The following is a 72,089-nucleotide window of genomic DNA, read 5'->3' on the forward strand; positions in this document are numbered from 1 at the left end:
GGTGTCCTACAAACCAGGCTTCCCTGAGGGGTGTCCCACAAACCAGGCTTCCCTGAGGGGTGTCCTACAAACCAGGCTTCCCTGAGGCGTGTCTTACAAACCAGGCTTCCCTGAGGGGTGTCCTACAAACCAGGCTTCCCTGGGGGGTGTCCCACAAACCAGGCTTCCCTGAGGGGTGTCCTACCAACCAGGCTTCCCTGAGGTGTGTCCCACAAACCAGGCTTCCCTGAGGCGTGTCCTACAAACCAGGCTTCCCTGAGGGGTGTCCTACAAACCAGGCTTCCCTGGGGGTGTCCCACAAACCAGGCTTCCCTGAGGGGTGTCCTACCAACCAGGCTTCCCTGATGGGTGTCCTACAAACCAGGCTTCCCTGAGGGGTGTCCCACAAACCAGGCTTCCCTGAGGGGTGTCCTACCAACCAGGCTTCCCTGAGGGGTGTCCTACAAACCAGGCTTCCCTGAGGGGTGTCCTACCAACCAGGCTTCCCTGAGGGGTGTCCTACCAACCAGGCTTCCCTGAGGGGTGTCCCACAAACCTGGCTTCCCTGGAGGGTGTCCCACAAACCAGGCTTCCCTGAGGGGTGTCCTACCAACCAGGCTTCCTACAAACCAGGCTTCCCTGAGGGGTGTCCCACAAACCAGGCTTCCCTGAGGGGTGTCCTACCAACCAGGCTTCCCTGGATAGAAACCAGATTATATACAGAAACAGAAACTATGAACTCTGTTCAGGTGTTCCTTTCACCTCCAGTAGTCATGTATAATACCAAGGAGAGGATGATGTGTGTGTTGGTGTGTGTGTGTGTTCGTGTGTGTTGGTGTTTGTGTGTGTGTCCTTGTTGGTGTGTGTGTTGGTGTTTGTGTGTGTTGGTGTGTGTGTGTTGGTGTGTGTGTGTGTGTGTGTGTGTGTGTGTGTGTGTGTGTGTGTGTGTGTGTGTGTGTGTGTGTGTGTGATGTAATCATACCTAATGACCAGACGGGAGATGTGAAAACATGCTGGAAGTTTGGAAGAAGATATCGAGTCTCGAGTCAACTCTCTCTCCCTCTCTGTGTGTGTTTGTGATGTAATCATATCTAATGACCAGACAGGAGATGTCGAGTCCCGCGGTGCGCGGTGTCAAAATGACCCCAGAGCTCAACTCTCTCTCCCTCTCTGTGTGTTGGATAAAATCAAATTCAATCAGAATAAAACTCAGATGCAGCTGGGGGTCTTTCCCACACAATGCCACCCTGTCCTCACTGACCATTCACACTTCTCTGTCTGTCTGTCTGTCTGTCTGTCTGTCTGTCTGTCTGTCTGTCTGTCTGTCTGTCTGTCTGTCTGTCTGTCTGTCTGTCTGTCTGTCTGTGAGAGAATGTTTCTGTGTGTGTGTGAGAGAATGTTTCTGTGTGTGTGTGAGAGAATGTTTCTGTGTGTGTGTTTGTATGTGTGTATCAGAGAAGAGCCTAGAGAGAGGGAGAGAGGTACTGAGATGGCAGAGATTATAGAGAGAGGGAGAGAGGGAGAGGAGGTGGGAGAGAGGTACTGAGATGGCAGAGATTATAGAGAGAGGGAGAGAGGGAGAGGAGGTGGGAGAGAGGTACTGAGATGGCAGAGATTGAGAGAGGGAGAGAGGGAGAGGAGGTGGGAGAGAGGTACTGAGATGGCAGAGATTGAGAGAGGGAGAGGAGGAGGGAGAGAGAGGTACTGAGATGGCAGAGATTGAGAGAGGGAGAGGAGGAGGGAGAGAGGTACTGAGATGGCAGAGATTATAGAGAGAGGGAGAGAGGGAGAGGAGGTGGGAGAGAGGTACTGAGATGGCAGAGATTATAGAGAGAGGGAGAGAGGGAGAGGAGGAGGGAGAGAGGTACTGAGATGGCAGAGATTATAGAGAGAGAGGTACTGAGCTGGCAGAGAGTATATAGAGAGTGGGAGGAGGAGGGAGAGAGAGAGGTACTGAGATGGCAGAGAGTATAGAGAGAGTGGGAGGGAGAGAGAGAGGTACAGAGCTGGCAGAGAGAGGGAGAGGAGGAAGGAGAGGAGGAGGGTGTAAGTGTTCCTGTTATAAATCAAATTGACACGATTGAATATGTTACATGGTAGATACATTATGTTACAATAACAATACAGTATGTTACACTGTAGATACAGTATGTTATATGGTAGATGCAGTATGTTACATGGTAGATGCAGTATGTTACAATACAGTATGTTAAATGGTAGATACAGTATGTTACATGGTAGATACAGTATGTTACATGGTAGATACATTATGTTACAATAACAATACAGTATGTTACACTGTAGATACAGTATGTTACATGGTAGATACATTATGTTACAATAACAATACAGTATGTTACACTGTAGATACAGTATGTTACACTGTAGATACAGTATGTTATATGGTAGATACAGTATGTTACACTGTAGATACAGTATGTTATATGGTAGATACAGTATGTTACATGGTAGATACAGTATGTTACAATACATTATGTCGTAAGGTAGATACAGTATGTTACAATAACAATACAGTATGTTACACTGTAGATACAGTATGTTACAATAACAATACAGTATGTTACACTGTAGATACAGTATGTTATATGGTAGATACAGTATGTTACATGGTAGATACAGTATGTTACAATACATTATGTCGTAAGGTAGATACAGTATGTTACAATAACAATACAGTATGTTACACTGTAGATACAGTATGCTACAATAACAATACAGTATGTTACACTGTAGATACAGTATGTTATATGGTAGATACAGTATGTTACATGGTAGATACAGTATGTTACAATACAGTATGTTGCATGGTAGATACAGTATGTTACATGGTAGATACAGTATGTTACAATACAGTATGTTACAATACAGTATGTTGCATGGTAGATACAGTATGTTACATGGTAGATACAGTATGTTACAATACAGTATGTTACATGGTAGATACAGTATGTTACATGGTAGATACAGTATGTTACAATACAGTATGTTGCATAGTAGATACATTATGTTACAATACAGTATGTTACATGGTAGATACAGTATGTTACATGGTAGATACAGTATGTTACATGGTAGATACAGTATGTTACAATACAGTATGTTACATGGTAGATACAGTATGTTACAATACAGTATGTTACATGGTAGATACAGTATGTTACATGGTAGATACAGTATGTTACAATACAGTATGTTGCATGGTAGATACAGTATGTTACATGGTAGATACAGTATGTTACAATACAGTATGTTGCATGGTAGATACAGTATGTTACATGGTAGATGCAGTATGTTACAATACAGTATGTTACATGGTAGATACAGTATGTTACAATACAGTATGTTACATGGTAGATACAGTATGTTACATGGTAGATACAGTATGTTACAATACAGTATGTTGCATAGTAGATACAGTATGTTACAATACAGTATGTTACATAGTAGATACATTATGTTACAATACAGTATGTTACATAGTAGATACAGTATGTTACATACACAGAGAGAGAGAGAGAGAGAGAGAGAGAGAGAGAGAGAGAGAATCTTAGACATTTAGACTCCCCTCCCTCCTTCCCCAGAAGAGGAAATTGGAAGTGACATTACATTTAGACCTCAGGCCCTCTCTGAGAAAGACAGAGACATCTCTGAATAACTATTATCTCTGGTGTTCATGTCACAAAGGAGACAACAGTTATTCTTTGTGAGGTCACCGTCTTGCATTGAGCTACTGTTCATCCTGCTGCTGTTTTCAACATCACATCAGAGTCTCAGATTAAACTACTGCTTAAAGTGTAACAGGAAGTGGACCGACTGAGTTTCAATAGGTGTGAATGACATCACAACTGAAACCCCTCTGAGACAGATGCAGACATACAGTCTAACACATATCTCTGAATAACTCTTCTCACTGAGACAGCAGAGAAAACATTAGACTTCTCTGCTGTTTAGGTCCTGCAGCTACCAGGTTGTAGTAGTGTGAAGAGTTAGACTAGACTTCTCTGCTGTTTAGGTCCTGCAGCTATCAGGTTGAAGCAGTGTGAAGAGTTAGACTAGACTTCTCTGCTGTTTACGTCCTGCAGCTATCACCTTGCAGCAGTATGAAGTGCACATGTGTGCATGCTCATTTTTTTTGCAATACACCCTCTTACATCTACAGTTCATAACAGACAGAGAGGGGGGAGAGAGAGGGAGAGACAGACGGAGATACAGACAGACAGAGAGGGGGAGAGAGAGGGAGATACAGACAGACAGAGAGGGGGAGAGAGAGGGAGATACAGACAGACAGAGAGGGGGAGAGAGAGGGAGATACAGACAGACATACAGAGAGAGAGGGAGATACAGACAGACAGAGAGGGGGAGAGAGAGGGAGACAGACAGACAGACATACAGACAGAGATATAAAGAGAGGGGAGAGAGAGGGGGAGAGAGAGGGAGATACAGACAGAAAGAGAGGGGGAGAGAGAGGGAGACACAGACAAACAAACAGACATACAGGCAGAGACAGACAGAGAGATGGAGAGAGAGATAAAATATGTGTGAAGACCTTAGACACATAGACCCCCCTCCGTTCCCGAAAGAGGAAACGAGGGGTGTGAGTAAAGGTCTCTGATGAACTATTATCTCTGTTGTCCATGTCACACAGGAGACAGCATAGTAGATACAACTCTACCCAGGAGACAGCATAGTAGATACAACTCTACTGAGGCAGCATAGTAGATACAACTCTACCCAGCAGACAGCATAGTAGATACACAACTCTACCCAGGACACAGCATAGTAGATACAACTCTACAAAGGAGACAGCATAGTAGATACAACTCTACCCAGGAGACAGCATAGTAGATACAACTCTACCCAGGAGACAGCATAGTAGATACAACTCTACCCAGGAGACAGCATAGTAGATACAACTCTACCCAGGAGACAGCATAGTAGATACAACTCTACCCAGGAGACAGCATAGTATATACACAACTCTACCCAGGGGACAGCATAGTAGATACAACTCTACCCAGCAGACAGCATAGTATATACAACTCTACCCAGGAGACAGCATAGTAGATACAACTCTACCCAGGAGACAGCATAGTATATACAACTCTACCCAGGAGACAGCATAGTAGATACAACTCTACCCAGGAGACAGCATAGTAGATACAACTCTACCCAGGAGACAGCATAGTAGATACACAACTCTACCCAGGAGACAGCATAGTAGATATACAACTCTACCCAGGAGACAGCATAGTAGATACACAACTCTACACAGGGGACAGCATAGTAGATACAACTCTACCCAGCAGACAGCATAGTATATACAACTCTACCCAGGAGACAGCATAGTAGATACAACTCTACCCAGGAGACAGCATAGTATATACAACTCTACCCAGGAGACAGCATAGTATATACAACTCTACCCAGGAGACAGCATAGTAGATACAACTCTACCCAGCAGACAGCATAGTAGATACAACTCTACCCAGGAGACAGCATAGTAGATACAACTCTACCCAGGAGACAGCATAGTAGATACAACTCTACCCAGGAGACAGCATAGTATATACAACTCTACCCAGGGGACAGCATAGTGGATACAACTCTACCCAGGAGACAGCATAGTATATACAACTCTACCCAGGAGACAGCATAGTAGATACAACTCTACCCAGGAGACAGCATAGTAGATACAACTCTACCCAGGAGACAGCATAGTAGATACAACTCTACCCAGGAGACAGCATAGTAGATACAACTCTACCCAGGAGACAGCATAGTAGATACAACTCTACAGAGGAGACAGCATAGTCGATACAACTCTACCCAGGAGACAGCATAGTAGATACAACTCTACCCAGGAGACAGCATAGTAGATACAACTCTACAGAGGAGACAGCATAGTCGATACAACTCTACCCAGGAGACAGCATAGTAGATACAACTCTACCCAGGAGACAGCATAGTAGATACAACTCTACCCAGGAGACAGCATAGTAGATACAACTCTACCCAGGAGACAGCATAGTATATACAACTCTACCCAGGGGACAGCATAGTAGATACAACTCTACCCAGGAGACAGCATAGTAGATACAACTCTACCCAGGAGACAGCATAGTAGATACAACTCTACCCAGGAGACAGCATAGTATATACAACTCTACCCAGGAGACAGCATAGTAGATACAACTCTACTGAGGCAGCATAGTAGATACAACTCTACCCAGCAGACAGCATAGTAGATACACAACTCTACCCAGGAGACAGCATAGTAGATACACAACTCTACCCAGGAGACAGCATAGTAGATACAACTCTACCCAGGAGACAGCATAGTATATACAACTCTACCCAGGAGACAGCATAGTATATACAACTCTACCCAGGAGACAGCATAGTAGATACAACTCTACCCAGGAGACAGCATAGTAGATACAACTCTACCCAGGAGACAGCATAGTAGATACACCTCTACCCAGGAGACAGCATAGTAGATACAACTCTACCCAGGAGACAGCATAGTAGATACAACTCTACCCAGGAGACAGCATAGTAGATACAACTCTACTGAGGCAGCATAGTAGATACAACTCTACCCAGCAGACAGCATAGTAGATACAACTCTACCCAGGAGACAGCATAGTAGATACAACTCTACTGAGGCAGCATAGTAGATACAACTCTACCCAGCAGACAGCATAGTAGATACAACTCTACCCCGGAGACAGCATAGTAGATACAACTCTACCCAGGAGACAGCATAGTAGATACAACTCTACCCAGGAGACAGCATAGTAGATACAACTCTACCCAGGAGACAGCATAGTAGAAACAACTCTACCCAGGAGACAGCATAGTAGATACAACTCTACCCAGGAGACAGCATAGTAGATACACCTCTACCCAGGAGACAGCATAGTAGATACAACTCTACCCAGGAGACAGCATAGTAGATACAACTCTACCCAGGAGACAGCATAGTAGATACACCTCTACCCAGGAGACAGCATAGTAGATACAACTCTACCCAGGAGACAGCATAGTAGATACAACTCTACCCAGCAGACAGCATAGTATATACAACTCTAGACAGGAGACAGCATAGTAGATACAACTCTACCCAGGAGACAGCATAGTAGATACAACTCTACCCAGGAGACAGCATAGTAGATACAACTCTACCCAGGAGACAGCATAGTAGATACAACTCTACAAAGGAGACAGCATAGTAGATACAACTCTACAAAGGAGACAGAATAGTAGATACACAACTCTAGACAGGAGACAGCATAGTAGATACAACTCTACCCAGCATAGTCGATACAACTCTACCCAGGAGACAGCATAGTAGATACAACTCTACCCAGGAGACAGCATAGTAGATACAACTCTACCCAGGAGACAGCATAGTAGATACAACTCTACCCAGGAGACAGCATAGTAGATACAACTCTACCCAGGAGACAGCATAGTAGATACAACTCTACCCAGGAGACAGCATAGTAGATACAACTCTACCCAGGAGACAGCATAGTAGATACAACTCTACCCAGGAGACAGCATAGTAGATACAACTCTACCCAGGAGACAGCATAGTAGATACAACTCTACCCAGGAGACAGCATAGTAGATACAACTCTACCCAGCATAGTAGATACAACTCTACCCAGGAGACAGCATAGTAGATACAACTCTACCCAGGAGACAGCATAGTAGATACAACTCTACCCAGGAGAGAGCATAGTAGATACAACTCTACCCAGGGGACAGCATAGTAGATACAACTCTACACAGGAGACAGCATAGTAGATACAACTCTACCCAGGAGACAGCATAGTAGATACAACTCTACCCAGGAGACAGCATAGTAGATACAACTCTACCCAGGAGACAGCATAGTAGATACAACTCTACCCAGGAGACAGCATAGTAGATACAACTCTACCCAGGAGACAGCATAGTAGATACAACTCTACCCAGGAGACAGCATAGTAGATACAACTCTACCCAGCAGACAGCATAGTAGATACACAACTCTACCCAGCAGACAGCATAGTAGATACACAACTCTACCCAGGATACAGCATAGTAGATACAACTCTACCCAGGAGACAGCATAGTAGATACAACTCTAGACAAGAGACAGCATAGTAGATACAACTCTACCCAGGAGACAGCATAGTAGATACACCTCTACCCAGGAGAGAGCATAGTAGATACACAACTCTACCCAGGAGACAGCATAGTAGATACACAACTCTACCCAGGAGACAGCATAGTAGATACAACTCTACCCAGGAGACAGCATAGTAGATACAACTCTACCCAGGAGACAGCATAGTAGATACACAACTCTACCCAGGAGACAGCATAGTAGATACACAACTCTACACAGGAGACAGCATAGTAGATACAACTCTAGACAAGAGACAGCATAGTAGATACAACTCTACCCAGGAGACAGCATAGTAGATACAACTTTAGACAAGAGACAGCATAGTAGATACAACTTTAGACAAGAGACAGCATAGTAGATACATATCTACCCAGGAGACAGCATAGTAGATACAACTCTACCCAGGAGACAGTATAGTAGATACATATCTACCCAGGAGACAGCATAGTAGATACAACTCTACCCAGGAGACAGCATAGTAGATACAACTCTACCCAGGAGACAGCATAGTAGATACAACTCTACCCAGGAGACAGCATAGTAGATACACAACTCTACACAGGAGACAGCATAGTAGATACAACTCTAGACAAGAGACAGCATAGTAGATACAACTCTACCCAGGAGACAGCATAGTAGATACAACTTTAGACAAGAGACAGCATAGTAGATACAACTCTACCCAGGAGACAGCATAGTAGATACAACTCTACCCAGGAGACAGCATAGTAGATACAACTCTACCCAGGAGACAGGATAGTAGATACAACTCTACCCAGGAGACAGGATAGTAGATACAACTCTACCCAGCAGACAGCATAGTAGATACAACTCTACCCAGGAGACAGCATAGTAGATACAACTCTACCCAGGAGACAGCATAGTAGATACAACTCTACCCAGGAGACAGCATAGTAGATACAACTCTACCCAGGAGACAGCATAGTAGATACAACTCTACCCAGGAGACAGCATAGTAGATACAACTCTACCCAGGAGACAGCATAGTAGATACAACTCTACCCAGGAGACAGCATAGTAGATACAACTCTACCCAGGAGACAGCATAGTAGATACAACTCTACCCAGGAGACAGCATAGTAGATACAACTCTACCCAGGAGACAGCATAGTAGATACAACTCTACCCAGGAGACAGCATAGTAGATACAACTCTACCCAGGAGACAGCATAGTATATACACAACTCTACCCAGGAGACAGCATAGTAGATACAACTCTACCCAGGAGACAGCATAGTATATACAACTCTACCCAGGAGACAGCATAGTAGATCCAACTCTACCCAGCAGACAGCATAGTAGATACAACTCTACCCAGCATAGTAGATATAACTCTACATGGCCATTGATGGCTGACGACATTGCAAGACGTAATGCAGCATTTCAATTATTTTATTATTAATATATCTATTTATTTTACAAACTAATATACACTGTGGTAAACTAAACTAACAGAAACTAAAATTACAAACTAATCTACACTGTAGTAAACTAAACTAATATAAACTGTATATACAAACTAATCTTCACTGTGATAAACAAACATGGTTCTCAGAAAATAAGTCTGTGGTCACATGGTGGTGGTTAGTGTCGTACTATTGGTTAGACAGTTTCCCCTTTAATGAGGTTGACTGTTAAAACTGTCTCTGATATTAGACTGAGTCATACAGAGACTCCAGCTGTGCAGCGAACAGACAGGAACCAACAACTGAGATAACAGCAGACTTTACAACAGTAGAAGATACAACAGTAGAAGTTACAACAGTAGAAGATACAAGAGTAGAAGTTATAAGAGTAGAAATTACGATTTGAAGACAAAGAACCTAAACAAATAAAGACCATGGATATTGATGATCACATATACCGAAACGAAAGACCCATCATGCCCTGCAAGAAGGATGGAGTTGGTGATCAACATTCAGGTAACAGTTTATCCTGGTATAGTGCTCAAACACACACACACACACACACACACACACACACACACACACACACACACACACACACACACACACACACACACACACACCCCAACAAGCAAACTTTTTGCAACGTTCCTACACTCTATGAACACACACCAGACTCTACAAACACACTCTCTCTCTCACACACACACACACACACAAATACAGACATTTCTCATTTACTTAACTATTCACACCATTGAGTCAATACATGCTAGAATCACCTTTGGCAGCGATTACAACTGTGTGTCTCTGGGTAAGTCTCTAAGATCTTTGTACACCTGGACTGTACAATATGTGTCCATTATTCTTTACTACATTTTTCAAAACTCTGTCAAATTGATTGTTGATCATTGCTAGACAACCATTTTCAAGTGTTACCATAGATTTCCAAGCAGGTATTTGTCAAAACTGTAACTCTGCAAACTCCAGTGTATATTTGGCCTTGTGCTGTAGGTTATTGTCATGCTGAAAGGTGAATACCTGTCCCGGTGTCCCGGTGTAAAGCAAACTGAAGCAATTTTTCCTCTAGGATTTTGCTTAGCTCCATTCTGTGTCTTTATTTATCCTGAAAAACACCCCCGACTTATCAAATCAAACTTTATTAGTCACATGCGCCGATCACAACAAATGAAATCAAACTTTATTAGTCACATGCGCCGAACACAACAGGTGTAGACTTTACCGTGAAATGCTTGTTTCCAAGCCCACAAGAAGAAGAAAATATTTACCAAGTTGGATACAATCAAAAGTAGAAATAAAAACTATGGACTATATATACAGGGGGTAGAGTCAGAGTCAATGTGGAGGCTTTATACAGGGGAGTCACAGTCAATGTGGAGACTATATACAGGGTGTTACGGTACAGAGTCAATGTGGAGGCTATATACAGGGTGTTACGGTACAGAGTCATTGTGGAGGCTGTATACAGGGGGCACCGGTACAGAGTCAATGTGGAGGGTATATACAGCGTGTTACGGTACAGAGTCAATGTGGAGGCTATATACAGGGGGTAGAGTCAGAGTCAATGTGGAGGCTATATACAGGGTGTTACGGTACAGAGTCAATGTGGAGGCTGTATACAGGGGGCACCGGTACAGAGTCTATGTGGAGGCTATATACAGGGTATTACGGTACAGAGTCAATGTGGAGGCTATATACAGGGTGTACCAGTACAGAGTCAATGTGGAGGCTACATACAGGGGGTAGAGTCAGAGTCAATGTGGAGGCTATATACAGGGGGTAGAGTCAGAGTCAATGTGGAGGCTATATACAGGGGGTAGAGTCAGAGTCAATGTGGAGGCTATATACAGGGGGTAGAGTCAGAGTCAATGTGGAGGCTATATACAGGGTATTACGGTACAGAGTCAATGTGGAGACTATATACAGGGTGTTACGGTACAGAGTCAATGTGGAGGCTGTATACAGGGGGTACCGGTACAGAGTCAATGTGGAGGCTATATACAGGGGGCACTGGTACAGAGTCAATGTGGAGACTATATACAGGGGGTACTGGTACAGAGCCAATGTGGAGACTATATACAGGGGGTACTGGTACAGAGTCAATGTGGGACTATATACAGGGGGTACCGGTACAGAGTCAATGTGGAGGCTATATACAGGGGGTACTGGTACAGAGTCAATGTGGAGGCTATATACAGGGGGTACTGGTACAGAGTCAATGTGGGACTATATACAGGGGGTACCGGTACAGAGTCAATGTGGAGGCTATATACAGGGGGTACTGGTACAGAGTCAATGTGGGACTATATACAGGGGGTACTGGTACAGAGTCAATGTGGGACTATATACAGGGGGTACTGGTACAGAGTCAATGAGGAGGCTGTATACAGGGGGCACCGGTACAGAGTCAGTGTGCAGGGGTACAGGTTAGTTGAGGTAATATGTACATGTAGGTGGGGGCGAAGTGACTATTTAACAAACAAACAGCGAGTAGCAGCAGTGTACAAGGGGAGAGGGGGGTTCAATGTAAATTGGTAACGAGTACATACATACATACATATGAGATAAGTAATGTGGGGTATGTAAACAATGTGGCATAGTTAAAGTGGCTAGTGATACATGTATTACATAAAGATGCAGTAGATGATATAGAGTACAGTATATACGTATACATATGAGATGAGTAATGTAGGGTATGTAAACATTATATTTAGTAGCATTGTTTAAAGTGGCTAGTGATATATTTTACACCAATTTCCATCAATTCCCATTATTAAAGTGGCTGGAGTTGAGTCAGTGTGTTGGCAGCAGCCACTCAATGTTAGTGGTGGCTGTTTAACAGTCTGATGGCCTTGAGATAGAAGCTGTTTTTCAGTCTCTCGGTCCCAGCTTTGATGCACCTGTGCTGACCTCGCCTTCTGGATGATAATGGGGTGAACAGGCAGTGGCTCGGGTGTTTGTTGTCCTTGATGTTCTTTATGGCCTTCCTGTGACATCGGGTGGTGTAGGTGTCCTGGAGGGCAGGTAGTTTGCCCCGATGATGCGTTGTGCAGACCTCACCACCCTCTGGAGAGCCTCACGGTTGTGGGCGGAGCAGTTGCCGTACCAGGCGGTGATACAGCCCGACAGGATGCTCTCGATTGTGCATCTGTAGAAGTTTGTGAGTGCTTTTGGTGACAAGCCAAATTCCTTCAGCCTCCTGAGGTTGAAGAGGCGCTGCTGCGCCTTCTTCACGACGCTGTCTGTGTGGGTGGACCAATTCAGTTTGTCGAGATGTGTTCGCTGAGGAACTTAAAACTTACTACCCTCTCCACTACTGTCCCATCGATGTGGGGGGTGCTCCCTCTGCTGTTTCCTGAAGTCCACAATCATCATCATAGCTTAGTGATGAGCTTCGTGGGTACTATGGTGGGTACTACGCTGATCTGTAGTTAATGAACAGCATTCTCACATACAGTGGGGAGAACAAGTATTTGATATACTGATGATTTTGCAGGTTTTCCTACTTACAAAGCATGTAGAGGTCTGTAATTTTTATCATAGGTACACTTCAACTGTGAGAGACGGAATCTAAAACAAAAAAAAATCAGAAAATCACATTGTATGATTTTTCAGTAATTTATTTGCATCGGTGGCGACCCGTTTGTCGTCGATACCTGGAGGTTGTATTGAGACGAGCCGACCGGACTCTCTTCCAGGTGCAACGACAGCGGCGAATAAACATTTGGGCCGAGGGTACGCCGACCTTTTCCTCTTGCTCCGTGAAGAGCGGGGGCTGATAACCCAGGGAACACTCAAAGGGTGAGAGACAGGTGGCAGAGCAAGGAAGGGTGTAGCGGACATATTCTACCCACACTAGTTGCTGACTCCAGGTGGTGGGGTTGGCTGAGATCAGGCAGCAAAGAGTCGTCTCCAGGCCTTGGTTGGCTTGCTCCAACTGGCTGTTGGACTGGGGGTGGCCTCGGAGGACAGACTGGCCGACCACCCAATGAGTGTGCAGAATGCCTTCCAGAACCGGGGAGAGAACTGAGGACCCCGGTTGTAGACCATGTCCACTGGGAGTCCATGGATCTGTAAGATGTGCTGCACCATGAGCTGTGCCATCTCTTTGGCAGAGGGTAGCTTGGGGAGAGGAATGAAGTGGGCGGCTTTGGAAAACCTTTGGCAGAGGGTAGCTTGGGGAGAGGAATGAGGGCGGCTTTGGAAAACCGGTCCACTATTGTCAGAATGGCAGTGTTGCCATCAGATGGGGAGACCCGTAACAAAGTCCAGGGATATGTGAGTCCAGGGACGGTGCGGAACAGGCAGAGGTTGAAGGAGACTAGCCGGAGCTTGCCGGGGGTCTTGTTCTGTGCACAGATTGTGCATGAAGCGAAGAACGCCGACAGTCATGAACCATGGTAGGCCACCAAAAGCATTGACGCACAAATGCCAGGGTCCGACGGGAGCCCAGGCAGCAGGCAAGCTTGGAGGAGTGGGCCCACTCCAGGACCGAGGATCGGATATCGTCAGGAACAAACATCCGGTTATAAGGCCCACCTAGCTTGTCTGGAATTGAGACGCTTGGTGGTGCAGAGATATTCCAGGCTCTTGTGGTTTGTCCACACAATGAACGGATGTTCCGCTCAGCCAGTGTCTCCACTCCTCCAATGCCATCTTCACCGCGAGAAGCTCACAATTCCCCACATTGTAGTTCCTCTCCGTTGCTTTGAGCCAATGGGAGAAGGCAGCACAACTTGAGGTCCAGGGCAGAACGCTGGTACAGGACAGCTCCCAACCGACATCCGAAGCAGCGGCCTCCACAAAGAACTGGCTGGTCGGGTCAGGATGAACCAAGATGGGTGGTGTGGTGAAACGGTGCTTGAGATCTCGGGAACGTCCCAGTCAGCAGCTGGGGACCATGCAAATAGAACCTTGGGAGAGGTGCGTACAGACAGGGTGGAAGCCATGGTGCTGTAACCCCGGATAAAGCAGCAATAGACGTTGGCGAATTCCAGGAAACGCTGGAGTTGCACTCTGGATTTAAGCATGGGCCAATGCACCACCGCTCTCAACTTCCCGGGATCCAACTGTACACTCCCTGAGGCGATGATGTAACTCTGGAAGGGGATGGTGGAGCGATGGAATTCGCACTTCTCTGCTTTCAGAACAAGCTGGTTCACCAGGAAGCGTTGGAGGACCTGACAGACATGGAGCACGTTCTCTTGGGCGGAGCGGGAGAAAATTAGGATGTCGTCGACATAGACGAAGACAAACCGGTTCAACATGTTGCGGAGAACATAATTTACCAGAGCCTGGAACACAGCAGGGGCGTTGGTAAGGCCAAATGGCATGACCAGTTACTCATATTGACCACTGGCTGTTTTGAAGACAGTCTTCTACTCATCTCCTTCCCCTATCCACACCAGGTGGTAGGCATTCCGTAGGTCCAGCTTGGAGAACACAGTGGCCCCCTGGAGCGGTTTGAAGATTGAGGAGATGAGAAGTAGTGGGTAGTGGTTCTTCACCGTGATGTTGTTGAGGCCCCAGTAGTCATTGCACGGGCGCAGGGTTCTTCTTTGTGGAGAAGAAGGACAAAGCCCTGCACCGGTGCATTGCATTCTCCGGCGGGGGAGGCAGGAGGACGGATGAACACTGCAACTAGGGTGTCCTCATAGCCTTGATCTCCAGACCTGACGTTTCAGTACTCATTTTGGGTGCATGAACTCTGCAATATGTTTAAGCCAATATTCTGGAAGAGGTTCTGGAAGTCAAGCAGTAGAACATGTGAGGTGCTGGAACTCAGTTCTGGTGTTCTGTCCCTTGTCAAGCTTATGTATTTCCCTCAGTGATTCAAACAGAAAATTGACACAAAAGTTGATACAAATACCACTCTGATAAAGAGCAAGTTCTTGTTGTAATAATTTGTGCTTCAGTGTTTTGTCAGTGGTGGAAGAGATACTCTGGAGCTGCTGCAGTGTGTCTGGGGCTGCTGTGTGTTCTCCTACTGGCTGGGATCATAGGCCTGTCTCTCTACCGTGAGTTTGATATGTTCCCACTCAAACATTCTTCATCATCAGTGGTGTAATGACCAGGGATCAATTACATTTACATTCCAGTCAATTACATTGTGACAATACACCAGATTCCAATTCCACGTTTTCCTCATTAAAAAGCATTGAAGATAATTGGGATTGAAATAGAATTCCAGTGTACTTCCTGAATTGACTGGAATTGAAATGCAACTGACCCCAACCTTGGTCATGTCTAATTAACATGTCCACTGTTACCTTGTTCATGGGTCGTATTATTTCACAGAGAGAAACCAGTTGACCTGTTCCAACACCCTGACTGAAGAGAGGGACCAGCTACACACCAGCAACAACACCCTGACCAAAGAGAAAGACCAGCTACAGACCAGTTTCAACACCCTGACCAAAGAGAGGGACCAGCTACAGACCAGTGGAAACAATCTGACTGAAGAGAGAGAGCAGCTCAAGACTAGCAACAACACCCTGATCAAAGAGGGAGACCAGCTACAGACTCGCAACAACACCCTGACCAAAGATGGAGACCAGCTACAGACGAGCAACAACACCCTGATCAAAGAGAGAGACCAGCTTCAGAAAGAGATAGAACTTCTGAAACAATCTTTAGTTGAGAAAGGTGAGTCAAATTGTCTAAGGACTGTTCTGTTTGACAGTCTCTGTATCAGTTCACATGCCACTTACGAACAGGCAAATAAACATATATTAAATGAAAAATGTGAGAAACAAACTAAGACTTCCAAACATTCCATTAGTTAGTGCCCCGTCTTCCTTAATTCAACTTAAATCAATGTTGTATTTAAGTGACTAAAGCAGGAAATGTTCAACTTATAGTGTGTCCTCAAGGATGGAAGAAGCTTGGTAGCAGTTGTTACTACGTCTCCACTGAGTACAAATCCTGGAAGGAAAGCAGAGAGGACTGCAGAAATAGAGGAGCAGACCTGGTGGTCATCAAGAGCCAAGAACAACAGGTGTGTGAGAAAGAGAGAGAGTGACAGAGAAAAAGAGAGAGAGAGAGAGAGGGAGAGAGAGATAGAAAGCAGTAATGACTATGTTTTAGCAATGTTGTCTCTCTCCCACAACTACAGACATTAGTCAATTGGTTATGTGGACGAAATAACTATGTCTGGATTGGTCTGACTGACTCTGTTTCTGAGGGGACCTGGAAATGGGTGGACGGCACACCACTGACCAGAAAGTAAGACATTAATGAATTCTATGTAACTATGACATCACTGTCTGGATTAGTATGTTCAAAATGGAAAGCCTGATTCTCCTACAGGTATTGGAACATTGGACAGCCTGATTCTATGTGTTGTTTCTTCTACAGGTATTGGAACATTGGACAGCCTGATTCTGTGTTGTTTCTTCTACAGGTATTGGAACATTGGACAGCCTGATTCTGTGTTGTTTCTTCTACAGGTATTGGAACATTGGACAGCCTGATTCTGTGTTGTTTCTTCTACAGGTATTGGAACAGTGGACAGTCTGATTCTGTGTTGTTTCTTCTACAGGTATTGGAACAGTAAAGAGCCTAATGGTGGAAGAGCTGAGAACTGTGTGTATTTCTACTCCTGGTCATCAGACACAGGAGAATGGTGGGACTATGACTGTTCCTATAAATACAGATGGATCTGTGAGAAATAGGATTCATCCTCGGTTCTCTCTGAACTGCTAAATAGGATTATGCTCAGTATATCGTAAACTATTTTCTGCTTATTCAATTTACCTTGTCAACTACATACAATATATAACAAGACAAATGTAGAATACATTATAATAAAAATATATACAATAACAATACAATGAATTGATAAGAGAAGGACTGTTCTGTCTGTTGTTGAGGAAATTCACCACTAATGACTCAAATTCAAAGGGAATGAATCAATCTTTATTATCACAGTCCCAGAGGTTCACTGACTCAATACAATCCTGATGTTCATGTTTATTATCACAGTCCCAGAGGTTCACTGACTCAATACAATCCTGATGTTCATGTTTATTATCACAGTCCCAGAGGTTCACTGACTCAATACAATCCTGATGTTCATGTTTATTATCACAGTCCCAGAGGTTCACTGACTCAATACAATCCTGATGTTAATGTTTATTATCACAGTCCCAGAGGTTCACTGACTCAAAACAATCCTGATGTTCATGTTTATTATTATTACTTTTTACTTTAGTCTACTTGCTAAATATTTTTCTTAACTCTTCCCGAACTGCACTGTTGGTTAAGGGCTTGTAAGTCATCATTTCACTGTAAAGTCTACACTTGTTGTATTCGGCGCTTGTGACAAAGTTTGATTTGATTTGAGACTCTTTATACTGTGACACAAACAAGTCATATCAGCACGGTTGGTTCCTGCATGAGACTGACTGATACCACACCAGACTTCTTACCTTGAAACTGAGATACTCCTTTTGGTTCCCAGAGCAATGTTCTGGGTGTACTGGGAAAATGCTTATACAGTGATAGTGTGGAAAAACAGACAGACTGCCCACCCCAACTCACGCCCTGAACATACTAAAACAAAGACAACAACAAAGGAACAACGGTCAGAACGTGACAGTGAGAGTGTTGATTCCTCCCATGTACAGTCAACCAGTTACTCACATGAACCAAACCAAGTTGGATATTAGAAAAGCAGCATTATTCTAAACATACGAGTGGATAAACAGAGAGAAAATGTAACTCTATTATATAATAGTAGATCTAACATGGAGTCTAGAAGGACTGTTCTCTACTGTATAATAGTTGATCTAACATGGAGTCTAGAAGGACTGTTCTCTACTGTATAATAGTTGATCTAACATGGAGTCTCGAAGGACTGTTCTCTACTGTATAATAGTTCATCTAACATGGAGTCTAGATGGACTGTTCTCTACTGTATAATAGTTGATCTAACATGGAGTCTAGAAGGACGGTTCTCTCTGCTATGTCATATAATCTCTGACACTTTAAGAACATGTGAATGTACTATATATCAGGTCTCAGTTAACTCTTTGAACTCCCTCTCCCGGATCCGGGAGAATTGTCATCAACTGACACTAATTAGCATAACGCAACAGACAAAAAATATTACTAGAAAATGTTCATATTCATGAAATCATAAGTGAAATATATTGAAACACATTTTAGCCTTTTGTTAATCACCCTGTCATCGCAGATTTTGAAATTATGCTTTACAGCCAAAGCAAGACAAGCATTTGTGTAAGTTTATCGATAGTCTAGCATAGCAGTATGCCTAGTTAGCAGCAGACATCCTGGTCACGAAAATCAGAAAAGCAATCAAATTAAATCGTTGACCTTTGATGAGCTTCGGATGTTTTCACTCACGAGACTCCCAGTTAGATAGCAAATGTTCCTTTTTTCCAAAAATATTATTCTTTGTAGGCGAAATAACTCCGTTAGTTCCTCACGTTTGGCTGAGAATTCGATTGGAAATTGTTGTCACGACAACGCTGAAAAATATTCCAAATTAACTCCATAATATCGACAGAAACATGGCAAACATTGTTTACAATCAATCCTCAAGGTGTTTTTCAAATATCTATTCAATAATATATCAACTGGGACAGCTTTATTTTCAGTAAGACCGGGAGGAAAAATAGCTACCTCTGTCTATTACGCAATAATTACTATAAGGAGCACCACAGCCGTACACTTACACAATGTAGTCGTTTTGCCCTCTAGTTTCAAGAGGTTAGACCCATGTGCAGACTGTGTAGAGGTGACAATGTTTATTGTAACAACAGCGGCAGGCAAACGACAGGTCAAGGCGGGCAGAGGTCGGTAATCCAGAGTAGTGGGGCAAAGGTACAGGACGTTAGGCAGGGCCAGGATCAGGTCAGGCAGGCAGAGGTCAGTAATCCAGAGAAGTGGGGCAAAGGTACAGGACGGCAGGCAGGCCCAGGGTCAAGACTGATAGAGGTTGGTAATCCAGAGTAGTGGGGCAAAGGTACAGGACGGCAGGCAGGCTCAGGGTCAGGTTAGGCAGAGGTCGGATAAACCAGAGTGGGGGCAAAGGTACTGGACGGCAGTCAGGGTCAGGTCAAGCAGAGTTCGGTAATCCAGAGTGGGGGCAAAGGTACAGGACGGCAGGCAGGCCCAGGATCAGGTCATGCAGGCTCAGGGTCAGGTCAGGCAGAGGTCGGTAATCCAGAGTGGGGGCAAAGGTACAGGACGGCAGGCAGGCTCAGGCAGAGTGGTCATGCAGACGGGCTCGGAGTCAGGACAGGAAGGGGTCAAAACCAGGAGGGCGAGAAAAGAGAGCCTGGAAAAAGCAGGCGCTGAGACACTAAACGCTGGTAGTCTTGAACAAACAAGATGAACTGGCACAGACAGAAAACAGGTATAAATACCCAGGGGATAATTGGGGAAGATGGGCAACAACTGGAGGAGGGTGGAGACAAGAACAAGGACACGGTGAAACAGATCAGGGCCTGACACTATATTTGTTTTACAAACACACACACACACTCAAACATACATACACACACGCACACACATACACACACTAACAAACACACAAACACACATTGAAAAGCACCAATGCCTATAACCCGCCCACCTGAGAATCTGTTATACAGCCATCTATTTCCTGTGTTTCAGGTTTGCAAAATCCAGGTCACTTCAATCTCTCTGCATTAATGATGATTTTAGTATGTAAATCTTGGTGGGGAAAACTCAACAACTCATAAAATATCAACTGAAGATGTTGTTGAAAACAAATATTTGAAGGGTAATGGAAGACCCTTACCAAAAATGCATTGCCAATGGGAGAATCATTTACACAATCGCAAACACCACTCAAATGATTGGCAGTTCATCAAAACCTCATGGCAAGTGGAACATGGCAAATACGAAGGGTCATACACCAAAAATTCCAAAGATGGCGAACGCTCTCTATCGTAGATTTTTAAATGGCAAATTGTCACAAAATCAAGACCCAAGGGTAAAATTTTGAAAATCTAAAAGATTTTTTTAAATACAGCCCTCTCTAAAAAAAAAAAAAGTGCTTCATGGACCATTTATCAATTTTTTCGTCAATCATACATACAATCATCAACCACATTTTTAAATATTATTTTTAATTTTTTTATTTATTTCACCTTTATTTAACCAGGTCAGCTAGTTGAGCACAAGTTCTCATTTGCAACTGCGACCTGGCCAAGATAAAGCATAGCAGTTCGACACATACAACAACACAGAGTTACACATGGAATGAACAAAACATACAGTCAATAATACAGTAGAAAAAAAGAAAACAAAGTCTATATACAGTGAGTGCAAATTAGATCAAATAAGGGAGTTAAGGCAATAAATAGGCCATGGTGGCGAAGTAATTACAATATAGTAATTAAACACTGGAATGGTAGATGTGCAAAAGATGGATGTGCAAGCAGAGATACTGTGGTGCAAAAGGAGCAAAATAAATACGGTATGGGGATGAGGTAGATAGATGGGCTGTATACAGATGGGCTATGAACAGGTGCAGTGATCTGTGAGCTGCTCTGACAGCTGGTTCTTAAAGCTAGTGAGGGAGATTGGAATCTCCCATCTCCCAGTTTGTCCATAAGGCCCATGTTTATTCCCTTTGCAATATATGATCATAGGAAGTCGGCTTCCGAAACCAAAAGACAGTGAACCATGGCCAAATGGCATAAGAAGTGCGCAAATGCCATACATACATATTTCAGGTACCAAATCAGGATGTTATGTCCATTTGCCATATATGATCATAGGAAGTCAGCTTCCGAACCCAAAAGTCAGTAAACCATGTCAAAATGACATAAGAAATGTCCAAATGGCATTTATACTGACCAAATGATATTTATCCTTATGTTAAGCCCTGAATCAACCTAGAAGGTCTATTTGTCATGTTTGATCATACGAAGTCATAGGAAGTAAGAATTTGGTGCAATGAGAGAGAAGTGGGAAGAAGATTTGTTTTAAATGTCCAAAATGACCAAGGGCACCCTCTATTGGTTGGGCACAGGTGGGGGTAAGAAGCATTTAAAAAATGCTTCTGGTTCAGGTAACCAGGCGCATGGCTGTCCATTAGCAATGTCTTACAATGGGCTTTTACCATCACAAAATTGACATGCAGTAATATACTGCAGAAATTACCAAATGACTGGCCCTTTGAACTCGGGATGGCCAGGCAGTGATAGTGGGTAGTGGGTCCTCTCCATCGCTCGTCGGTGTTGATTTCATCATGTCCATTTGGTGATGGTTCGTCAATGTTTAAACTTATTGCAAATGGACAAAAGTCAGCCCTCAAGTCAGCATCCATCAGTAAATTAGATATCATTCTGACACCAAAATGATACAAACTGAAACCAAACACACTTTGTCCAACTCGTTTAGAAGCCAACTATCACATTTTTCAGAGCAGGCCCAAAATTCACAGCACCTTCTGTATAAACCATAATAAAAACGTAAAACACGTAGTTACATTCTAGCTGTGGGTCCAGTTCTGACATTATGTGTATGACCTTAATTAGTGCTGAAAATCATTTTTTTCCGGGCATTGCTACTGAGTCCCTGAATGAGCTATTGGTCAGAAACGTTAGGGTCCGTCTCTATTGGTCGAAGTGGTTACAATATGGCAATTCAACACTGGAATTGTAGATATGCAAACGATGGATGTGCAAGTAGAGAAACTGTGGTGCAAAAGGAGCAAAACAAATATATACAGTATGGGGATGAGGTAGATAGATGGGCTGTATACAGATGGGCTATGAACAGGTGCAGTGATCTGTGAGCTGCTCTGACAGCAGGTTCTTAAAGCTAGTGAGGGAGATGGGAATCTCCAGCTTCAGTGAATTTTGCAGTTTGTTCCAGTCAGTGGCAGCAGAGAACTGGAAGGAAAAGCGACCAAAGGAATTGGCTTTGGGGGTGACCAGTGAGATTTACCTGCTGGAGCGCGTGCTACGAGTGGGTGCTACTATGGTGACCAGCGAGCTGAGATAAGGCGGGGCTTTGTCTAGCAGAGACTTGTAGATAACCTGTAGCCAGTGGGTTTGGCAACGAGTATGAAGCGAGGGCCAGCCAACAAGAGCGTATAGATCGCAGTGGTCAGTAGTGTATGGGGCTATGGTGGCAAAACAGATGGCACTGTGATAGACTACATACAGTTTGCTGAGTAGAGTGTTGGAGGCTATTTTATAGATGACATCGCCGATGTCAAGGATTGGTAGAATGGTCAGTTTTACGAGGGTATGTTTGGCAACATGAATGAAGGAAGCTTTGTTGCGAAATAGGAAGCCATTTCTAGATTTCATTTTTGATTGGAGATGCTTAACGTGAGTCTGGAAGGAGAGTTTACAGTCTAGCCAGACACCTAGGTATTTGTAGTTATCCATGTATTCAAAGTCAAAACAGCCCATCTATCTACCGCATCCCTGTACTGTATTTATTACTTTTGCTCCTTTTTCACAGTATCTCTACTTGCACATTCATCTTCTGCACATCTACCAGTGTTTTATTGCTATATTGTAATTACTTCGCCACCATGGCCTATTTATTGCCTTTACCTCCCTTATCTTACCTCATTTGCACTGACTGTATATAGACTTTTTATTTTATTTTTTTTCTATTGTATTATTGACTGTATGTTTTGTTCATTCCATGTGTAACTCTGTGTTGTTGTACGTGTCGAACTGCTTTGCTTTATCTTGGCCAGGTCGCAGTTGTAAATGAGAACTTGTTCTCAACTTGCCAACCTGGTTAAATAAAGGTGAAATAAAAAGTGACACCATACTGTCCTTTGATAAACAGAATGTTGGTAGAAAAGTGTGCAATGCAGTTAGTGTCTCTCCACTTGTTTTGATGTAGATAGAGAATGAGGAAGAGAGAAGGAGAAGTGAGAGTAATTGTAGACCTTAGGCCCTCCCTGAAAAAAAGATAGAGACATCTCTGAATAACTACTATCTCTGGTGTTCATGTCACAAAGGAGACATCAGTTAATCTTTGTGAGTTCACCGTCTTGCATTGAGCTACTGTTCATCCTGCTGCTGTTTTAAACATCACATCAGAGTCTCAGTTTAAACCACTGCTTAAAGTGTAACAGGAAGTGGACCGACTGAGTTTCAATAGGTGTGAATGACATCACAACTGAAACCCCTCTGAGACAGATGCAGACATACAGTCTAACACATATCTCTGAATAACTCTTCTCACTGAGACAGCAGAGAAAACATTAGACCTCTCTGCTGTTTAGGTCCTGCAGCTATCAGGTTGTAGTAGTGTGAAGAGTTAGACTAGACTTCTCTGCTGTTTAGGTCCTGCAGCTATCAGATTGTAGCAGTATGAAGAGTTAGACTAGACTTATCTGCTGTTTATGTCCTGCAGCTATCAGATTGTAGCAGTGTGAAGAGTTAGACTAGACTTATCTGCTGTTTAGGTCCTGCAGCTATCAGGTTGTAGCAGTGTGAAGAGTTAGACTAGACTTCTCTGCTGTTTAGGTCCTGCAGCTATCAGATTGTAGCAGTATGAAGAGTTAGACTAGACTTATCTGCTGTTTAGGTCCTGCAGCTATCAGGTTGTAGCAGTGTGAAGAGTTAGACTAGACTTCTCTGCTGTTTAGGTCCTGCAGCGATCACGCTGTAGCAGTGTGAAGAGTTAGACTAGACTTTGCTGTTTACGTCCTGCAGCTATCAGGTTGTAGCAATGTGAAGAGTTAGACTAGACTTTGCTGTTTACGTCCTGCAGCTATCAGATTGTAGCAGTGTGAAGAGTTAGACTAGACTTCTCTGCTGTTTAGGTCCTGCAGATATCAGGTTGTAGCAGTGTGAAGAGTTAGACTAGACTTATCTGCTGTTTAGGGTCCTGCAGATATCAGATTGTAGCAGTGTGAAGAGTTAGACTAGACTTATCTGCTGTTTAGGTCCTGCAGATATCAGATTGTAGCAGTGTGAAGAGTTAGACTAGACTTCTCTGCTGTTTAGGTCCTGCAGCTATCAGGTTGTAGCAGTGTGAAGAGTTGGACTAGAATTCTCTGCTGTTTAGGTCCTGCAGCTATCACGTTGTAGCAGTGTGAAGAGTTAGACTAGACTTCTCTGCTGTTTAGGTCCTGCAGCTATCAGGTTGTAGCAGTGTGAAGAGTTAGACTAGACTTCTCTGCTGTTTAGGTCCTGCAGCTATCAGGTTGTAGCAGTGTGAAGAGTTAGACTAGACTTATCTGCTGTTTAGGTCCTGCAGATATCAGATTGTAGCAGTGTGAAGAGTTAGACTAGACTTATCTGCTGTTTAGGTCCTGCAGCTATCAGGTTGTAGCAGTGTGAAGGGTTAGACTAGACTTCTCTGCTGTTTAGGTCCTGCAGCGATCACGTTGTAGCAGTGTGAAGAGTTAGACTAGACTTCTCTGCTGTTTAGGTCCTGCAGCTATCAGGTTGTAGCAGTGTGAAGAGTTAGACTAGACTTCTCTGCTGTTTAGGTCCTGCAGCTATCAGGTTGTAGCAGTGTGAAGAGTTAGACTAGACTTCTCTGCTGTTTAGGTCCTGCAGATATCAGATTGTAGCAGTGTGAAGAGTTAGACTAGACTTCTCTGCTGTTTAGGTCCTGCAGCTATCAGGTTGTAGCAGTGTGAAGAGTTAGACTAGACTTCTCTGCTGTTTAGGTCCTGCAGTTATCACGTTGCAGCAGTATGAAGAGTTAGACTAGACTTCTCTGCTGTTTACGTCCTGCAGCTATCACCTTGCAGCAGTATGAAGTGCACATGTGTGCATGCTCATTTTTTTTGCAATACACCCTCTTACATCTACAGTTCATAACAGACAGAGAGGCAGGAGACAGACAGAGAGGGGGGAGAGAGAGGGAGATACAGACAGACAGACAGACATACAGACAGAGAGATATAGAGAGGGGGAGAGAGAGGGAGATACAGACAGACAGAGAAGGGGAGAGAGAGGGAGACACAGACAGACAGACAGACAGACAGACATACAGACAGAGAGATATAGAGAGGGGGAGAGAGAGGGAGATACAGACAGACAGAGAGGGGGAGAAAGAGGGAGATACAGACAGACATACAGACAGAGAGGGGGGAGAGAGGGAGATACAGACAGACAGAGAGGGGGAGAGAGAGGGAGACAGACAGACAGACATACAGACAGAGATATATAGAGAGGGGAGAGAGAGGGGGAGAGAGAGGGAGACACAGACAGACAGAGAGGGGGAGAGAGAGGGAGACACAGACAAACAAACAGACATACAGGCAGAGACAGACAGAGAGATGGAGAGAGAGGTAAAATATGTGTGAAGACCTTAGACACATAGACCCCCCTCCGTTCCCGAAAGAGGAAACGAGGGGTGTGAGTAAATGTCTCTGATGAACTATTATCTCTGGTGTCCATGTCACAATGGAGACAGCATAGTAGATACAACTCTACCCAGGAGACAGCATAGTAGATACAACTCTACCCAGGAGACAGCACAGTAGATACAACTCTACAAGGGAGACAGCATAGTAGATACAACTCTACCCAGGAGACAGCATAGTAGATACAACTCTACCCAGGAGACAGCATAGTAGATACAACTCTACCCAGGAGACAGCATAGTAGATACAACTCTACCCAGGAGACAGCATAGTAGATACAACTCTACCCAGGAGACAGCATAGTAGATACAACTCTACCCAGGAGACAGCACAGTAGATACAACTCTACCCAGGAGACAGCATAGTAGATACACAACTCTACCCAGGAGACAGCATAGTAGATACAACTCTACCCAGGAGACAGCATAGTAGATACAACTCTACCCAGGAGACAGCATAGTAGATACAACTCTACCCAGGAGACAGCATAGTAGATACAACTCTACCCAGGAGACAGCACAGTAGATACAACTCTACAAGGGAGACAGCATAGTAGATACAACTCTACCCAGGAGACAGCATAGTAGATACAACTCTACCCAGGAGACAGCATAGTAGATACAACTCTACCCAGGAGACAGCATAGTAGATACAACTCTACCCAGGAGACAGCATAGTAGATACAACTCTACCCAGGAGACAGCATAGTAGAAACAACTCTACCCAGGAGACAGCATAGTAGATACAACTCTACCCAGGAGACAGCATAGTAGATACAACTCTACCCAGGAGACAGCACAGTAGATACAACTCTACCCAGGAGACAGCATAGTAGATACACAACTCTACCCAGGAGACAGCATAGTAGATACAACTCTACCCAGGAGACAGCATAGTAGATACAACTCTACCCAGGAGACAGCATAGTAGATACAACTCTACCCAGCAGACAGCATGGTAGATACAACTCTACCCAGGAGACAGCATAGTAGATACAACTCTACCCAGGAGACAGCATAGTAGATACACAACTCTACCCAGGAGACAGCATAGTAGATACAACTCTACCCAGGAGACAGCATAGTAGATACAACTCTACCCAGGAGACAGCATAGTAGATACAACTCTACCCAGGAGACAGCATAGTAGATACAACTCTACCCAGGAGACAGCATAGTAGATACAACTCTACCCAGGAGACAGCATAGTAGATACAACTCTACCCAGGAGACAGCATAGTAGATACAACTCTACCCAGGAGACAGCATAGTAGATACAACTCTACCCAGGAGACAGCATAGTAGATACAACTCTACCCAGGAGACAGCATAGTAGATACAACTCTACCCAGGAGACAGCATAGTAGATACAACTCTACCCAGGAGACAGCATAGTAGATACAACTCTACCCAGGAGACAGCATAGTAGATACAACTCTACCCAGGAGACAGCATAGTAGATACAACTCTACCCAGGAGACAGCATAGTAGATACAACTCTACCCAGGAGACAGCATAGTATATACAACTCTACCCAGGAGACAGCATAGTATATACAACTCTACCCAGGAGACAGCATAGTAGATACAACTCTACCAGGGAGACAGCATAGTAGATACAACTCTACCAGGGAGACAGCATAGTAGATACAACTCTACCCAGGAGACAGCATAGTAGATACAACTCTACCCAGGAGACAGCATAGTAGATACAACTCTACCCAGGAGACAGCATAGTAGATACAACTCTACCCGGGAGACAGCATAGTAGATACAACTCTACCAGGGAGACAGCATAGTAGATACAACTCTACCAGGGAGACAGCATAGTAGATACAACTCTACCCAGGAGACAGCATAGTAGATACAACTCTACCCAGGAGACAGCATAGTAGATACAACTCTACCCAGGAGACAGCATAGTAGATACAACTCTACCCAGAAGACAGTATAGTAGATACAACTCTACCCAGGAGACAGCATAGTAGATACAACTCTACCCAGGAGACAGCATAGTAGATACAACTCTACCCAGGAGACAGCATAGTAGATACAACTCTACCCAGCATAGTAGATACAACTCTACCCAGCATAGTAGATACAACTCTACCCAGGAGACAGCATAGTAGATACAACTCTACCCAGGAGACAGCATAGTAGATACAACTCTACCCAGGACACAGCATAGTAGATACAACTCTACCCAGGAGACAGCATAGTAGATACAACTCTACCCAGGAGACAGCATAGTAGATACAACTCTACCCAGGAGAGAGCATAGTAGATACAACTCTACCCAGGAGACAGCATAGTAGATACACAACTCTACCCAGGAGACAGCATAGTAGATACAACTCTACCCAGGAGACAGCATAGTATATACAACTCTACCCAGGAGACAGCATAGTAGATACAACTCTACCCAGGAGAGAGCATAGTAGATACAACTCTACCCAGGAGACAGCATAGTAGATACACAACTCTACCCAGGAGACAGCATAGTAGATACAACTCTACCCAGGAGACAGCATAGTATATACAACTCTACCCAGGAGACAGCATAGTAGATACACAACTCTACCCAGGAGACAGCATAGTAGATACACAACTCTACCCAGGAGACAGCATAGTAGATACAACTCTGCCCAGGAGACAGCATAGTATATACAACTCTACCCCGGAGACAGCATAGTAGATACAACTCTACCCCGGAGACAGCATAGTAGATACAACTCTACCCAGGAGACAGCATAGTAGATACAACTCTACCCAGGAGACAGCATAGTAGATACAACTCTACCCAGGAGACAGCATAGTATATACAACTCTACCCAGGAGACAGCATAGTAGATACAACTCTACCCAGGAGACAGCGTAGTAGATACAACTCTACCCAGGAGACAGCGTAGTAGATACAACTCTACCCAGGAGACAGCGTAGTAGATACAACTCTACCCAGGAGACAGCATAGTAGATACAACTCTACCCAGGAGACAGCATAGTAGATACAACTCTACCTAGGAGACAGCATAGTAGATACAACTCTACCCAGGAGACAGCATAGTAGATACAACTCTACCCAGGAGACAGCATAGTATATACACAACTCTACCCAGGAGACAGCATAGTAGATACAACACTACCCAGGAGACAGCATAGTAGATACAACTCTACCCAGGAGACAGCATAGTAGATACAACTCTACCCAGGAGACAGCATAGTAGATACAACTTTAGACAAGAGACAGCATAGTAGATACAACTCTACCCAGGAGACAGCATAGTAGATACAACTCTACCCAGGAGACAGCATAGTAGATACAACTTTAGACAAGAGACAGCATAGTAGATACAACTCTACCCAGGAGGCAGCATAGTAGATACAACTCTACCCAGGAGACAGCATAGTATATTCAACTCTACCCAGGAGACAGCATAGTAGATACAACTCTACCCAGGAGGCAGCATAGTAGATACAACTCTACCCCGGAGACAGCATAGTAGATACAACTCTACCCAGGAGACAGCATAGTAGATACAACTCTACCCAGGAGACAGCATAGTAGATACAACTCTACCCAGGAGACAGCATAGTAGATACAACTCTACCCAGGAGACAGCATAGTAGATACAACTCTACCCAGGAGACAACATAGTAGATACAACTCTACCCAGGAGACAGCATAGTAGATACAACTCTACCCAGGAGGCAGCATAGTAGATACAACTCTACCCAGGAGACAGCATAGTAGATACAACTTTAGACAAGAGACAGCATAGTAGATACAACTTTAGACAAGAGACAGCATAGTAGATACAACTCTAGACAGGAGACAGCATAGTAGATACAACTCTACCCAGGAGCCAGCATAGTAGATACAACTCTACCCAGGAGACAGCATAGTAGATACAACTCTACCCAGGAGACAGCATAGTAGATACAACTCTACCCAGGAGACAGCATAGTAGATACAACTCTACCCAGGAGACAGCATAGTAGATACAACTCTACCCAGGAGACAGCATAGTAGATACAACTCTACCCAGGAGACAGCATAGTAGACACAACTCTATAAAGGAGACAGCATAGTAGATACAACTCCACCCAGGAGACAGCATAGTATATACAACTCTACCCAGGAGACAGCATAGTAGATACAACTCTACCCAGGAGACAGCATAGTAGATACAACTTTAGACAAGAGACAGCATAGTAGATACACCTCTACCCAGGAGACAGCATAGTAGGTACAACTCTACCCAGGAGACAGCATAGTAGATACAACTCTACCCAGGAGACAGCATAGTAGACACAACTCTATAAAGGAGACAGCATAGTAGATACAACTCTACCCAGGAGACAGCATAGTAGATACAACTCTACCCAGGAGACAGCATAGTAGATACAACTCTACCCAGGACACAGCATAGTAGTTACAACTCTACCCAGGACACAGCATAGTAGATACAACTCTACATGGCCATTGATGGCTGACGACATTGCAAGACGTAATGCAGCATTTCAATTATTTTATCATTATTAATATATCTATTTATTTTACAAACTAATATACACTGTGGTAAACTAAACTAACAGAAACTAAAATTACACACTAATCTACACTGTAGTAAACTAAACTAATATAAACTGTATATACAAACTTATCTTCACTGTGATAAACAAACATGGTTCTCAGAAAATAAGTCTGTGGTCACATGGTGGTGGTTAGTGTCGTACTATTGGTTAGACAGTTTCCCCTTTAATGAGGTTGACTGTTAAAACTCTCTCTGATATTAGACTGAGTCATACAGAGACTCCAGCTGTGCAGCGAACAGACAGGAACCAACAACTGAGATAACAGCAGACTTTACAACAGTAGAAGATACAACAGTAGAAGTTACAACAGTAGAAGATACAAGAGTAGAAGTTATAAGAGTAGAAATTACGATTTGAAGACAAAGAACCTAAACAAATAAAGACCATGGATATTGATGATCACATATACCGAAACGAAAGACCCATCATGCCCTGCAAGAAGGATGGAGTTGGTGATCAACATTCAGGTAACAGTTTATCCTGTTATAGTGCTCAACACACACACACACACACACACACACACACACACACACCCCAACAAGCAAACTTTTTTGCAACGTTCCTACACTCTATGAACACACACCAGACTCTACAAACACACTCTCTCTCACACACACACACACACAAATACAGACATTTCTCATTTACTTAACTATTCACACCATTGAGTCAATACATGCTAGAATCACCTTTGGCAGTGATTACAACTGTGTGTCTCTGGGTAAGTCTCTAAGATCTTTGTACACCTGGACTGTATAATATTTGTCCATTATTCTTTACTACATTTTTCAAAACTCTGTCAAATTGATTGTTGATCATTGCTAGACAACCATTTTCAAGTGTTACCGTAGATTTCCAAGCAGGTATTTGTCAAAACTGTAACTCTGCAAACTCCAGTGTATATTTGGCCTTGTGCTGTAGGTTATTGTCCTGCTGGAAGGTGAATATCTGTCCCGGTGTAAAGCAAACTGAAGCAGGTTTTCCTCTATGATTTTGCTTAGCTCCATTCTGTGTCTTAATTTATCCTGAAAAACACCCCAGAATGAAATCAAACTTTATTAGTCACATGCGCCGAACACAACAGGTGTAGACTTTACCGTGAAATGCTTGTTTCCAAGCCCACAAGAAGAAGAAAATATTTACCAAGTTGGATACAATCAAAAGTAGAAATAAAAACTATAGACTATATATACAGGGGGTAGAGTCAGAGTCAATGTGGAGGCTTTATACAGGGGAGTCGCAGTCAATGTGGAGACTATATACAGGGTGTTACGGTACAGAGGCAATGTGGAGACTATATACAGGGTATTACGGTACAGAGTCAATGGGGAGGCTATATACAGGGGGTAGAGTCAGAGTCAATGTGGAGGCTATATACAGGGTGTTACGGTACAGAGTCAATGTGGAGACTATATACAGGGTGTTACAGTACAGAGTCAATGTGGAGGCTATATACTGGGTATTACGGTACAGAGTCAATGTGGAGGCTATATACAGGGTATTACGGTACAGAGTCAATGTGGAGGCTATATACAGGGTGTTACGGTACAGAGTCAATGTGGAGACTATATACAAGGTGTTACGGTACAGAGTCAATGTGGAGGCTATATACAGGGGGCACCGGTACAGAGTCAATGTGGAGGCTATATACAGGGGGTACCGGTACAGAGTCAATGTGGAGGCTATATACAGGGGGTACTGGTACAGAGTCAATGTGGAGGCTATATACAGGGGGCACCGGTACAGAGTCAATGTGGAGGCTATATACAGGGGGTACTGGTACAGAGTCAATGTGGAGGCTACATACAGGGGGTACCGGTACAGAGTCAATGTGGAGACTATATACAGGGGGTACTGGTACAGAGTCAATGTGGAGGCTATATACAGGGGGTAGAGTCAGAGTCAATGTGGAGGCTATATACAGGGGGTAGAGTCAGAGTCAATGTGGAGGCTATATACAGGGGGTACTGGTACAGAGTCAATGTGGAGGCTATATACAGGGGGTACCGGTACAGAGTCAATGTGGAGGCTATATACAGGGGGCACTGGTGCAGAGTCAATGTGGAGACTATATACAGGGGGCACCGGTACCGAGTCAGTGTGCAGGGGTACAGGTTAGTTGAGGTAATAAGTACATGTAGGTGGGGGCGAAGTGACTATTTAACAAACAAACAGCGAGTAGCAGCAGTGTACAAGGGGAGAGGGGGGGGTCAATGTAAATTGGTAACGAGTACAGTATATACATATGAGATGAGTATGTAAACAATGTGGCATAGTTAAAGTGGCTAGTGATACATGTATTACATAAAAATGCAGTAGATGATATAGAGTACAGTATATACGTATACATATGAGATGAGTAATGTAGGGTATGTAAACATTATATTAAGTAGCATTGTTTAAAGTGGCTAGTGATATATTTTACACCAATTTCCATCAATTCCCATTATTAAAGTGGCTGGAGTTGAGTCAGTGTGTCGGCAGCAGCCACTCAATGCTTGTGGTGGCTGTTTCACAGTCTGATGGCCTTGAGATAGAAGCTGTTTTTCAGTCTCTCTGTCCCTGCTTTGATGCACCTGTACTGACCTCGCCTTCTGGATGATAGCGGGGTGAACAGGCAGTGGCTCGGGTGGTTGTTGTCCTTGATGTTCTTTATGGCCTTCCTGTGACATCGGGTGGTGTAGGTGTCCTGGAGGGCAGGTAGTTTGCCCCCGGTGATGCGTTTTGCAGACCTCACTACCCTCTGGAGAGCCTTGCGGTTGTGGGCGGAGCAGTTGCCGTACCAGGCGGTGATACAGCCCGACAGGATGCTCTCGATTGTGCATCTGTAGAAGTTTGTGAGTGCTTTTGGTGACAAGCCAAATTCCTTCAGCCTCCTGAGGTTGAAGAGGCGCTGATGCGCCTTCTTCACCACGCTGTCTGTGTGGGTGGACCAATTCAGTTTGTCCGTGATGTGTTCGCTGAGGAACTTAAAACTTATTACCCTCTCCACTACTGTCCCATCGATGTGGATAGGGGGGTGCTCCCTCTGCTGTTTCCTGAAGTCCACAATCATCTCCTTTGTTTTGTTGACGTTGAGTGTGAGGTTATTTTCCTGACACCACACTCCGAGTCGTTTAGCTCAGTTATCTTCGCTTTTTTGGGAACAATAACAATGGTGGCCCTCTTGAAGCATGTGGGAACCACAGACTTTGATAAGGGTTGATTGAATATGTCCGTAAACACACCAGCAAGCTGGTCTGCGCATGCTCTGAGGGCGTGGCTGGGGATGCCGTCTGGGCCTGCAGTCTTGCGAGGGTTAACCCATTGAAATGTTTTACTCACGTTGGCTGCAGTGAAGGAGAGTCCACAGGTTTTTGTTGCAGGCCATGTCAGTGGCACTGTATTGTCCTCAAAGCGGGCAAAAAAGTTATTTAGTCTGCCTGGGAGCAAGACATCCTGGTCCGTCACAGGGCTGGTTTTCTTTTTGTAATACGTGATTGACTGTAGACCCTGCCACATACCTCGTGTCTGAGCCGTTGAATTGTGACTCTACTTTGTCTCTACACTGACGCTTAGCGTGTTTGATTGCCGTGTGGAGGGAATAGCTACAATGTTTGTATTCGGTCATGTTTCCGGTCACATTGCCCTTGTTAAAAGCAGTGGTTCGCGCTTTCAGTTTCACGCGAATGCTGCCGTCAATCCACGGTTTCTGGTTTGGGAATGTTTTAATCGTTGCTATGGGAACGACATCGTCAATGCACTTTCTAATGAACTCGCTCACCGAATCAGCGTATTCGTCAATGTTGTTGTTGGAAGCAATGCGGAACATATCCCAGTCCACGTGATCGAAGCAGTCTTGAAGCGTGGAATCAGATTGGTCGGACCAGCGTTGAACAGACCTGAGCGCGTGAGCTTCTTGTTCTAGTTTCTGTCTGTAGGCTTGAAGCAACAAATGGAGTCGTGGTCAGCTTTTCCGAAAGGAGGGCGGGGGAGGGTCTTATATGCATCGCAGAAGTTAGAATAGCAATGATCCATGGTTTTACCAGCCTTGATTGCGCAATCGATATGCTGATACAATTTAGGGAGTCTTGTTTTCAGATTAGCCTTGTTAAATTCCCCAGCTCCAATGAATGCAGCCTCAGCATATGTGGTTTCCAGTTTGCAAAGAGTAAAGACAAAGTTTGCTCAGGGCTATCGATGTGTCTGCTTGGGGGGGAATATATACAGCTGTGATTATAATCGAAGAGAATTCCCTTGGTAGATAATGCGGCCGACATTTGATTGTGAGGAATTCTAAGTCAGGTGAACAGAAGGACTTGAGTTCCTGTATGTTGTTGTGATCACACCACGTCTCGTTAATCATAAGGCATACGCCCCGCCCCTCTTCTTACCAGGATGATGTTTGTTTCTGTCGGTGTGAAGAAACCAGCTGGCTGCACCGATTCCGTTAGCGTCTCTCAAGTGTGCCATGTTTCCATGAAGCAAAGAACGTTAGTCTCTTATGTCTCTCTGGAATGCTACCCTTGCTCGGATTTCATCAACCTTGTTGTCAAGAGACTGGACATTGGCGAGTAGTATGCTAGGGAGCGGTGTGCGATGTGCCCGTCTCCGGAGCCTGACCAGAAGACCACTTAGTTTGCCTCTTACGACGTCGTTGTTTTGGGTCACAGGCTGGGATCCATTCCGTTGTCCTGGGTGGAAGGCAGAACACAGGATCTGCTTCACGAAAGTCATATTCCTGGTCGTACTGATGGTGAGTTGACGTTGCTCTTATATTCAGTAGTTCCTCCCGACTGTATGTAATGAAACCCAAGATTACCTGGGGTACCAATGTAAGAAATAACAGGTAAAAAACAAAATACTAGTGAATGAAGAGGACGTCAACTCTATTCCCTAATAGCTACGACACCAGACGTAATGGGAATCAGCATCATGGGTCAACCTATGGAATATATCAACCAATGTGTTGTTCACTTGATACAGCACTGGATATACAGTAGCATATGGTTCTGTACACTACTCAGACATTTAATGTTCACTTACGGGAAGACGTTCAACATGTCTTTATTTTTTATGGATCTGTAATCTTTAATTCTGCTTTGCCTGAAAAAGGACATAGCCAGAACACAGGATCTGCTTCGCGAAAGTCATATTCCTGGTAAGGGATTTCACCCCCGTAGTGGACAAAAATGAATGGCAAGTTATTGGCATAGGACAAACCATGTACACATTGGCCAATACCACCCAAAGCGGCGTTGATTCATGCAAAGTTTACTTCTATTGCCATATGGGTATTGCCAGTTGTAACACTTCAAAAATCCAACAGGTGGCGATTGCACTCCACCATGGTTTTTCATATTGGTATTGGACTCCAAGTCAACATCCAAAAGCCAAATTTTGAAAAAACGAATTTTTTGAAAAAAACGTATCACCCCTTAAAAAAGTGCTTTCTGGACCGTTTTTCGAAATTCTTTCGCTTTTTTTGACAATTACACATGTATAAGAACTGTATGAAAATACTTTTGTCCAATTTTATTATCATAATTTTTTAAATTTTTTTACTTGCGCATATTGCATATGTTTTGTCCATTTGCAATATGATTTCATAGGAAGTCAGAAGTCAAAAGTCAAAAATTATAAAATTTCATAAAAAACTTCACACACCCCTAAAAAAGTGCTTTCTGGACCGTTTTTCGAAATTTTTTCGCATTTTGTGTCAGTTACACACGTATAAGAACTGTATCAACATTCTTTAGTCATATTTTATTATCATAATTATTTATTTTTTTTTTACTTGCGCATATTGCATGTGTTTTGTCCATCTGCAATATGATTTCATAGGAAGTCAGAAGTCAAAAGTCAAAAATTATTAAATTTCATAAAAAACTTCACACACCCCTAAAAAAGTGCTTTCTGGACCGTTTTTCGAAAAATTTTCGAATTTTGTGTCAGTTACACAAGTATAAGAACTGTATCAACATACTTTAGTCATATTTTATTATCATAATTTTTTTTTTTTTTTTTTTTGCTTGTGCATAAGGCATATGTTTTGTGGGGGCCAAATGTCATAAGAAATTTGACATGCTCAAAAATCCTTCAGAAATGCAAAATTGACTGGCCTGATGAACTCGGGATGGCCGGGCAGTGATTGTTGTTCCTTTCGATCACTCGTGGTGTTGATTTCATCATGTCCATTTGTTTATGTTTTCTCACTTTTGCAAAGTCACTGTGCATTTGCCATATGGTTAACTGGGCAGTCACCATCACCAATTTGTCATGCCATAAAAATCATGCAGGAATGCCAAATTGACTGGCCCGATGAACTCGGGATGGCTGGGCAGTGATTCTGGAACCTCTCCATCGCTCGTTTGGCTTGATTTCAGAATGTCGCTTTTGGTGATGGTACCTCACCGCTTAAACATATTGCTAATGGACAAGAGTCACCTGCAAGTCACCGTCCATCAGTCAATTTGATATCATTCAAAGCTAACTATTGGAGGCACTGTCAGTCTCTACGCACCCCAATGATACGTCCCTCCATCCATGTTGTGTATCTGTGTGATTTAGTTTTCCTTTGAATTTTTATGGGAAAAATGACTGATTTACAGTTCATGGGGGTTGCCTAATCATATATATGAAGTTTTGGAAAGATCTGATATTTTTAACCCCTCCAAACAGCCCATGAGAGACCAATTATGGCACTTCCGGTTGGCACAGGAAGCTGTAACTCAACATACATCCTCATTGGGGTATTCCATTAGAGAATCCTGAGTTTTAAGTCTTTACCATTAAAACTGACTGATTTACACAGGGTTCAATGCACTATGTCCATCAAATTGCAGGCAGTGTATGGGTATACACTTTTAGGGCGATTTGAACCACTTCCGGTTGGTCCAGGAAGCTTAGAATCGACACAGGTAGACCTTATAGTGGTCTGATGGACTGGTACCAAAGACAGGTTCATACAACATTCATAACCCATATAGACTCCAGGTTGTATTTAGTGGAGCAGCCAATATATTCCTATGGGGAGAGAAGTCAATGAACACTGTTTTTATGTAAACACCTTCTTTTGACTGTGAAGGGTTAATGTCACACGGTCAAGGATAGGCTTGGACAGATCAGGAGGACCTTAGGAACAGTCCTGTGGTTGAATTGTCTTTCTAAACCTAACGGTTCCGCCGCTGTCACCCAAAATCAAATGACGTACTGGTGAAGGCTTCATATTGGGCCTATTTTTCTCATGGTCGCCGCGCTCAGACCGAGCGAGCTACGGTCAAGCGGGGCGCCTCGTTGGACTCGGCACAGTCTGGACTCTATGGTGATGCCATTGTTTGTGTTGATTTCAGAATGTCCATTTGGTCATGTTTTCTCACTTTTGCAAAGTCACTGTGCATTTGCCATATGGTTAACTGGGCAGTCACCATCACCAATTTGTCATGCCATAAAAATCATGCAGGAATGCCAAAATGACTGGCCCGATGACATAGGGATGGCTGGGCAGTGATTTTGGTACCTCTCCATCGCTCGTTTGGGTTGATTTCAGAATGTCGCTTTTGGTGATGGTACCTCACCGCTTAAACATATTGCAAATGTTCCTTACTTTTGCAAAGTCACAAAAAATTCTTGCAGGAATGCCAAATTGACTGGCCCGATGACCTCGGGATGGCTGGGCAGTGATACTGGTACCTCTCCATCGCTCGTTTGGGCTGATTTCAGAATGTCCATTTGGTGATTTTTCTCACTCTTTCAAAGTCACTGTGCATTTGCCATATGGTTAACTGGGCAGTCACCATCACCAATTTGTCATGCTATAAAAATCATGCAGGAATGCCAAATTGACTGGCCCGATGACCTCAGGATGGCTGGGCAGTGATACTGGTACCTCTCCATCGCTCGTTTGGGTTGATTTCAGAATGTCGCTTTTGGTGATGGTACCTCACTGTTAAAACATATTGCAAATGTTCCTTACTTTTGCAAAGTCACTGAAAATTTGTGCAGGAATGCCAAATTGACTGGCCCGATGAACTCGGGATGGCTTGGCAGTGATTCTGGTACCTCTCCATCACTCGTTAGGGTCGATTCCAGAATGTCCATTTGGTGATTTTTCTCACTCTTTCAAAGTCACTGTGCATTTGCCATATGGTTAACTGGGCATTCACCATCACCAATTTGTCATGCCATAAAAATCATGCAGGAATGCCAAATTGACTGGCCCGATGACCTCGGGATGTCTGGGCAGTGATACTGGTACCTCTCCATCGCTCGTTTGGGTTGATTTCAGAATGTCGCTTTTGGTGATGGTACCTCACCGCTTAAACATATTGCTAATGGACAAGAGTCACCTGCAAGTCACTGTCCATCAGTCAATTTGATATCATTCAAAGCTAACTATTGGAGGCACTGTCAGTCTCTACGCACCCCAATGATACGTCCCTCCATCCATGTTGTGTATCTGTGTGATTTAGTTTTCCTTTGAATTTTTATGGGAAAAATGACTGATTTACAGTTCATGGGGGTTGCCTAATCATATATATGAAGTTTTGGAAAGATCTGATATTTTTAACCCCTCCAAACAGCCCATGAGAGACCAATTATGGCACTTCCGGTTGGCACAGGAAGCTGTAACTCAACATACATCCTCATTGGGGTATTCCATTAGAGAATCCTGAGTTTTAAGTCTTTACCATTAAAACTGACTGATTTACACAGGGTTCAATGCACTATGTCCATCAAATTGCAGGCAGTGTATGGGTATACACTTTTAGGGCGATTTGAACCACTTCCGGTTGGTCCAGGAAGCTTAGAATCGACACAGGTAGACCTTATAGTGGTCTGATGGACTGGTACCAAAGACAGGTTCATACAACATTCATAACCCATATAGACTCCAGGTTGTATTTAGTGGAGCAGCCAATATATTCCTATGGGGAGAGAAGTCAATGAACACTGTTTTTATGTAAACACCTTCTTTTGACTGTGAAGGGTTAATGTCACACGGTCAAGGATAGGCTTGGACAGATCAGGAGGACCTTAGGAACAGTCCTGTGGTTGAATTGTCTTTCTAAACCTAACGGTTCCGCCGCTGTCACCCAAAATCAAATGACGTACTGGTGAAGGCTTCATATTGGGCCTATTTTTCTCATGGTCGCGCGCTCAGACCGAGCGAGCTACGGTCAAGCGGGGCACCTCGTTGGACTCGGCATAGTCTGGACACTATGGTGATGCCATTGTTTGTGTTGATTTCAGAATGTCCATTTGGTCATGTTTTCTCACTTTTGCAAAGTCACTGTGCATTTGCCATATGGTTAACTGGGCAGTCACCATCACCAATTTGTCATGCCATAAAAATCATGCAGGAATGCCAAATTGACTGGCCCGATGACATAGGGATGTCTGGGCAGTGATACTGGTACCTCTCCATGGCTCGTTTGGGTTGATTTCAGAATGTCGCTTTTGGTGATGGTACCTCACTGTTAAAACATATTGCAAATGTTCCTTACTTTTGCAAAGTCACTGAAAATTTTTGCAGGAATGCCAAATTGACTGGCCCGATGAAGTCGGGATGGCTTGGCAGTGATTCTGGTACCTCTCCATCGCTCGTTAGGGTTGATTCCAGAATGTCCATTTGGTGATTTTTCTCACTCTTTCAATGTCACTGTGCATTTGCCATATGGTTAACTGGGCAGTCACCATCACCAATTTGTCATGCTATAAAAATCATGCAGGAATGCCAAATTGACTGGCCCGATGACCTCGGGATGGCTGGGCAGTAATACTGGTACCTCTCCATGGCTCGTTTGGGTTGATTTCAGAATGTCGCTTTTGGTGATGGTACCTCACTGTTAAAACATATTGCAAATGTTCCTTACTTTTGCAAAGTCACTGAAAATTTTTGCAGGAATGCCAAATTGACTGGCCCGATGACCTCGGGATGGCTGGGCAGTGATACTGGTACCTCTCCATGGCTCGTTTGGGTTGATTTCAGAATGTCGCTTTTGGTGATGGTACCTCACTGTTAAAACATATTGCAAATGTTCCTTACTTTTGCAAAGTCACTGAAAATTTTTGCAGGAATGCCAAATTGACTGGCCCGATGACCTCGGGATGGCTGGGCAGTGATACTGGTACCTCTCCATGGCTCGTTTGGGTTGATTTCAGAATGTCGCTTTTGGTGATGGTACCTCACTGTTAAAACATATTGCAAATGTTCCTTACTTTTGCAAAGTCACTGAAAATTTGTGCAGGAATGCCAAATTGACTGGCCCGATGAACTCGGGATGGCTTGGCAGTGATTCTGGTACCTCTCCATCACTCGTTAGGGTCGATTCCAGAATGTCCATTTGGTGATTTTTCTCACTCTTTCAAAGTCACTGTGCATTTGCCATATGGTTAACTGGGCAGTCACCATTACCAATTTGTCATGCTATAAAAATCACGCAGGAATGCCAAATTGACTGGCCCGATGACCTCGGGATGGCTGGGCAGTGATACTGGTACCTCTCCATGGCTCTTTTGGGTTGATTTCAGAATGTCGCTTTTGGTGATGGTACCTCACCGCTTAAACATATTGCTAATGGACAAGAGTCACCTGCAAGTCACTGTCCATCAGTCAATTTGATATCATTCAAAGCTAACTATTGGAGGCACTGTCAGTCTCTACGCACCCCAATGATACGTCCCTCCATCCATGTTGTGTATCTGTGTGATTTAGTTTTCCTTTGAATTTTTATGGGAAAAATGACTGATTTACAGTTCATGGGGGTTGCCTAATCATATATATGAAGTTTTGGAAAGATCTGATATTTTTAACCCCTCCAAACAGCCCATGAGACACCAATTATGGCACTTCCGGTTGGCACAGGAAGCTGTAACTCAACATACATCCTCATTGGGCTATTCCATTAGAGAATCCTGAGTTTTAAGTCTTTACCATTAAAACTGACTGATTTACACAGGGTTCAATGCACTATGTCCATCAAATTGCAGGCAGTGTATGGGTATACACTTTTAGGGCGATTTGAACCACTTCCGGTTGGTCCAGGAAGCTTAGAATCGACACAGGTAGACCTTATAGTGGTCTGATGGACTGGTACCAAAGACAGGTTCATACAACATTCATAACCCATATAGACTCCAGGTTGTATTTAGTGGAGCAGCCAATATATTCCTATGGGGAGAGAAGTCAATGAACACTGTTTTTATGTAAACACCTTCTTTTGACTGTGAAGGGTTAATGTCACACGGTCAAGGATAGGCTTGGACAGATCAGGAGGACCTTAGGAACAGTCCTGTGGTTGAATTGTCTTTCTAAACCTAACGGTTCCGCCGCTGTCACCCAAAATCAAATGACGTACTGGTGAAGGCTTCATATTGGGCCTATTTTTCTCATGGTCGCCGCGCTCAGACCGAGCGAGCTACGGTCAAGCGGGGCACCTCGTTGGACTCGGCATAGTCTGGACACTATGGTGATGCCATTGTTTGTGTTGATTTCAGAATGTCCATTTGGTCATGTTTTCTCACTTTTGCAAAGTCACTGTGCATTTGCCATATGGTTAACTGGGCAGTCACCATCACCAATTTGTCATGCCATAAAAATCATGCAGGAATGCCAAATTGACTGGCCCGATGACATAGGGATGTCTGGGCAGTGATACTGGTACCTCTCCATGGCTCGTTTGGGTTGATTTCAGAATGTCGCTTTTGGTGATGGTACCTCACTGTTAAAACATATTGCAAATGTTCCTTACTTTTGCAAAGTCACTGAAAATTTTTGCAGGAATGCCAAATTGACTGGCCCGATGACCTCGGGATGGCTGGGCAGTGATACTGGTACCTCTCCATGGCTCGTTTGGGTTGATTTCAGAATGTCGCTTTTGGTGATGGTACCTCACTGTTAAAACATATTGCAAATGTTCCTTACTTTTGCAAAGTCACTGAAAATTTTTGCAGGAATGCCAAATTGACTGGCCCGATGACCTCGGGATGGCTGGGCAGTGATACTGGTACCTCTCCATGGCTCGTTTGGGTTGATTTCAGAATGTCGCTTTTGGTGATGGTACCTCACTGTTAAAACATATTGCAAATGTTCCTTACTTTTGCAAAGTCACTGAAAATTTGTGCAGGAATGCCAAATTGACTGGCCCGATGAAGTCGGGATGGCTTGGCAGTGATTCTGGTACCTCTCCATCACTCGTTAGGGTTGATTCCAGAATGTCCATTTGGTGATTTTTCTCACTCTTTCAAAGTCACTGTGCATTTGCCATATGGTTAACTGGGCAGTCACCATTACCAATTTGTCATGCCATAAAAATCATGCAGGAATGCCAAATTGACTGGCCCGATGACATAGGGATGTCTGGGCAGTGATACTGGTACCTCTCCATCGCTCGTTTGGGTTGATTTCAGAATGTCGCTTTTGGTGATGGTACCTCACCGCTTAAACATATTGCTAATGGACAAGAGTCACCTGCAAGTCACCGTCCATCAGTCAATTTGATATCATTCTGACACCAAACTGATACAAACTGACACCAAACCCACTTTTCCCAACTCATTTAGGAGCCAAGTATAACATACTTCAGAGCTGGCCCAAAATTCACAAGGCCTTCGGTACAAAACATTAAAAAACCATAAAACACATAGTTACTTTCTAGCTGCGGGGCCAGTTCGGACATTATGTGTAGTCCTATGTGAGGCGACCCCGAATCCCGAGTTTCGGCCCGATAGGTCATTTGGTGTCCGAGTAAAAGCCTAATTGGTGCTGAAAATCCACTTTTTTCAATGCCTTGCTACGGGGTCCTTGAATGAGCTATCGGACCGAGATGTTGGGTTCTGTCTCTATGGGCCAAGACGGTCACAATGCACCTAGTCTTGTGTCTCTGGGACATTTCTAAATGTCGCCATTTTCGTAATGGTCAAAATGAATTGAAGTCATTGCAAATGTTCGACGCTGTTTCTCGGTCCGAGAACATTCTAGAGCGCCGTAACTCACCACGCACTATCTACCTGAGGTCTAGAACAGGATTCTAAAGTTTCGGAACTCTAGGTCTGACGGTTCTTTTTTAGCTCGAACAAAGCTAACTATTGGAGGCACTGTCAGTCTCTACACACCCCAATACGTCCCTCCATCCAAGTTGTGTATCTGTGTGATTTATTTTTCCTTTGAATTTTTATGGGAAAAATGACTGATTTACAGTTCATGGGGGTTGTCTAATCACACATATGAAGTTTTGGACAGATCTGATTTTTTTAACCCTTCCAAACAGCCCCTGAGACACCAATTATGGCACTTCCGGTTGGCACAGGAAGCTATAAATACACACATGTCTTGACTGACATAGAAACCTAGGGAATCCTGAGTTTTAAGTCTTTAAGTTGAGAATTGACTGATCTACACAGGGTTGAATAATGCAGAGGCCTTGGCACCTTTCGAGGTGATGTACATCCAAATACCTTTTGGGTCAATTTAACCACTTCCGGTTGCTCCAGGAAGCTTAGAATCGACACAGGTAGACCTCATAGTGGTCTGATGGAATGTCATAGAAGACAGGTTCATACAGCATTCATAACCCATAAAGACCCCAGGTTGTATTTAGGGGAGCAGGCAATGTATTCCTATGGGGAGAGAAGTCAATGCACACTGTTTTTTTGTAAACACCTTCTTTTAACTGTGAAAGGTTAATGCCACACAGTCAAGGTTAGGCTTGCACAGATCGGGAGGACCTTAGGAACAGTCCTGTGTTTGAATTGTCCTTCTAAACCTAACGGTTCCGCCGCTGTCACCCAAAATCCAATGACATTGTGGTGCAGGCATCATTGTGGGCCTATTTTTCTCATGGTCGCTGCGCTCAGACCGAGCGAGCTACGGTCAAGAGGGGCACCTCGTTGGACTCGGCACGGCCTTGGGATTATGTTTATGCCATTGCCTGCTCTCTGTGTCTTTAAACACCACGCTTTGTCACTCCATCCTTGCTGTGTATGTGTGTGAGAGCTTTTCTTTGACATCTGTTGGGAAAAATGACTGATTTACAGTTCATGGGGGTTGTCTAATCACACATATGAAGTTTTGGACAGATCTGATTTTTTTAACCCTTCCAAACAGCCCCTGAGTCACCAATTATGGCACTTCCGGTTGGCACAGGAAGCTATAAATACACACATGTCTTGACTGACATAGAAACCTAGGGAATCCTGAGTTTTAAGTCTTTAAGTTGAGAATTGACTGATCTACACAGGGTTGAATAATGCAGAGGCCTCGGCACCTTTCGAGGTGATGTACATCCAAATACCTTTTGGGTCAATTTAACCACTTCCGGTTGCTCCAGGAAGCTTAGAATCGACACAGGTAGACCTCATAGTGGTCTGATGGAATGTCATAGAAGACAGGTTCATACAGCATTCATAACCCATAAAGACCCCAGGTTGTATTTAGGGGAGCAGGCAATGTATTCCTATGGGGAGAGAAGTCAATGCACACTGTTTTTATGTAAACACCTTCTTTTAACTGTGAAAGGTTAATGCCACACAGTCAAGGTTAGGCTTGCACAGATCGGGAGGACCTTAGGAACAGTCCTGTGTTTGAATTGTCCTTCTAAACCTAACGGTTCCGCCGCTGTCACCCAAAATCCAATGACATTGTGGTGCAGGCATCATTGTGGGCCTATTTTTCTCATGGTCGCTGCGCTCAGACCGAGCGAGCTACGGTCAAGAGGGGCACCTCGTTGGACTCGGCACGGCCTTGGGATTATGTTTATGCCATTGCCTGCTCTCTGTGTCTTTAAACACCACGCTTTGTCACTCCATCCTTGCTGTGTGTGTGTGTGAGAGCTTTTCTTTGACATCTGTTGGGAAAAATGACTGATTTACAGTTCATGGGGGTTGTCTAATCACACATATGAAGTTTTGGACAGATCTGATTTTTTTAACCCTTCCAAACAGCCCCTGAGTCACCAATTATGGCACTTCCGGTTGGCACAGGAAGCTATAAATAAACTCATATCCTCATTGGGGTATGCCTTTACAGAATCCTGAGTTTTAAGTCTTTACGTTAAGAACTGAGTTATTTACGGAGGGTTTAGTGAGTGTGTGTTATTTCAGAAAATCATAGAAAATCACAGAAATGTCGCAGAGCTCCGCAGCACATTTTAAAAATACTCGTATGAACACCCTGCAACTGGATCTGTAACCGTTGAAAAAAAAAACACCTATATCTGAACATCACGATCTGGTCACCGTACAATTTCTCGTAAATGACGATAGATAAATGGCCGATTTTTTTTTTATTGACACCGGAGGCTCCTTGACTTTGACGTGAAGTGAAAAAATCTTTTCTCTATTTTCATTTTGGACCTTTAATCCCAGAAATATGGCCATAACTCAAAAACCGTTGAGGCCTAGACGCCATCTTGTTCGGGGCCATCTTCCCATAATGCCAAACCTACGCTCACCAAGTTTCGGCTTCGAAATATTTTCGGTTTCCGAGATATGGCACGTCGTGATTCGGGATGTTTTGTCCAATAGCAATATGATTGCTTATGCCCTCTTGTGGGATATTCCGGCATTGCGCAAAAATGGGCTAAAATTTGTTTATTTTATTAAACGAAAACCGAATGTCCGACAAAGTTCATTTGATGACTTCCCGGTAGGTCTGGCCCTACCGCTCGGCCCGACGCCGTCCCCGAATTTCTAAAATGTTTTCGGACGTCTAGTAAGGGACCGTACATTTCCAATAGGGACTTTCTCACTAACCATACGGTGATTGTCGAAATGTTCCCTTAGGGTATGTTAGTACTGATGGTGAGTTGACGTTGCTCTTATATTCAGTAGTTTTTCCCGACTGTATGTACTGAAACCTAAGATTGCCTGGGGTACCAATGTAAGAAATAACACATAAAAAAACAAAATACTGCATAGTTTCCTAGCAACGCGGCCATCTTTGTCGGAGTCGGAAGTAGGTCACCATGATAGTTCGTTGGTGATCTGGACACCAAAGAACTTGAAACTTTCGAACCGCTCCACTACAGCCTCATCGATGTTAATGTGGGCCTGTTCGGCTCGCCTTTTCCTGTTGTCCACGATCAGCTCCTTTGTTTTGAGGGAGAGGTTGTTGTCCTGGCACCACACCGGCAGTTCTCTGACCTCCTCCCTATAGGTCGTCTTATCGTTTTCGGTGATCAGGCCTACCAATGTTGTGTCGTCAGCAAACTTAATGATGGCGTTGGAGTCATGTTTGGCCATGCAGTTGTGTGTGAACAGGGAATACAGGAGGGGACTAAGTACACACCCCTGAGGGGCCCCAGTGTTGAGGATCAGCGTGGCAGACGTTTTGTTGCCTACTCTTACCACCTGGGGGGGGGGGTCGTCAGGAAGTCCAGGATCCAGTTGCAGAGGGAGGTGTTTAGTCCCAAAGTCTTTAGCTTAGTGATGAGCTTCGTGGATACATTTACATTTACATTTAAGTCATTTAGCAGACGCTCTTATCCAGAGCGACTTACAAATTGGTGAATTCACCTTCTGACATCCAGTGGAACAGCCACTTTACAATAGTGCATCTAAATCATTAAGGGGGGGTGGTGAGAAGGATTACTTATCCTATCCTAGGTATTCCTTGAAGAGGTGGGGTTTCAGGTGTCTCCGGAAGGTGGTGATTGACTCCGCTGTCCTGGCGTCGTGAGGGAGTTTGTTCCACCATTGGGGGGCCAGAGCAGCGAACAGTTTTGACTGGGCTGAGCGGGAACTGTACTTCCTCAATGGTAGGGAGGCGAGCAGGCCAGAGGTGGATGAACGCAGTGCCCTTGCTTGGGTGTAGGGCCTGATCAGAGCCTGGAGGTACTGCGGTGCCGTTCCCCTCACAGCTCCGTAGGCAAGCACCATGGTCTTGTAGCGGATGCGAGCTTCAACTGGAAGCCAGTGGAGAGAGCGGAGGAGCGGGGTGACGTGAGAGAACTTGGGAAGGTTGAACACCAGACGGGCTGCGGCGTTCTGGATGAGTTGTAGGGGTTTAATGGCACAGGCAGGGAGCCCAGCCAACAGCGAGTTGCAGTAATCCAGACGGGAGATGACAAGTGCCTGGATTAGGACCTGCGCCGCTTCCTGTGTGAGGCAGGGTCGTACTCTGCGGATGTTGTAGAGCATGAACCTACAGGAACGGGCCACCGCCATGATGTTGGTTGAGAACGACAGGGTGTTGTCCAGGATCACGCCAAGGTTCTTAGCGCTCTGGGAGGAGGACACAATGGAGTTGTCAACCGTGATGGCGAGATCATGGAACGGGCAGTCCTTCCCCGGGAGGAAGAGCAGCTCCGTCTTGCCGAGGTTCAGCTTGAGGTGGTGATCCGTCATCCACACTGATATGTCTGCCAGACATGCAGAGATGCGATTTGCCACCTGGTCATCAGAAGGGGGAAAGGAGAAGATTAATTGTGCGTCGTCTGCATAGCAATGATAGGAGAGACCATGTGAGGTTATGACAGAGCCAAGTGACTTGGTGTATAGCGAGAATAGGAGAGGGCCTAGAACAGAGCCCTGAGGGACACCAGTGGTGAGAGCGCGTGGCGAGGAGACAGATTCTCGCCACGCCACCTGGTAGGAGCGACCTGTCAGGTAGGACGCAATCCAAGCGTGGGCCGCGCCGGAGATGCCCAACTCGGAGAGGGTGGAGAGGAGGATCTGATGGTTCACAGTATCGAAGGCAGCCGATAGGTCTAGAAGGATGAGAGCAGAGGAGAGAGAGTTAGCTTTAGCAGTGCGGAGCGCCTCCGTGATACAGAGAAGAGCAGTCTCAGTTGAATGACTAGTCTTGAAACCTGACTGATTTGGATCAAGAAGGTCATTCTGAGAGAGATAGCGGGAGAGCTGGCCAAGGACGGCACGTTCAAGAGTTTTGGAGAGAAAAGAAAGAAGGGATACTGGTCTGTAGTTGTTGACATCGGAGGGATCGAGTGTAGGTTTTTTCAGAAGGGGTGCAACTCTCGCTCTCTTGAAGACGGAAGGGACGTAGCCAGCGGTCAGGGATGAGTTGATGAGCGAGGTGAGGTAAGGGAGAAGGTCTCCGGAAATGGTCTGGAGAAGAGAGGAGGGGATAGGGTCAAGCGGGCAGGTTGTTGGGTGGCCGGCCGTCACAAGAAGCGAGATTTCATCTGGAGAGAGAGGGGAGAAAGAGGTCAGAGCACAGGGTAGGGCAGTGTGAGCAGAACCAGCGGTGTCGTTTGACTTAGCAAACGAGGATCGGATGTCGTCGACCTTCTTTTCAAAATGGTTGACGAAGTCATCTGCAGAGAGGGAGGAGGGGGGGAGGGGGAGGAGGATTCAGGAGGGAGGAGAAGGTGGCAAAGAGCTTCCTAGGGTTAGAGGCAGATGCTTGGAATTTAGAGTGGTAGAAAGTGGCTTTAGCAGCAGAGACAGAGGAGGAAAATGTAGAGAGGAGGGAGTGAAAGGATGCCAGGTCCGCAGGGAGGCGAGTTTTCCTCCATTTCCGCTCGGCTGCCCGGAGCTCTGTTCTGTGAGCTCGCAATGAGTCATCGAGCCACGGAGCGGGAGGGGAGGACCGAGCCGGCCTGGAGGATAGGGGACATAGAGAGTCAAAGGATGCAGAAAGGGAAGAGAGGAGGGTTGAGGAGGCAGAATCAGGAGAAAGGTTGGAGAAGGTATGAGCAGAGGGAAGAGATGATAGGATGGAAGAGGAGAGAGTAGCGGGGGAGAGAGAGCGAAGGTTGGGACGGCGCGATACCATCCGAGTAGGGGCAGTGTGGGAAGTGTTGGATGAGAGGGAAAGGGATACAAGGTAGTGGTCGGAGACTTGGAGGGGAGTTGCAATGAGGTTAGTGGAAGAACAGCATCTAGTAAAGATGAGGTCGAGCGTATTGCCTGCCTTGTGAGTAGGGGGGAAGGTGAGAGGGTGAGGTCAAAAGAGGAGAGGAGTGGAAAGAAGGAGGCAGAGAGGAATGAGTCAAAGGTAGACGTGGGGAGGTTAAAGTCGCCCAGGACTGTGAGAGGTGAGCCGTCCTCAGGAAAGGAGCTTATCAAGGCATCAAGCTCCTTGATGAACTCTCAGAGGGAACCTGGAGGGCGATAAATGATAAGGATGTTAAGCTTGAAAGGGCTGGTAACTGTGACAGCATGGAATTCAAAGGAGGCGATAGATAGATGGGTAAGGGGAGAGAGAGAGAATGACCACTTGGGAGAGATGAGGATCCCGGTGCCACCACCCCGCTGACCAGAAGCTCTCGGGGTGTGCGAGAACACGTGGGCGGACGAAGAGAGAGCAGTAGGAGTAGCAGTGTTATCTGTGGTGATCCATGTTTCCGTCAGTGCCAGGAAGTTGAGGGACTGGAGGGAGGCATAGGCTGAGATGAACTCTGCCTTGTTGGCCGCAGATCGGCAGTTCCAGAGGCTACCGGAGACCAGGAACTCCACGTGGGTCGTGCGCGCTGGGACCACCAGATTAGGGTGGCCGCGGCCACGCGGTGTGGAGCGTTTGTATGGTCTGTGCAGAGAGGAGAGAACAGGGATAGATAGACACATAGTTGACAGGCTACAGAAGAGGCTACGCTAATGCAAAGGAGATTGGAATGACAAGTGGACTACACGTCTCGAATGTTCAGAAAGTTAAGCTTACGTAGCAAGAATCTTATTGACTAAAATGATTGAAATGATACAGTACTGCTGGAGTAGGCTAGCTGGTAGTGGCTGCGATGTTGACACTACACTAATCAAGTCGTTCCGTCGAGTGTAATAGTTTCTACAGTGCTGCTATTCGGGGCTAGCTGGCTAGCTAGCAGGTTGATTGCGTTACGTTACCTTAAAAGAACGACAATAGCTGGCTAGCTAACCTAGAAAATCGCTCTAGGCTACACAATTGTCTTAGATACAAAGACGGCTATGTAGCTAGCTAGCTACGATCAAACAAAACAAACCGTTGTACTGTAATAGTTACTACAGTGCTGCTATTCGGGGCTAGCTGGCTAGCTACGTTAAAAGAACGACAATAGCTGGCCAGCTAACCTAGAAAATCGCTCTAGACTACACAATTGTCTTAGATACAAAGACGGCTATGTAGCTGGCTAGCTACGATCAAACAAATCAAACCGTTGTACTGTAATGAAGTGAAATGAAAATGTGATACTACCTGTGGAGCGACGCAGAATGTTGACCGGGTAGTTGAAGTTCAATTCGGTAGAGGTTGGCTAGCTGTTGGCTAGCTAGCTAGCAGCATCTCCTACGTTAAGGACGACAAATAGCTGGCTAGCTAACCTCGGTAAATTAAGATAATCACTTTAAGTCTACACACTCTAACTGCACAATTATCTTGGATACGAAGACAGCGAAGACAACTATGTAGCTAGCTGACACTACGCTAATCGAGTCGTTCAGTTGAGTGTAATAGTTTCTACAGTGCTGGTGGACAGTGGATGTTAGCTAGCTGCTTAGCTAGCTGCTGGGCAGATACGTTAGGACGACGAAATACGATAATTATGCAATTATCTTTGATACAAAGATGGCTATGTAGCTAGCTAAGAAGAAATTGCTAAGATTAGACAAATCAAACCGTTGTACTATAACGAAATGTAATGAAAAGTTATACTACCTGCGGACCGAAGTGTAGATGCGACCGCTCGCTCCAACCGGTGTTGTATTGGATACTATGGTGGGTACTACGCTGATCTGTAGTTAATGAACAGCATTCTCACATACAGTGGGGAGAACAAGTATTTGATACACTGATGATTTTGCAGGTTTTCCTACTTACAAAGCATGTAGAGGTCTGTAATTGTTATCATAGGTACACTTCAACTGTGAGAGACTGAATCTAAAACAAAAATCCAGAAAATCACATTGTAATATTTTTCAGTAATTCATTTGCATCGGTGGCGAACCGTTTGTCGTCGATACCTGGAGGTGGTATTGAGACGAGCCGACCGGACTCTCTTCCAGGTGCAACGACAGCGGCGAACAAACATTTGGGCCGAGGGTACGCCGACCTTTTCCTCTTGCTCCGTGAAGAGCGGGGGCTGATAACCCAGGGAACACTCAAAGGGTGAGAGACAGGTGGCAGAGCAAGGAAGGGTGTAGCGGACATATTCTACCCACACTAGTTGCTGACTCCAGGTGGTGGGGTTGGCTGAGACCAGGCAGCAAAGAGTCATCTCCAGGCCTTGGTTGGCCTGCTCCAACTGGCTGTTGGACTGGGGGTGGCCTCGGAGGACAGACTGGCCGACAACCCAATGAGTGTGCAGAATGCCTTCCAGAACCGGGGAGAGAACTGAGGACCCCGGTTGTAGACCATGTCAACTGGGAGTCCATGGATCTGTAAGATGTGCTGCATCATGAGCTGTGCCATCTCTTTGGCAGAGGGTAGCTTGGGGAGAGGAATGAAGTGGGCGGCTTTGGAAAACCTTTGGCAGAGGGTAGCTTGGGGAGAGGAATGAAGTGGGCGGCTTTGGAAAAGCTTTGGCAGAGGGTAGCTTGGGGAGAGGAATGAGGGCGGCTTTGGAAAACCGGTCCACTATTGTCAGAATGGCGGTGTTGCCGTCAGATGGGGGGAGACCCGTAACAAAGTCCAGGGATATGTGAGTCCAGGGACGGTGCGGAACAGGCAGAGGTTGAAGGAGACTAGCCGGAGCTTGAAGCGAAGCCGTGCGTGAAGCGAAGAACGCCGACAGTCATGAACCATGGTAGGCCACCAAAAGCATTGATGCACAAAGGCCAGGGTCCGACGGGAGCCCAGGCAGCAGGCAAGCTTGGAGGAGTGGGCCCACTCCAGGACCGAGGATCGGATATCGTCAGGAACAAACATCCGGTTATAAGGCCCACCTAGCTTGTCTGGAATTGAGACGCTTGGTGGTGCAGAGATATTCCAGGCTCTTGTGGTTTGTCCACACAATGAACGGATGTTCCGCTCAGCCAGTGTCTCCACTCCTCCAATGCCATCTTCACCGCGAGAAGCTCACGATTCCCCACATTGTAGTTCCTCTCCGTTGCGTTGAGGCAATGGGAGAAGTCAGCACAACTTGAGGTCCAGGGCAGAACGCTGGTACAGGACAGCCCCCACCCGACATCCGAAGCAGCGGCCTCCACAAAGAACTGGCGGGACGGGTCAGGATGAACCAAGATGGGTGGTGTGGTGAAACGGTGCTTGAGATCTCGGGAACGTCCCAGTCAGCAGCTGGGGACCATGCGAATAGAACCTTGGGAGAGGTGCGTACAGACAGGGTGGAAGCCAGGGTGCTGTAACCCCGGATAAAGCAGCAATAGACGTTTTGTGAATTCCAGGAAACGCTGCAGTTGCACTCTGGACGTAGGCATGGGCCAATGCACCACCGCTCTCACCTTCCCGGGATCCATCTGTACACTCCCTGAGACGATGATGTAACCCTGGAAGGGGATGGTGGAGCGATGGAATTCACACTTCTCTGCTTTCAGAACAAGCTGGTTTGCCAGGAAGCGTTGGAGGACCTGACAGACATGGAGCACGTTCGCTTGGGCGGAGTGGGAGAAAATTAGGATGTCGTCGACATAGACGAAGACAAACCGGTTCAACATGTCGCGGAGAACATAATTTACCAGAGCCTGGAACACAGCAGGGGCATTGGTAAGGCCAAATGGCATGACCAGTTACTCATATTGACCACTGGCTGTTTTGAAGACAGTCTTCTACTCATCTCCTTCCCCTATCCAAACCAGGTGGTAGGCATTCCGTAGGTCCAGCTTGGAGAACACAGTGGCCCCTTGGAGCGGTTTGAAGATTGAGGAGATGAGAGGTAGTGGGTAATGGTTCTTCACCGTGATGTTGTTGAGGCCCCAGTAGTCATTGCACGGGCGCAGGGTTCTTCTTTGTGGAGAAGAAGGACAAAGCACTGCACCGGTGCATTGCATTCTCCGGCGGGGGAGGCAGGAGGACGGATGAACACTGCAACTAGGGTGTCCTCATAGCCTTGATCTCCAGACCTGACGTTTCAGTACTCATTTTGGGTGCATGAACTCTGCAATATGTTTAAGCCAATATTATGGAAGAGGTTCTGGAAGTCAAGCAGTAGAACATGTGAGGTGCTGGAACTCAGTTCTGGTGTTCTGTCCCTTGTCAAGCTTATGTATTTCCCTCAGTGATTCAAACAGAAAATTGACACAAAAGTTGATACAAATACCACTCTGATAAAGAGACAGTTCTTGTTGTAATAATTTGTTCTTCAGTGTCTTGTCAGTGGTGGAAGAGATACTCTGGAGCTGCTGCAGTGTGTCTGGGGCTGCTGTGTGTTCTCCTACTGGCTGGGATCATAGGCCTGTTTCTCTACCGTGAGTTTGATATGTTCTCACTCAAACATTCTTCATCATCAGTGGTGTAATGACCAGGGATCAATTACATTTACATTCCAGTCAATTACATTGTGACAATACACCAAATTCCAATTCCACGTTTTCCTCATTAAAAAGCATTGAAGATAATTTGGATTGAAATAGAATTCCAGTGTACTTCCTGAATTGACTGGAATTGAAATGCAACTGACCCCAACCCTGGTCATGTCTAATTAACATGTCCACTGTTACCTTGTTCATTGGTCGTATTATTTCACAGAGAGAAACCAGTTGACCTGTTCCAACACCCTGACTGAAGAGAGGGACCAGCTACACACCAGCAACAACACCCTGACCAAAGAGAAAGACCAGCTACAGACCAGTTTCAACACCCTGACCAAAGAGAGGGACCAGCTACAGACCAGTGGAAACAATCTGACTGAAGAGAGAGAGCAGCTCAAGACTAGCAACAACACCCTGATCAAAGAGGGAGACCAGCTACAGACTCGCAACAACACCCTGACCAAAGATGGAGACCAGCTACAGACGAGCAACAACACCCTGATCAAAGAGAGAGACCAGCTTCAGAAAGAGATAGAACTTCTGAAACAATCTTTAGTTGAGAAAGGTGAGTCAAATTGTCTAAGGACTGTTCTGTTTGACAGTCTCTGTATCAGTTCACATGCCACTTACGAACAGGCAAATAAACATATATTAAATGAAAAATGTGAGAAACAAACTAAGACTTCCAAACATTCCATTAGTTAGTGCCCCGTCTTCCTTAATTCAACTTAAATCAATGTTGTATTTAAGTGACTAAAGCAGGAAATGTTCAACTTATAGTGTGTCCTCAAGGATGGAAGAAGCTTGGTAGCAGTTGTTACTACGTCTCCACTGAGTACAAATCCTGGAAGGAAAGCAGAGAGGACTGCAGAAATAGAGGAGCAGACCTGGTGGTCATCAAGAGCCAAGAACAACAGGTGTGTGAGAAAGAGAGAGAGTGACAGAGAAAAGAGAGAGAGAGAGAGAGAGGGAGAGAGAGATAGAAAGCAGTAATGACTATGTTTTAGCAATGTTGTCTCTCTCCCACAACTACAGACATTAGTCAATTGGTTATGTGGACGAAATAACTATGTCTGGATTGGTCTGACTGACTCTGTTTCTGAGGGGACCTGGAAATGGGTGGACGACACACCACTGACCACAAAGTAAGACATTAATGAATTCTATGTAACTATGACATCACTGTCTGGAGTAGTATGTTCAAAATGGAAAGCCTGATTCTTCTACAGGTATTGGAACAGTGGACAGTCTGATTCTATGTGTTGTTTCTTCTACAGGTATTGGAACAGTGGACAGTCTGATTCTATGTGTTGTTTCTTCTACAGGTATTGGAACAGTGGACAGCCTGATTCTGTGTTGTTTCTTCTACAGGTATTGGAACAGTGGACAGTCTGATTCTGTGTTGTTTCTTCTACAGGTATTGGAACAGTGGACAGTCTGATTCTGTGTTGTTTCTTCTACAGGTATTGGAACAGTGGCCAGTCTGATTCTGTGTTGTTTCTTCTACAGGTATTGGAACAGTGGCCAGTCTGATTCTGTGTTGTTTCTTCTACAGGTATTGGAACAGTGGACAGTCTGATTCTGTGTTGTTTCTTCTACAGGTATTGGAACAGTAAACAGCCTAATGGTGGTGGAGCACAGAACTGTGTGTATTTCTACTCCTGGTCATCAGACAGAGGAGAATGGTGGGACTATGACTGTTCCTATAAATACAGATGGATCTGTGAGAAATAGGATTCATCCTCAGTTCTCTCTGAACTGCTAAATAGGATTATGCTCAGTATATCGTAAACTATTTTCTGCTTATTCAATTTACCTTGTCAACTACATACAATATATAACAAGACAAATGTAGAATACATTATAACAAAAATATATGCAATAACAATACAATGACTTGATAAGAGAAGGACTGTTCTGTCTGTTGTTGAGGAAATTCACCACTAAGGACTCAAATTCAAAGGGAATGAATCAATCTTTATTATCACAGTCCCAGAGGTTCACTGACTCAATACAATCCTGATGTTCATGTTTATTATCACAGTCCCAGAGGTTCACTGACTCAATACAATCCTGATGTTCATGTTTATTATCACAGTCCCAGAGGTTCACTGACTCAATACAATCCTGATGTTCATGTTTATTATCACAGTCCCAGAGGTTCACTGACTCAATACAATCCTGATGTTCATGTTTATTATCACAGTCCCAGAGGTTCACTGACTCATTACAATCCTGATATTCATGTTTATTATTATTACTTTTTAGTTTAGTCTACTTGCTACATATTTGTCTTAACTCTTCCAGAACTGCACTGTTGGTTAAGGGCTTGTAAGTCATCATTTAACGGTAAAGTCTATACTTGTTGTATTCAGCGCTTGTGACAAAGTTTGATTTGATTTGAGACTCATTATACTGTGACACAAACAAGTCATATCAGCACGGTTGGTTCCTGCATGAGACTGACTGATATCACAACAGACTTCTTACCTTGAAACTGAGATACTCCTTTTGGTTCCCAGAGCAATGTTCTGGGTGTACTGGGAAATTGCTTATTCAGTCATAGTGTGGAAAAACAAACAGACTGCCCACCCCAACTCACGCCCTGAACATACTAAAACAAAGACAAAAACAAAGGAACAACGGTCAGAACGTGACAGTGAGAGTGTTGATTCCTCCCATGTACAGTCAACCAGTTACTCGCATGAACCCAACCAAGTTGGATATTAGAAAAGCAGCATTATTCTAAACATACGAGTGGATAAACAGAGAGAAAATGTCACACTCTATTATATAATAGTAGATCTAATATGGAGTCTAGATGGACTGTTCTCTACTGTATAATAGTTGATCTAACATGGAGTCTAGAAGGACTGTTCTCTACTGTATAATAGTTGATCTAACATGGAGTCTAGATGGACTGTTCTCTACTGTATAATAGTTGATCTAACATGGAGTCTAGAAGGACGGTTCTCTCTGCTATGTCATATAATCTCTGACACTTTAAGAACATGTGAATGTACTATATATCAGGTCTCAGTTAACTCTTTGAACTCCCTCTCCCGGATCCGGGAGAATTGTCATCAACTGACACTAATTAGCATAACGCAACGGACAAAAAATATTACTAGAAAATGTTCATATTCATGAAATCACTAGTGAAATATATTGAAACACATTTTAGCCTTTTGTTAATCACCCTGTCATCTCAGATTTTGAAATTATGCTTTACAGCCAAAGCAAGACAAGCATTTGTGTAAGTTTATCGATAGCCTAGCATAGCAGTATGCCTAGTTAGCAGCAGACAACCTGGTCACGAAAATCAGAAAAGCAATCAAATTAAATCGTTTACCTTTGATGAGCTTCGGATGTTTTCACTCACGAGACTCCCAGTTAGATAGCAAATGTTCCTTTTTTCCAAAAATATTATTCTTTGTAGGCGAAATAACTCCGTTAGTTCTTCACGTTTGGCTGAGAATTCGATCGGAAATTGTTGTCACGACAACGCTGAAAAATATTCCAAATTAACTCCATAATATCGACAGAAACATGGCAAACGTTGTTTACAATCAATCCTCAAGGTGTTTTTCAAATATCTATTCAATAATATATCAACCGGGACAGCTTTATTTTCAGTAAGACCGGGAGGAAAAATAGCTACCTCTGTCTATTACGCAATAATTACTATGAGAGCCCTCAGCCGTACACTTACGCAATGTAGTCGTTTTGCCCACTAGTTTCAAGAGGTTAGACCAATGTGCAGACTGTGTCGAGGTAACAATGTTTATTGTAACAACAGCGGCAGGCAAACGACAGGTCAAGGCGGGCAGGGGTCAATAATCCAGAGTAGTGGGGCCAAGGTACAGGACTGCAGGCAGGCCCAGGGTCAGGTCAGGCAGAGGTTGGTAATCCAGAGTAGTGGGGCCAAGGTACAGGACGGCAGGCAGGCCCAGGGTCAGGTCAGGCAGGCAGAGGGTCAGGTCTGGTAGAGGTCGGTATTCCAGAGTGGGGGCAAAGGTACAGGACGGCAGGCAGGCTCAGACAGAGTGGTCATGCAGACGGGCTCGGAGTCAGGACAGGAAGGGGTCAAAACAAGGAGGGCGAGAAAAGAGAGCCTGGAAAAAGCAGGCGCTGAGACACTAAACGCTGGTAGTCTTGAACAAACAAGATGAACTGTCACAGACAGAAAACAGGTATAAATACCCAGGGGATAATTGGGGAATATGGGCAACACCTGGAGGAGGGTGGAGAAAAGCACAAGGACAAGGTGAAACAGATCAGGGCCTGACACTATATTTGTTTTACAAACACACACACACTCAAACATACATACACACACGCACACACATACACACACTAACAAACACACAAACACACATTGAAAAGCACCAATGCGTTGAACCCGCCCACCTGAGAATCTGTTATACAGCCATCTATTTCCTGTGTTTCAGGTTTGCAAAATCCAGGTCACTTCAATCTCTCTGGATTAATGGTGATTTTAGTATGTAAATCTTGGTGGGGAAAACTCAACAACTCATAAAATATCAACTGAAGATGTTGTTGAAAACAAATATTTGAAGGGTAATGGAAGACCCTTACCAAAAATGCATTGCCAATGGGAGAATCATTTACACAATCGCAAACACCACTCAAATGATTGGCAGTTCATCAAAACCTCATGGCAAGTAGAACATGGCAAATACGAAGGGTCATACACCAAAAATTCCAAAGTTGGCGAACGCTCTCTATCGTAGATTTTTAAATGGCAAATTGTCACAAAATCAAGACCCAAGGGTAAAATTTTGAAAATCTAAAAGATTTTTTTAAATACAGCCCTCTCTAAAAAAAAAGTGCTTCATGGACCATTTATCAATTTTTTCGTCAATCATACATACAATCATCAACCACATTTTTAAATATTATTTTTTTTTTTTTTTTTTTAATTTCACCTTTATTTAACCAGGTCAGCTAGTTGAGCACAAGTTCTCATTTGCAACTGCGACCTGGCCAAGATAAAGCATAGCAGTTCGACACATACAACAACACAGAGTTACACATGGAATGAACAAAACATACAGTCAATAATACAGTAGAAAAAAAGAAAACAAAGTCTATATACAGTGAGTGCAAATTAGATCAAATAAGGGAGTTAAGGCAATAAATAGGCCATGGTGGCGAAGTAATTACAATATAGTAATTAAACACTGGAATGGTAGATGTGCAAAATATGGATGTGCAAGTAGAGATACTGTGGTGCAAAAGGAGCAAAATAAATACAGTATGGGAATGAGGTAGATAGATGGGCTGTATACAGATGGGCTATGAACAGGTGCAGTGATCTGTGAGCTGCTCTGACAGCAGGTTCTTAAAGCTAGTGAGGGAGATGGGAATCTCCAGCTTCAGTGAATTTTGCAGTTTGTTCCAGTCAGTGGCAGCAGAGAACTGGAAGGAAAAGCGACCAAAGGAATTGGCTTTGGGGGTGACCAATGAGATTTACCTGCTGGAGCGCGTGCTACGAGTGGGTGCTACTATGGTGACCAGCGAGCTGAAATAAGGCGGGGCTTTGTCTAGCAGAGACTTGTAGATAACCTGTAGCCAGTGGGTTTGGCGACGAGTATGAAGCGAGGGCCAGCCAACGAGAGCGTATAGATCGCAGTGGTCAGTAGTGTATGGGGCTATGGTGGCAAAACAGATGGCACTGTGATAGACTACATACAGTTTGCTGAGTAGAGTGTTGGAGGCTATTTTATAGATGACATCGCCGATGTCAAGGATTGGTAGAATGGTCAGTTTTACGAGGGTATGTTTGGCAACATGAATGAAGGAAGCTTTGTTGCGAAATAGGAAGCCATTTCTAGATTTCATTTTTGATTGGAGATGCTTAACGTGAGTCTGGAAGGAGAGTTTACAGTCTAGCCAGACACCTAGGTATTTGTAGTTATCCACGTATTCAAAGTCAAAACAGCCCATCTATCTACCGCATCCACATACTGTATTTATTTATTTTGCTCCTTTTTCACAGTATCTCTACTTGCACATTCATCTTCTGCACATCTACCAGTGTTTTATTGCTATATTGTAATTACTTCGCCACCATGGCATATTTATTGCCTTACCTCCCTTATCTTACCTCATTTGCACTCACTGTATATAGACTTTTTCTTTTCTTTTTTTTCTATTGTATTATTGACTGTATGTTTTGTTCATTCCATGTGTAACTCTGTGTTGTTGTACGTGTCGAACTGCTTTGCTTTATCTTGGCCAGGTCGCAGTTGTAAATGAGAACTTGTTCTCAACTAGCCTACCTGGTTAAATAAAGGTGAAATAAAAAGTGACACCATACTGTCCTTTGATAAACAGAATGTTGGTAGAAAAGTGTGCAATGCAGTTAGTGACTCTCCACTTGTTTTGATGTAGATAGAGAATGAGGAAGAGAGAAGGAGAAGTGAGAGTAATTGTAGACCTTAGGCCCTCCCTGAAAAAAAGATAGAGACATCTCTGAATAACTATTATCTCTGGTGTTCATGTCACAAAGGAGACAACAGTTAATCTTTGTGAGTTCACCATCTTGCATTGAGCTACTGTTCATCCTGCTGCTGTTTTCAACATCACATCAAAGTCTCAGATTAAACCACTGCTTAAAGTGTAACAGGAAGTGGACCGCCTGAGTTTCAATAGGTGTGAATGACATCACCACTGAAACCCCTCTGAGACAGATGCAGACATACAGTCTAACACATATATCTGAATAACTCTCCTCACTGAGACAGCAGAGAAAACATTAGACTTCTCTGCTGTTTAGGTCCTGCAGCTATCAGGTTGAAGCAGTGTGAAGAGTTAGACTAGACTTCTCTGCTGTTTAGGTCCTGCAGCGTTGTATCACGTTGTAGCAGTGTGAAGAGTTAGACTAGACTTCTCTGCTGTTTACGTCCTGCAGCTATCACCTTGCAGCAGTATGAAGTGCACATGTGTGCATGCTCATTTTTTTTGCAATACACCCTCTTACATCTACAGTTCATAACAGACAGAGAGGGGGGAGAGAGGGGGAGAGACAGACGGAGATACAGACAGACAGAGAGGGGGAGAGAGAGGGAGATACAGACAGACAGAGAGGGGGAGAGAGAGGGAGATACAGACAGACAGAGAGGGGGAGAGAGAGGGAGATACAGACAGACATACAGAGAGAGAGGGAGATACAGACAGACAGAGAGGGGGAGAGAGAGGCAGACAGACAGACATACAGACAGAGATATATAGAGAGGGGAGAGAGAGGGGGAGAGAGAGGGAGATACAGACAGAAAGAGAGGGGGAGAGAGAGGGAGACACAGACAAACAAACAGACATACATGTAGAGACAGACAGATAGATGGATAGAGAGATAAAATATGTGTGAAGACCTTAGACACATAGACCCCCCTCCGTTCCCGAAAGAGGAAATGAGGGGTGTGAGTAAATGTCTCTGATGAACTATTATCTCTGTTCTCCATGTCACACAGGATACAGCATAGTAGATACAACTCTACCCAGGAGACAGCATAGTAGATACAACTCTACCCTGGAGACAGCATAGTAGATACAACTCTACCCAGGAGACAGCATAGTAGATACAACTCTACCCAGGAGACAGCATAGTAGATACAACTCTACCCAGGAGACAGCATAGTAGATACACAAATCTACCCAGGAGACAGCATAGTAGATACAACTCTACCCAGGAGACAGCATAGTAGATACAACTCTACCCAGGAGACAGCATAGTAGATACAACTCTACCCAGGAGACAGCATAGTAGATACAACTCTACCCAGGAGACAGCATAGTAGATACAACTCTACCCAGGAGACAGCATAGTAGATACAACTCTACCCAGGAGACAGCATAGTAGATACAACTCTACCCAGGAGACAGCATAGTAGATACAACTCTACCCAGGAGACAGCATAGTAGATACAACTCTACCCAGGAGACAGCATAGTAGATACACAACTCTACCCAGGAGACAGCATAGTAGATACACAACTCTACCCAGGAGACAGCATAGTAGATACACAACTCTACCCAGGAGACAGCATAGTAGATACACAACTCTACCCAGGAGACAGCATAGTAGATACAAAACTCTACCCAGGAGACAGCATAGTAGATACAACTCTACCCAGGAGACAGCATAGTAGATACAACTCTACCCAGGAGACAGCATAGTAGATACAACTCTACCTAGGAGACAGCATAGTAGATACACAACTCTACCCAGGAGACAGCATAGTAGATACAACTCTAGACAAGAGACAGCATAGTAGATACAACTCTACCCAGGAGACAGCATAGTAGATACAACTCTACCCAGGAGACAGCATAGTAGATACAACTCTACCCAGGAGACAGCATAGTAGATACAACTCTACCCAGGAGACAGCATAGTAGATACACAACTCTACCCAGGAGACAGCATAGTAGATACAACTCTAGACAAGAGACAGCATAGTAGATACACAACTCTACCCAGGAGACAGCATAGTAGATACACAACTCTACCCAGGAGACAGCATAGTAGATACAACTCTACCCAGGAGACAGCATAGTAGATACAACTCTACCCAGGAGACAGCATAGTAGATACACAACTCTACCCAGGAGACAGCATAGTAGATACAACTCTACCCAGGAGACAGCATAGTAGATACAACTCTACCCAGGAGACAGCATAGTAGATACAACTCTACCCAGGAGACAGCATAGTAGATACACAAATCTACCCAGGAGACAGCATAGTAGATACAAAACTCTACCCAGGAGACAGCATAGTAGATACAACTCTACCCAGGAGACAGCATAGTAGATATACAACTCTACCCAGGAGACAGCATAGTAGATACAACTCTACCCAGGAGACAGCATAGTAGATACAACTCTACCCAGGAGACAGCATAGTAGATACAACTCTACCCAGGAGACAGCATAGTAGATACAACTCTACCCAGGAGACAGCATAGTAGATACAACTCTACCCAGGAGACAGCATAGTAGATACAAATCTACCCAGGAGACAGCATAGTAGATACAACTCTACCCAGGAGACAGCATAGTAGATACAACTCTACCCAGGAGACAGCATAGTAGATACACAAATCTACCCAGGAGACAGCATAGTAGATACAAAACTCTACCCAGGAGACAGCATAGTAGATACAACTCTACCCAGGAGACAGCATAGTAGATACAACTCTACACAGGAGACAGCATAGTAGTTACAACTCTACCTAGGAGACAGCATAGTAGATACACAACTCTACCCAGGAGACAGCATAGTAGATACACAACTCTACCCAGGAGACAGCATAGTAGATACAACTCTACCCAGGAGACAGCATAGTAGATACAACTCTAACCAGGAGACAGCATAGTAGATACAACTCTACCCAGGAGACAGCATAGTAGATACAACTCTACCCAGGAGACAGCATAGTAGATACAACTCTACCCAGGAGACAGCATAGTAGATACAACTCTACCCAGGAGACAGCATAGTAGATACAACTCTACCCAGGAGACAGCATAGTAGATACAACTCTACCCAGGAGACAGCATAGTAGATACAACTCTACCCAGGAGACAGCATAGTAGATACACAACTCTACCCAAGAGACAGCATAGTAGATATACAACTCTACCCAGGAGACAGCATAGTAGATACAACTCTAGACAAGAGACAGCATAGTAGATACAACTCTACCCAGGAGACAGCATAGTAGATACAACTCTACCCAGGAGACAGCATAGTAGATACAACTCTACCCAGGAGACAGCATAGTAGATACAACTCTACCCAGGAGACAGCATAGTAGATACAACTCTACCCAGGAGACAGCATAGTAGATACACAACTCTACCCAGGAGACAGCATAGTAGATACAACTCTACCCAGGAGACAGCATAGTAGATACACAACTCTACCCAGGAGACAGCATAGTAGATACAACTCTAGACAAGAGACAGCATAGTAGATACACAACTCTACCCAGGAGACAGCATAGTAGATACAACTCTACCCAGGAGACAGCATAGTATATACAACTCTACCCAGGAGACAGCATAGTAGATACACAAATCTACCCAGGAGACAGCATAGTAGATACAACTCTACCCAGGAGACAGCATAGTAGATACAACTCTACCCAGGAGACAGCATAGTAGATACAACTCTACATAGCCATTGATGGCTGACGACATAGCAAGACGTAATGCAGCATTTCAATTATTTTATCATTATTAATATATCTATTTATTTTACAAACTAATATACACTGTGATAAACTAAACTAACAGAAACTAAAATTACACACTAATCTACACTGTAGTAAACTAAACTAATATAAACTAAATATACAAACTAATCTTCACTGTGATAAACAAACATGGTTCTCAGAAAATAAGTCTGTGGTCACATGGTGGTGGTTAGTGTCGTACTATTGGTTAGACAGTTTCCCCTTTAATGAGGTTGACTGTTAAAACTGTCTCTGATATTAGACTGAGTCATACAGAGACTCCAGCTGTGCAGCGAACAGACAGGAACCAACAACTGAGATAACAGCAGACTTTACAACAGTAGAAGATACAACAGTAGAAGTTACAACAGTAGAAGATACAAGAGTAGAAGTTATAAGAGTAGAAATTACGATTTGAAGACAAAGAACCTAAACAAATAAAGACCATGGATATTGATGATCACATATACCGAAACGAAAGACCCATCATGCCCTGCAAGAAGGATGGAGTTGGTGATCAACATTCAGGTAACAGTTTATCCTGTTATAGTGCTCAACACACACACACACACACACACACACACACACACACACACACACACACACACACACACACCCCAACAAGCAAACTTTTTTGCAACGTTCCTACACTCTATGAACACACACCAGACTCTACAAACACACTCTCTCTCTCACACACACACACACACACAAATACAGACATTTCTCATTTACTTAACTATTCACACCATTGAGTCAATACATGCTAGAATCACCTTTGGCAGCGATTACAACTGTGTGTCTCTGGGTAAGTCTCTAAGATCTTTGTACACCTGGACTGTACAATATGTGTCCATTATTCTTTACTACATTTTTCAAAACTCTGTCAAATTGATTGTTGATCATTGCTAGACAACCATTTTCAAGTGTTACCATAGATTTCCAAGCAGGTATTTGTCAAAACTGTAACTCTGCAAACTCCAGTGTATATTTGGCCTTGTGCTGTAGGTTATTGTCCTGCTGGAAGGTGAATACCTCTCCCTGTGTCCCGGTGTAAAGCAAACTGAAGCAGGTTTTCCTCTAGGATTTTGCTTAGCTCCATTCTGTGTCTTAATTTATCCTGAAAAAACACCCCAGACTTATCAAATCAAACTTTATTAGTCACATGCGCCGATCACAACAAATGAAATCAAACTTTCTTAGTCACATGCGCCGAACACAACAAATGAAATCAAACTTTATTAGTCACATGCGCCGAACACAACAGGTGTAGACTTTACCGTGAAATGCTTGTTTCCAAGCCCACAAGAAGAAGAAAATATTTACCAAGTTGGATACAATCAAAAGTAGTAATAGAAACTATATACTATATACACAGGGGGTAGAGTCAGAGTCAATGTGGAGGCTATATACAGGGGGTAGAGTCAGAGTCAATGTGGAGACTATATACAGGGGGTACCGGTACAGAGTCAATGTGGGACTATATAAAGGGGGTACCGGTACAGAGTCAATGTGGGACTATATACAGGGGGTACTGGTACAGAGTCAATGAGGAGGCTGTATACAGGGGGCACCGGTACAGAGTCAGTGTGCAGGGGTACAGGTTAGTTGAGGTAATATGTACATGTAGGTGGGGGCGAAGTGACTATTTAACAAACAAACAGCGAGTAGCAGCAGTGTACAAGGGGAGAGGGGGGGGGGTTCAATGTAAATTGGTAACGAGTACAGTATATACATATGAGATGAGTAATGTGGGGTATGTAAACAATGTGGCATAGTTAAAGTGGCTAGTGATACATGTATTACATAAAGATGCAGTAGATGATATAGAGTACAGTATATACGTATACATATGAGATGAGTAATGTAGGGTATGTAAACATTATATTTAGTAGCATTGTTTAAAGTGGCTAGTGATATATTTTACACCAATTTCCATCAATTCCCATTATTAAAGTGGCTGGAGTTGAGTCAGTGTGTTGGCAGCAGCCACTCAATGTTAGTGGTGGCTGTTTAACAGTCTGATGGCCTTGAGATAGAAGCTGTTTTTCAGTCTCTCGGTCCCAGCTTTGATGCACCTGTGCTGACCTCGCCTTCTGGATGATAATGGGGTGAACAGGCAGTGGCTCGGGTGTTTGTTGTCCTTGATGTTCTTTATGGCCTTCCTGTGACATCGGGTGGTGTAGGTGTCCTGGAGGGCAGGTAGTTTGCCCCGATGATGCGTTGTGCAGACCTCACCACCCTCTGGAGAGCCTCACGGTTGTGGGCGGAGCAGTTGCCGTACCAGGCGGTGATACAGCCCGACAGGATGCTCTCGATTGTGCATCTGTAGAAGTTTGTGAGTGCTTTTGGTGACAAGCCAAATTCCTTCAGCCTGCTGAGGTTGAAGAGGTGCTGCTGCGCCTTCTTCACGACGCTGTCTGTGTGGGTGGACCAATTCAGTTTGTCGAGATGTGTTCGCTGAGGAACTTAAAACTTACTACCCTCTCCACTACTGTCCCATCGATGTGGGGGGTGCTCCCTCTGCTGTTTCCTGAAGTCCACAATCATCATCATAGCTTAGTGATGAGCTTCGTGGGTACTATGGTGGGTACTACGCTGATCTGTAGTTAATGAACAGCATTCTCACATACAGTGGGGAGAACAAGTATTTGATATACTGATGATTTTGCAGGTTTTCCTACTTACAAAGCATGTAGAGGTCTGTAATTTTTATCATAGGTACACTTCAACTGTGAGAGACGGAATCTAAAACAAAAAAAAATCAGAAAATCACATTGTATGATTTTTCAGTAATTTATTTGCATCGGTGGCGACCCGTTTGTCGTCGATACCTGGAGGTTGTATTGAGACGAGCCGACCGGACTCTCTTCCAGGTGCAACGACAGCGGCGAATAAACATTTGGGCCGAGGGTACGCCGACCTTTTCCTCTTGCTCCGTGAAGAGCGGGGGCTGATTAACCCAGGGAACACTCAAAGGGTGAGAGACAGGTGGCAGAGCAAGGAAGGGTGTAGCGGACATATTCTACCCACACTAGTTGCTGACTCCAGGTGGTGGGGTTGGCTGAGACCAGGCAGCAAAGAGTCGTCTCCAGGCCTTGGTTGGCTTGCTCCAACTGGCTGTTGGACTGGGGGTGGCCTCGGAGGACAGACTGGCCGACCACCCAATGAGTGTGCAGAATGCCTTCCAGAACCGGGGAGAGAACTGAGGACCCCGGTTGTAGACCATGTCCACTGGGAGTCCATGGATCTGTAATATGTGCTGCACCATGAGCTGTGCCATCTCTTTGGCAGAGGGTAGCTTGGGGAGAGGAATGAAGTGGGCGGCTTTGGAAAACCTTTGGCAGAGGGTAGCTTGGGGAGAGGAATGAAGTGGGCGGCTTTGGAAAAGCTTTGGCAGAGGGTAGCTTGGGGAGAGGAATGAGGGCGGCTTTGGAAAACCGGTCCACTATTGTCAGAATGGCAGTGTTGCCATCAGATGGGGGGAGACCCGTAACAAAGTCCAGGGATATGTGAGTCCCGGGACGGTGCGGAACAGGCAGAGGTTGAAGGAGACTAGCCGGAGCTTGCCGGGGGGTCTTGTTCTGTGCACAGATTGTGCATAAAGCGAAGAACGCCGACAGTCATGAACCATGGTAGGCCACCAAAAGCATTGACGCACAAATGCCAGGGTCCGACGGGAGCCCAGGCAGCAGGCAAGCTTGGAGGAGTGGGCCCACTCCAGGACCGAGGATCGGATATCGTCAGGAACAAACATCCGGTTATAAGGCCCACCTAGCTTGTCTGGAATTGAGACGCTTGGTGGTGCAGAGATATTCCAGGCTCTTGTGGTTTGTCCACACAATGAACGGATGTTCCGCTCAGCCAGTGTCTCCACTCCTCCAATGCCATCTTCACCGCGAGAAGCTCACAATTCCCCACATTGTAGTTCCTCTCCGTTGCTTTGAGCCAATGGGAGAAGGCAGCACAACTTGAGGTCCAGGGCAGAACGCTGGTACAGGACAGCTCCCAACCGACATCCGAAGCAGCGGCCTCCACAAAGAACTGGCTGGTCGGGTCAGGATGAACCAAGATGGGTGGTGTGGTGAAACGGTGCTTGAGATCTCGGGAACGTCCCAGTCAGCAGCTGGGGACCATGCAAATAGAACCTTGGGAGAGGTGCGTACAGACAGGGTGGAAGCCATGGTGCTGTAACCCCGGATAAAGCTGCAATAGACGTTGGCGAATTCCAGGAAACGCTGGAGTTGCACTCTGGATTTAAGCATGGGCCAATGCACCACCGCTCTCAACTTCCCGGGATCCATCTGTACACTCCCTGAGGCGATGATGTAACTCTGGAAGGGGATGGTGGAGCGATGGAATTCGCACTTCTCTGCTTTCAGAACAAGCTGGTTCACCAGGAAGCGTTGGAGGACCTGACAGACATGGAGCACGTTCTCTTGGGCGGAGCGGGAGAAAATTAGGATGTCGTCGACATAGACGAAGACAAACCGGTTCAACATGTTGCGGAGAACATAATTTACCAGAGCCTGGAACACAGCAGGGGCGTTGGTAAGGCCAAATGGCATGACCAGTTACTCATATTGACCACTGGCTGTTTTGAAGACAGTCTTCTACTCATCTCCTTCCCCTATCCACACCAGGTGGTAGGCATTCCGTAGGTCCAGCTTGGAGAACACAGTGGCCCCCTGGAGCGGTTTGAAGATTGAGGAGATGAGAGGTAGTGGGTAGTGGTTCTTCACCGTGATGTTGTTGAGGCCCCAGTAGTCATTGCACGGGCGCAGGGTTCTTCTTTGTGGAGAAGAAGGACAAAGCCCTGCACCGGTGCATTGCATTCTCCGGCGGGGGAGGCAGGAGGACGGATGAACACTGCAACTAGGGTGTCCTCATAGCCTTGATCTCCAGACCTGACGTTTCAGTACTCATTTTGGGTGCATGAACTCTGCAATATGTTTAAGCCAATATTCTGGAAGAGGTTCTGGAAGTCAAGCAGTAGAACATGTGAGGTGCTGGAACTCAGTTCTGGTGTTCTGTCCCTTGTCAAGCTTATGTATTTCCTTCAGTGATTCAAACAGAAAATTGACACAAAAGTCGATACAAATACCACTCTGATAAAGAGACAGTTCTTGTTGTAATAATTTGTTCTTCAGTGTCTTGTCAGTGGTGGAAGAGATACTCTGGAGCTGCTGCAGTGTGTCTGGGGCTGCTGTGTGTTCTCCTACTGGCTGGGATCATAGGCCTGTTTCTCTACCGTGAGTTTGACATGTTCTCACTCAAACATTCTTCATCATCAGTGGTGTAATGACCAGGGATCAATTACATTTACATTCCAGTCAATTACATTGTGACAATACACCAAATTCCAATTCCACGTTTTCCTCATTAAAAAGCATTGAAGATAATTTGGATTGAAATAGAATTCCAGTGTACTTCCTGAATTGACTGGAATTGAAATGCAACTGACCCCAACCCTGGTCATGTCTAATTAACATGTCCACTGTTACCTTGTTCATTGGTCGTATTATTTCACAGAGAGAAACCAGTTGACCTGTTCCAACACCCTGACTGAAGAGAGGGACCAGCTACACACCAGCAACAACACCCTGATCAAAGAGGGAGACCAGCTACAGAGTCGCAACAACACCCTGACCAAAGATGGAGACCAGCTACAGACTAGCAACAACACCCTGATCAAAGAGAGAGACCAGCTTCAGAAAGAGATAGAACTTCTGAAACAATCTTTAGTTGAGAAAGGTGAGTCAAATTGTCTAATGACTGTTCTGTTTGACAGTCTCTGTATCAGTTCACATGCCACTTACAAACAGGCAAATAAACGTATATTAAATGAAAAATGTGAGAAACAAACTAAAACTTCCAAACATTCCATTAGTTAGTGCCCCGTCTTCCTTAATTCAACTTAAATCAATGTTGTATTTAAGTGACTAAAGCAGGAAATGTTCAACTTATAGTGTGTCCTCAAGGATGGAAGAAGCTTGGTAGCAGTTGTTACTACGTCTCCACTGAGTACAAATCCTGGAAGGAAAGCAGAGAGGACTGCAGAAATAGAGGAGCAGACCTGGTGGTCATCAAGAGCCAAGAACAACAGGTGTGTGAGAAAGAGAGAGAGTGACAGAGAAAAGAGAGAGAGAGAGGGAGAGAGAGATAGAAAGCAGTAATGACTATGTTTTAGCAATGTTGTCTCTCTCCCACAACTACAGACATTAGTCAATTGGTTATGTGGACGAAATAACTATGTCTGGATTGGTCTGACTGACTCTGTTTCTGAGGGGACCTGGAAATGGGTGGACGACACACCACTGACCACAAAGTAAGACATTAATGAATTCTATGTAACTATGACATCACTGTCTGGAGTAGTATGTTCAAAATGGAAAGCCTGATTCTTCTACAGGTATTGGAACAGTGGACAGCCTGATTCTGTGTTGTTTCTTCTACAGTTATTATTGGAACAGTGGAAAGGCTGATTCTATGTGTTGTTTCTTCTACAGGTATTTGAACAGTGGACAGCCTGATTCTATGTGTTGTTTCTTCTACAGGTATTGGAACAGTGGACAGTCTGATTCTGTGTTGTTTCTTCTACAGGTATTGGAACAGTGGACAGTCTGATTCTGTGTTGTTTCTTCTACAGGTATTGGAACAGTGGACAGCCTGATTCTGTGTTGTTTCTCCTACAGGTATTGGAACAGTGGACAGCCTGATTATATGTGTTGTTTCTTCTACAGGTATTGGAACAGTGGACAGTCTGATTCTGTGTTGTTTCTTCTACAGGTATTGGAACAGTGGACAGTCTGATTCTGTGTTGTTTCTTCTACAGTTATTATTGGAACAGTGGACAGCCTGATTCTATGTGTTGTTTCTTCTACAGGTATTGGAACAGTGGACAGTCTGATTCTGTGTTGTTTCTTCTACAGTTATTATTGGAACAGTGGACAGCCTGATTCTGTGTTGTTTCTTCTACAGTTAATATTGGAACAGTGGACAGCCTGATTCTATGTGTTGTTTCTTCTACAGGTATTGGAACAGTGGACAGTCTGATTCTGTGTTGTTTCTTCTACAGGTATTGGAACAGTGGACAGCCTGATTCTGTGTTGTTTCTTCTACAGGTATTGGAACAGTGGACAGCCTGATTATATGTGTTGTTTCTTCTACAGGTATTGGAACAGTGGACAGTCTGATTCTGTGTTGTTTCTTCTACAGGTATTGGAACAGTGGACAGCCTGATTATATGTGTTGTTTCTTCTACAGGTATTGGAACAGTGGACAGCCTGATTCTGTGTTGTTTCTTCTACAGGTATTGGAACAGTGGACAGCCTGATTATATGTGTTGTTTCTTCTACAGGTATTGGAACTGTGGACAGTCTGATTCTGTGTTGTTTCTTCTACAGGTATTGGAACAGTGGACAGCCTGATTCTGTGTTGTTTCTTCTACAGGTATTGGAACAGTAAACAGCCTAATGGTGGTGGAGCACAGAACTGTGTGTATTTCTACTCCTGGTCATCAGACAGAGGAGAATGGTGGGACTATGACTGTTCCTATAAATACAGATGGATCTGTGAGAAATAGGATTCATCCTCGGTTCTCTCTGAACTGCTAAATAGGATTATGCTCAGTATATCGTAAACTATTTTCTGCTTATTCAATTTACCTTGTCAACTACATACAATATGTAACAAGACAAATGTAGAATACATTATAACAAAAATATATGCAATAACAATACAATGAATTGATAAGAGAAGGACTGTTCTGTCTGTTGTTGAGGAAATTCACCACGAATGACTCAAATTCAAAGGGAATGAATCAATCTTTATTATCACAGTCCCAGAGGTTCACTGACTCAATACAATCCTGATGTTCATGTTTATTATCACAGTCCCAGAGGTTCACTGA

At 44.5% G+C, this 72,089-nt stretch overlaps 1 protein-coding gene and 2 long non-coding RNA genes across 3 annotated transcripts; all 3 read left to right on the forward strand.

The window, feature by feature from the left end:
- The first annotated feature begins 10,000 nt into the window (after positions 1 to 10,000).
- Positions 10,001 to 15,980, forward strand: LOC135507212 (uncharacterized). The gene is made up of 3 exons (XR_010450624.1): positions 10,001 to 10,122; positions 15,543 to 15,644; positions 15,925 to 15,980. It is a non-coding gene; the product is annotated as an uncharacterized LOC135507212 (long non-coding RNA).
- Positions 15,981 to 55,646, forward strand: LOC135506608 (C-type lectin domain family 4 member M-like; the record flags this gene model as incomplete). Its single annotated transcript, XM_064925937.1, has 5 exons — positions 15,981 to 16,245; positions 54,121 to 54,477; positions 54,705 to 54,829; positions 54,948 to 55,057; positions 55,514 to 55,646. Coding segments are annotated over 5 exons (990 nt in total), but the record flags the coding sequence as incomplete, so codon positions are not given.
- An 8,937-nt stretch (positions 55,647 to 64,583) lies between these two features.
- On the forward strand, positions 64,584 to 69,735 carry LOC135507213 (uncharacterized). Its single transcript, XR_010450625.1, has 3 exons — positions 64,584 to 64,705; positions 69,328 to 69,429; positions 69,710 to 69,735. It is a non-coding gene; the product is annotated as an uncharacterized LOC135507213 (long non-coding RNA).
- The last annotated feature ends 2,354 nt before the right edge of the window (positions 69,736 to 72,089 follow it).

This window comes from Oncorhynchus masou, chromosome 20 (genome assembly GCF_036934945.1).
Source record: "Oncorhynchus masou masou isolate Uvic2021 chromosome 20, UVic_Omas_1.1, whole genome shotgun sequence".
Taxonomy (NCBI): Eukaryota; Metazoa; Chordata; class Actinopteri; order Salmoniformes; family Salmonidae; genus Oncorhynchus; species Oncorhynchus masou.